The following is a 70,401-nucleotide window of genomic DNA, read 5'->3' on the forward strand; positions in this document are numbered from 1 at the left end:
TGGGGTCCCAGAAGGCAGGCTGGGGGTGGGAGGCAGTGTTTCAGGTAGTGGGACTGCACCCAGAAGGTCCCCAGTGAGAGAAGCAAGGGACAGATCGAATGTTGAGAAGGGGAAAAGATCAGACCTTGCAGTTCTCGGGTTCATAATCTGTGAAAAGCACCAAATTCTTTGTTTGGTTTGTGTTTGTTTGGGGGGCACAGCTGGCCCTCAGGGATCACTCTGGCAGGACTCAGGGGGACCTATGGGATGTGAGGGATTGAACCAGCATCTGCCACAACGAGGGCAAGCACCCTACCAGCCCCCAAACCACCAAATTCATTAGAGAGCAAAAGTGACTTTGGAAAGGCCTCCAGGAGGTGGGGTTGTGAGGGCAATTGGATGAGAAGTGGGGGAGCTGGGTAGTTTAAGGGGAGACACAAGAGGAGGTGTTAGGAGGTGGAGCTGCTTTGTCCTGCGTGTCTATGGGCTAGGAGTAGAGCTTCTCTCTCTATCTCATGCCTACTAAGCAGGGACTGTAGTCACATCCGCAGAGCCCTTATCATGGATTTAGACAAGGCTCTGCATTGTCCTAAGCAATTTACTTGTCGGATCTCATCTAATCCTCACAGCAATCTAGGCATTTTTCTTACTCGAGTTTCTGCAGAAGGTGACCGATCTGAACCCAGATCGGGTTGAAAGGTAGATCTGATAGGCTCCAGGGAGAGTGCTGAAGTGGTTGAGCACATGCTTAGCATGTGTGAGACCCTGAGTTCAATGCCTGGTACCGCATCCCCACCTAGGCATTGCAACCTCCACCACCCACCTCCACACATCATATTCTTTCTCCAGCTTTGCAGGACATGGCCCCTAGGAAAAGTTGTTTTTTGTTTTTTCTTATACAAAGGTAGGCTAAGTAATGTTCTCAATGTGCTCACATTGTCAGTCTTGGTATTCCAAAGGCTTATGTGGTCTTTGGGCTGGCATGAGAGCTAAGGTAGATGCCTTGAATGCAGTTGACGCTGGTTCTATTCCTGACACCACATGGTCCCACCATCAGTAACCCTCACAAACACAGAGCTATGAAAAGGCCTGAGCTCCACAAATTGTGTCCCCTGACAAAAAAAAAAAAAAAAAGAGGTGGCTTTTAGCGTTTCAATGCAGTGCTCATACACATCTGACTGTGCAGTGGAAATTGCACACACCTAAATCATTGCAAGTTCCACACACAGAGACATGACTAGCACTATGGATCAGACTTGAGGACTCACACTTGCAAAGCAGAAGGTTTCTGCACCAGTAACTTTGTTTATTTGTTTTTAGGGGAGGGCCATACCTGGTGATGCTTAGGGGTTACTCCTGACTACACTCAGGAATTACTCTTGGCTGTACACAGGAACTATATGGGATGCCAGAGATGGAACCCAGGTCGACTGCATAAAAGACAAGCACCCTACCCACCTTTCTATCTCTTCAGCCTTCCATATCCTACCCCTGCCAGTGTCATTCTTGAGTCCCAATAAATAATTCTCGAATAATAGACTCTGAGCAATTGTGTGATTTGTTATTTATTTATTTTGGTTTTTGGGTCACACCCGGCAGACCAGAAGTTACACCTGTCTCTATGCTCAGTTGTGTGATTTGTAGTTGTTGTTTTGGGGGCCATACCTGGCAGTGCTCAGGGCTTACACCTGACTCTGCAATCAGGGATAATTCATGATGGGGCTCAGGGAAACACATGGGGTATCAGAGACAAAACCTACTCAGCCACATAAAAGGCAAATACCCTGCCCACTCTATTATTCTCTCTGGCCTCATGATTTGCAGTTCAGTGGTGACTGTTACCTCTGTGTTTTCTAGCCTCCTTCCTCTACTCCCAGGCTCTGCTTAGAAAGGCCACTGTTCATAATACCCAGACATTCATTACCTTTTCTATAATGTGTCTATTATGACTTGAATTGTGTCTCTTCCCCATTTTCTTTCTTTCTTTCTTTCTTTCTTTCTTTCTTTCTTTCTTTCTTTCTTTCTTTCTTTCTTTCTTTCTTTCTTTCTTTCTTTCTTTCTTTCTTTCTTTCTTTCTTTCTTTCTTTCTTTCTTTCTTTCTTTCTTTCTTTCTTTTTTTTGGTTTTTGAGCCACACCCAGCTTTGCTCAGGGGTTACTCCTGGCTGTCTGCTCAGGAATAGCTCCTGGCAGGCACGGAGGACCATATGGGACACCGGGATTCAAACCAACCACCTTTGGTCCTGGATCGGCTGCTTGCAAGGCAAACGCCGCTGTGCTATCTCTCCGGGCCCATCTTCCCCACTTTCAACAGAAATTCTTTTATGAAAGTTCTAGCCCATGGTACCTTAGAATATGATCATAAAGAGGAAAAAAAAAAAAAAAAGAAGAAGAACATGACCACATTTGGAAACAGGGGTCTTTGCAATGGTAACTGGCTAAAACAAGATTTAACTGGAATAAAGTGGATCCTCATCTAATATGACTGATTGCCTTATAAAGTGAGGACATTTGGAGATAGACACATACAGGAAGAACCCATGTAAATATGAAGGCAGAAAAAAGAGTTGTCATTTCTACAAGCTAAGGAAAACCAACGGGGAGGAACTAACCTCATGTAGCCATTTTGATCCTGATCTGGGACTTCCGGTCTCCAGAACTCAGACACTCAAACACAGAGTACCCACAGAGAAGGCCATTTGTTACAGTAGTCCTAAACTATAGCAGTTTACCAAGGACTTGAGAAGTCTGCTACCTTTTTTAATTTTTTCCTTTTATTGTGTGTTTTTGGGTCACACCCAGCAGTGCACAGGGCTCACTTTTTTTTTTTTTTTGGTTTTTGGGTCACACCCGGAGGTGCTCAGGGATTACTCCTGGCTCTACGCTCAGAAATCGCTCCTGGCAGGCTCAGGGGACCATATGGGACGCTGGGATTTGAACCACTGACCTTCTGCATGAGAGGCAAACGCCTTCCCTTCATGCTATATCTCCGGCCCGCAGGGCTCACTTCTGGCTCTGTGCTCAGGAATCACTTCTGGCAGGATGGGAGGACCATATGAGATGCCGAGGATTGAACCCGAGTCAGCCATTTGCAAGGCAAATGCCCTACCCACTGTGCTATTGCTCCGGCCCCTCGTCTCCCTGTTGAGCAGGCTATGAAATTGCTTTAGGTAGGGTCAGTCACCCCAGTTTTGTATATGAGTTCCTGAGAAAAACGCATTTTGGGTACTGTTTCTGGCTTGGTTTGGTTTTGGACCACAACCAGCGGTGCTCAGGGGTTACTCCTGGTGCTGAGCATAGGAATCACTCCTGGTAGTACTGGGGATCATATAGTATGCCTGGGAATTAAACGTGGATCAGCCACATGCAAGGCAAGCACCTCACCCTTTGTAATATATCTCTGGCCCCACTTTTTTTTTTTTTTTTTTTGGTTTTTGGGCCACCCCCGGCAGTGCTCAGGGGTTACTCCTGGCTGTCTGCTCAGAGAGCAGAAATAGCTCCTGGCAGGCATGGGGGACCATATGGGATACCGGGATTCGAACCAACTACCTTTGGACCTGAATTGGCTGCTTGCAAGGCAAACGCTGCTGTGCTATCTCTCCACCCCCCCCCCACTGTTCTTATTTTGGGGCCGTACCTGACTGTACTCAGGAACTAATCCTGGTTCTGTGCTCAGGAGTTACCCCTGGCGGTGCTCTGGAGTCAATATGCCATGTTGGGATTGAATTAGGGTCAGTTATGTGCAATTCCTGTACTATCTCTCCAGTTGGAGGAAGATGTGCTCTGGATCCTATAACTTCAGTGACTATTTCCTGATACTGAGGATTCACAGATATTGGTGATTTTCTCAGGGTTACAAAATTCCCTCAAATTCTGGGAATTAGGCTTTGAGGTTCTAATGAGACACTTTTTTCTTGATTTTTCTTTCTAGTCACTTAAAAACAGCAACAACAATGTCAAACCCTCTTCAGTATAAGACAAAAAATACATGTTTAACTAATTTAAGACCAAGCAATGATGGGGCCAGAGAGATAGCACAGTGGTAAGATGTTTGCCTTACAAGCGGCCAACACAGGACAGACCCTGGTTCGAATCCCAATACCCCATATGGTCCCCCGAGCCTGCCAGGAGCAACAACTTCTTAAGTGCAGAGCCAGGAGTAACCCCTGAGTGCTGCCAGGTGTGAAATCCCCTCCCACCAAAAAACCAAACAAAACAAAAAAAAAAAAAAAAGGAAAAACCCCACAAGCAATGAAATCTAGAAATACTTTTTTTTTTTAATTTTTAGACTTTTTGGTGTTGTATTGGTATTGTTTTGTTGTATTGCCATTTTCCAGAAAAGACCTGTCAAATTTCCTGATGGAAATGATAGGGACAGGAGAAAGTGGGTAGAAGGATGGGCAGGGTGGGCAGGGGCTGGTCCTCTGAGGAAAAGTCTGAGAAGATTATCTTCTAGAAAGTCTGAGATGTTCCTCTGAGGCAAAGCCTGAGGAAATGGTCATTGAAGGGGAAATCTGAGGGGATGGGCCTCTGAGGAGGTATCTGAGAAGCTGGCCTTCTGAGGAGAACACCAAGACTCTGTTGGAAGCCACAGAGACTCCGAAGTGGGGTGAGGTGGGGATGGGGAAAGGACTCAACTTTGAGATGGTTAGATGTGTCCTTCCCAGAAAGATCCTGGAAATACTATGAATTCACCAAGGGAAGCAAAGCCCAGGCACCTACCCTCCTCTAGCCACTTTTCTGAAGACCTCTCATTCCTCCTTGCTCAGTGGGGGAGGGAAGAGGGACATCTGGCACCCCTGATGGATTGACCTAACTAGGGATACAAGTCTTTCCCGGTGGAGAGAATGCAAAGAAATCAGCTCTCAACTTCAAAGGCCTTGCACTTTAGTGAGAGACAATGCAAATTCCAACAGGTAGAGTGTGAATTCCCAAGTGACCATTGTATACAGAGTGAGCTTGGGAGGAGCCTTCACATGAGGTGTGGACTCCGAGGCAAGTCATTCACAGGTGGGTGCCAAAACCGTGGGCCAATATCTTCCAGGAAGGCAGGGCAGACCTAAAGGTGCCTGCTTTGTTTCCTGAACCCTAAAAGGAATAAAACCATTCCTGATTTTCTTAAGCCTACACTATTTTTTTTTAAAGCATGGACTTTTTAGGTTGGTAGCTTGTTTTTCTTCATTTTGCTACATTTCTTTTAGAATTGCAATGCTGAGAAACAGTTCTTGTTTTTTTCCTGAGGAAGAATTCTGAGAGGGCAAAAGGAAAAGGAATGTGGGAGGGTAAAGTCACACCTCTGAGAGGAGGAAAGATTTGAAAAGGCTCCTGCTAAAGGGAGGGCAATGGTGGTGGGACAGGAACTGCAGAGCCATTTTGACTTTAGAAGGGGGTGTGCATATGTTGGGGAGAGGGAGGTGTGTTTGAGGACACCTGGCCTTGTTGGACACTGAGTGGCTTAGGTTTAAGGCTGGGATCTGGGAGTGAGAAAGGGAGGCCAGATCTGAGGGACATAGCAGCCATGTTGAATTGGGGGATGTCCTCAGAAAAGGAACTGTCATGAAGGCAGGCTGACTGGTGGCATGGAAGGAACTGTCTATATGCTGGGGCTCAGGGAGTAGACAGAGTAGGTTGAACAGGGGACAACAAAACACCACATGGAACTCAGATATTGTCTGAGTTGGAAGTAGAGAGTGACATGACAGTGGGATATGGTCTCATCTCCAGAGAGTTCCAGTCAGTAAGACTGACTGCTTCACCTGAAGACTTCTGCACTTCCAGGTACGGCTACTTGGACTTTTTATTTTGTTTTCTATTTTTGTTTCTGAGGTAACACTCAGTGGTGCTCAGGGCTTACTCCCGACTTTGTGCTCAGTGATCAGTGCTGGCAGAAGTCAGGGGACCTTTTAGGGTGCCAGGGATCTAACTACTAATGCTCTGACCCTAATGTCTTGCCTTTAAGTCTTAATCTATTGCAGTTATTTTGTTTATTTGTGTTTTTTGTTTTTATTCTGTCTGACACTGGGGCAGGATTGCCTGGCTGTGTGTTGAGGGGGCACTCACAGGACAATGCTCCGTGTTTACTCCTGGCTCTGCACTCAGGGATTACTCCTGGTGGTGCTTGGGGGGATAATACAGGATGCCAGGGATCAAACCTAGTGGCAACGTGCAAGGTGAACGCCCCATCAGCTGTACTATAGCTCCAACTTTATAAGCTTTTTAAAGGCATCTTTTGAACTTAGTCTTATACTCCCCATGTGGGGAGTTCCTTTTGCTTTCTTCTCTATTTTATTCCAATACACTTTTCTATTTTTTTTTTTTTGGGCCACATCTGGCGATGCTCAGGGGATACTCCTGGCTGTCTGCTCAGAAATAGCTCCTGGCAGGCACGGGGGACCATATGGGACACCGGGATTCGAACCAACCACCTTAGGTCCTGGATTGGCTGCTTGCAAGGCAAACACCGTTGTGCTATCTCTCTGGGCCCCCAATACACTTTTCTAATGCCTTGAAAATTATATTTTCTTTTATCAGCTCCCCCACCCCATTTCTTTTGTTGCTGTTGCAATATCTGGGTATCACACACTTCTGGTGGGGTAGGAGATTACATAGCTGGATGTGAGGCAGCTGGGGAACTGAATTCCTGGTCTCATGCATACAAGGTAGACAATCTATCAGTGAGTCACACACTCTGGACCTTGTTCATATTTTTGCTTTTGACTGTCAAAGCCAAAACTATTTCTGACTGTTTCAGCAGAGCAGTAACTAAATAGCTATCAGAACAGTATAGTATCGGTATTTTGTTTGTTGGTTTGGTTTTGCCACACCTGGCAGTGTTCATGGCTTACTCCTGGCTTGATGTTCTGGAATCACTCCTAGAGGTTGTGAACCATATGAGATGCCGGGGATGAAACCAGGTCAGCTGCAAGAAAGCAAGCACTCTACCCACTGTACTATTACTTTTGCCACTAAAATACCATGCTGGGGCTGGAGCAATAGCACAGTAGGAGGGCGTTTGTCATACATGCAGCCAACTGGGACAGACCTGGGTTCGAACCCCAGCATGCCATATCATATGGTCCCTCGCCTGCCAGAAGAAATTTCTTTTTGTTGTTGTTTTTGGGTCACACCTGGGGTCGGCACTCAGGGGTTACTCCTGGCTCTGAGCTCAGAAATCGCTCCTGGCAGACTCAGGAGGACCATATGGGATGCCGGGATTCTAACCACCGTCTGTCCTGGATCGGCTGCGTGTAAGGCAAACACTCTACCACTGTGCTATCTCTCTGGCCCCTGCCAGGAGCAATTTCTGAGCATAGAGCCTGAGCGCTGCTGGGTGTGGCCCAAAAACCAAAACCAAAACCAAAATAAAATAAAATACCATGTTAACCAACAAAAATAATGATACACTTATTAATAAATTAAGTACACTTATTAATCTGGCAAGTTGCTCATGATCTATGAGGCTTAAATAAACCCATAGTCATAAAGTGCTGGGACTTTGTGAGGAAACACAAGGAAGCACACAGATGTGCCGAAAAAGCAAGTTGAAAGGATATTCACCAAAACCTGAGCTCCTCTCCCTCCCATGGGCTCACAGTTCATTTGTGTAATAAAAAATTTAAAATTTTGAAATTAAAAGAATTTTTTAAGTTCCCACTCTGCACTGGATTTGCTGATTTATTTCCTTGGGAATTAACCAAGACCCAGGCTCAAGGCCTCCTTGCATTTTCTCTCGAGGGAGTACTTGAGCCGGAGTTCTAAGAATGTTCTTAACGGAGGGCTAGATCATCTGAGCCAACTACAGTCTGGAAATAAGGAAAAAAATGCATGGGGGGACTGGAGTGGGAAGATGACTCAAAAGTCTGGGCACATGCTATGCATTCAGGAGGTGGGGATTCCGTCCCCTGCACCCAGAGCACTGAGTTGGGAGGAGTCTCTGAGTTCCGCTTATCCCAGTGATGTGGCTCTCAGTCTTGGGATATGGTGCTGCTCAGGCTCAGCAGTGCTGGAGGAGGGGGCACCAGTAGCACACTTTGGGGTGCTGTGGGTGAGGGGATGGGCCGTGTTGTATTGGGGATCAAACTCAAGGCCTTAACTACTAGGTAGGGCCTCTGCCACTTGAACTCAAGGAACCTTACCAATTCTGGAAGTTTCTCTTCCCCAGCTCTTTTTTTTTTTGGGGGGGGGGTCACACCCAGTGGTACTTCTGGCTCTGCACTCAGAAATCGCCCCTGGCAAGCACAGGGGACTAGATGGGATGCCGGGATTCAAACCACCTTCTGTCCTGATTCAGCTGCATGCAAGGCAAATGCTCTATCACTGTGCTATCTCTCCGGACCTCTTCCCTAGCTCTGTGTCAGAGAAATAATCACCATGGTTTTATGTTAGGGTTTGCCAGCTGCTAAACTTGGGGCCTACCCTGGATAATTCAGGATGATCTGCACTATATTTTCTTCATGTCATGAATGATGTGAGAGTTCATCAAGAATTACATGTCTGACTTGTCTCCTAAAAAGTCAGAACAGAGAGGGCCAGGTGAAGAGCAGTGTAAATCCCTTTTATTCCAGGGGGTGGGGGGCATGTGTTGGGAGCTCTGGGTTTACTCCTGGCTCCATGCTCAGGGATTATTCCTGGAGGATCTCAACAGATCATATGAGTTCAGGAGGCTGAACTGGGATCGGCCAGGTCTAAGGCAAGAGCTCTACATGCTACATTGTCTCCAATCCCCAGGTTCCTTTCAAGAAGGCACTCTTCTGTCCATATCACCCCTGCTACGCTCTGGAGCAAGGCCACAAGTGGGGTGACTTTGGCCAACAGAGCCCTTTTGCCACAGCCTTCCCCACTCCTGAGGGCACTGTGGGGTTCCTTAGTTTGCAATCACCCCATGCTTTCTTCTCAGCAAAGATTGGAAACCTCAAAGGGCTGAGCACAGGTTTTGCATGCAAGAGATCTGGATTTATTTGGTTTTGTTTTTGGGCCACATCCAGTGGTGCTCAGGGATCTGTGCTTTGAAATTACTCCTGGTTGTGCTCAGGGAACTAGATGGGATGCAGAGAATCAAATCCCGGTCTGCCTTGTGCAAGGCAAAAACCCTACTCACCGCCTCAGATACATCTGGGTTTTATGCCTCACACCGTAATGGCTCCCTAAGAATTGCTAGGAGCACAGAGCTGGAAGTAGCCCCTTAGAACTGCCAGGTGTGGCCTTAAATCCTTCAAAACAAAAGTACAAAATATGCAAATAGAAGTAGGTTGGGTTCTTTTCTTGCATGCAGCCAACCAGGTTGGACCCCGCCCCTCATTCCATATGATCCTCTGACCATCACCAGGAATAATTCCTAACCATAGAGGCAGGAGTAAACTCTGAGCATTGCCAGATGTGGACACCCCCCCCCCCCCGAAAAATAAAACAAAAATATAAAATACAATGGGACCTGTGTATCTGTGAATTGCCAGAGGTCAGTTGAAAAGCAAATATGGCTTTTGCCATTGGAGCTCAGCCATCAAGCAGAGAAGCAAGCGTCCCAGGCCTCAAGCAGAATGTAGGTGTTTCAGCTGACAAACCAGCCAGCAGCCACTGCTAGACATGCAAGTGAATGATCCAGGCCCAGTCATGGAGCCATCCCAGCCTGATGCCAAGTGGAGCTTAGGTGAGTGGTCCTACGGGACTCCACACTCCATGTGCACATTCAGGAACAAAACCATCTGGGTTGTTTTGAAATGAGAAGATGCTTCTTGGCTGCTTTATTGAACTCAAATTCACAAACCATGAAAGACACTCATGAAGGGGCCAGAGAGCAATTATCCAGTGGGTAGGGCACTAGCCTGGCACGCAGCTGGCCCAGGTTGGATCGTCAGCACCACATAAGGTCTCCCAAGCTCACCAGGAAGGATCTCTAACTTCGGAGTCATTAGGAAGCTTTGAGCACTGCCAGGTGTGGGCTACTGCCCCTGCTTTTCCCCCAAAGAAGAGCTTCACTCAGCAGTAGAGCATGTGCTTTTTATGTATGAGCCCCCGGGTTCCATCCCTGACCGCCAGCCCCAACCATCACCCCCACAAAGTCAAACTTTTTTGTTTTGGTTCATACCTGGTGGTGCTAAGGGGTTACTCCTGGTTCTGTGCTAAGAAATTGCTCCTGGTAGACTTAGGAGACCATATGGGATGCTGGGAACAAAACCTGGGTTGGTGCCGGGTTGGCCACATACAAGGCAAATGCCCTACCAACTGTGCTATCACTCCAGTCCTCAAAGTCAAACTTAATGCACAGAATTCTATGGTTTTGTCAGCTTATGTGACTATTCCCATCACCATTCCCATCAAATTCGGGACATTTGGTCATCTTTGGTTGGTCCCACAAAACCCAATCTCCTCCACCAGTCTACGCCCTGCCAACCAGAATGACCAGAACCGTCTCTATGGACTTAGTTTTTTGGTTTGGGGGCCACACCTGGAGGTGCTCAGAGGTTACTTGTAGCTCTGCCCTCAGGAATCACTCTTGTTGGTGATCAGGGGGCCATATGGGATGCCAGGAATCAAATTCAGGTTGGCTGCTGCAAGGCAAGCGCCCTATCTGCTGCGCTATCACTCTGGTCCGACATGGCTGCATTTCACTGACCAGTTTTCAGTCTGACGGCACGAGGACTAGTGTAATACTTCATTCCTTTTTCTTGCTAAATCAGAGTCCACTGGATGACCAGACATGCCCCATTTTCACATTTACCCATTTGTCAAGTCACAGGCCTTTGTTTTGGGCAGTCTTTAAGCTCTTAGGCACATGCCGGCTGGGAGCTTTCATATCTCTGCTAGTCTGTGTGTTTTTCTTTCTTTCTTTTTTTTTCTTTTTTTTCTTTTTTTTCGGTTTTTGGGTCACACCCGGCAGCGTTCAAGGGTTACTCCTGGCTCTATGCTCAGAAATCGAAAAAAAAAAAAAAAAAGAAATTGCTCAGGGGACCACATGGGATGCCAGGATTCAAACTAATGACCTTCTGTATGCAAGGCAAATGCCTTAGTTCCATGCTATCTCTCCGGCCCCGTGTTTTTCTATCTCTTGTGTTGGATACCTCGCGTGAAATTGCTGGGCATCTGGTAAACTCTCTAGAACATAATTTTTTTTTAGAACATCTTGAAGTATTGCCAAAGTCTTTCTAAACTAGTCAGTCACATCTACCAGTGAAACGTTTTTTTCCTTGTGGTGAAAACTTGTAAGATCTGTTCTCTCAATAAACTTCAAATATACAATATTGGGGCCTGGAGAGGACTCACAGGCCTGAGCATTACTGGGTATGGATCCCAGAAAAACCAAATATGAACCAGAGAGATTGTACAGCAAGGAAGGTCTTGCATGTGGCTGACAAGCGCCCAATTTCCAGAACTACATGGTGCTCTGAGCATAGTCAGGGATGACCCTGAGTGTAGAACCAGGAATAGCCACTGAACACCACTGGGTTGGCCCCAATCTCCTCTCATCTCCCCAAATCAAGTCAGTCAGCTGTCCTTTGTTCTAGTAATCCAGATGGAGAAAGCGTGTGCCCTCACTGTGGGGACAGAGATGCCTCTCTCCTAACCCAGAATCAAATGCAAAATGAACTCTGGGTATGGGCATCTGACAGATGAGGCTTGATGGGCAGGCTTACCAAACTGGTGGGACCTTCAGATTTCCATAGAATCCTAATACCTTAGAAACAGAAGAGTAGCAAGGTAATGTTTTTTTATTTTTGTTTTTTGGGTCACATCCGACAGCGCTCAGGGGTTACTCCTCACTCTATGCTCAGAAATCGGCCCCAGCATGCTTGGAGGACCATATGGGATGCCGAAATTTGAACCATCGTCCTCTGCATGCAAGGCAAATGCCCTACCTCCATGCTATCTCTCTGGCCCATGCAAGGTAATGTTTTAACTTGTCTTAGTTTCATCTTTCTCTGGGAAGCAGGTAGGAGAGGCGCTTAACAGTGAGAGGAAAATTATAATTTGTTCCCTCCTGTTCCCCCTCAACTTATTATTTTGAAATTTTCTAAACCCATAGAAAAGTTGAAAGAACAGTTTAATACTCTTTTCCTTAATTCACCAATTATTAATATTTTGCCATGCTTTATCACTGTGTACTTCTTTTTTGCTGAACCATTTGAAGGTAAATTACAGGCATCATGATAATTCACCCCTAAACACTCTAGCGTACATCTCCCAAGAATCAGAACATTTTCCTATATAACCACAATGCCATTATCACTCCTAAGAAAATTTACATGTATTCAATAATACCCTCTAATTTAGAGTCCTTATTTCCATTTACCCATTGACTCCATAGTGATAGAAACCCCATTGGTCCTTGCCTGGGGTTGGGGTGCTGTGGGCATTGAAAGCAGAGGCATGAGGGAGCTTTTTGGGGGTGAGGGAATTGTTAGTTTTCTTGATTAGGAGTGGTGGTTATCTGGGGGTAAAATTGTCTAAATTCACAGAAATCTGCACTTAAAATGGTTGTTTATTGTATGTAGATTATGCCTCAATAAGAATGCTCTTTAAAATCTCAGTAGGCCAGAGAGCTCTCAAGGGGCTCAGCAAAAGGCTGTGTGTGTGAGGCCTGTATTCCATCCCTGCTGCTGCATGGTCCTTTGAAAACCACAAGGTATGGCCTTGGTGCCTCCCACACCCCACGCCCGTTAGCACCTCTGGGTGTAGTCACTATTAAAAATAATGTATTTTCCAGAGATGGAGAGATAGTACAAGGATTAAGGCATTTGCATTGCAAACAGCCAACCATGGTTTAATCCCCAGTAGCTTGTATGATTTCTCCAAGCACTAGCAGGAGTAAGCCTTGAGCACACTGCTGGGTGTGGCCCAAAAACCAAACCAAAACACAAGAGAAGCTTTTCCTGTAGCCAAGTATGTTACAGCCATTTTCTCCCTGATCTAAGATTCCATCTAGGTTCCTGCATTGCATTTGGTTGTTTTTTTTTTTGTTTTTTTTTTTTTTGTGGTTTTTGGGTCACACCCGGCAGCGCTCAGGGGTTATTTCTGGCTCCAGGCTCAGAAATTGCTCCTGGCAGGCACAGGGGACCATATGGGGTGCTGGGATTTGAACCGATGACCTCCTGCATGAAAGGCAAACGCCTTACCTCCATGCTATCTTTCCGGCCCCGCATTTGGTTGTTTTATCTCTTCTATCATTTCTATTCTAGAACATTCTCTGGTGTTTTCCATGACGTTGCTAAAATAAAAAAAAAATGAACGCCAGACCTGTTGTCTTGCACAATGTCCCGTGTTCTGGATTTATCTGTTTTTCTCATGATTTTAAAAAACAAAAGAGAAGCTTCCCCAGTAGTCCCCAAAGTGTTGTACAGCTACTTTTCTCTAGATCTAGAATTCTATCAAAGTTCCTGCATTGCTTTAGTGATTTTATCTCTTCCATCTTCTCTAATCTAGAACATTCCCTCTTGCTTTTGTTTTCCATGACTTGGATGAGAAAGAAAGTAAACCTGTGGTTGTAAATTCAGAGACACACATTTTTCCTAAGAAAATGCAATGGCAAATAAAAAAAAAAAAAGAAAGAAAATGCAACGGTTCATCTCCTTGGAGGCATGGCAATTCCAACTTGGCCCTCAACTATAGGATGACACAATGAATATGGGCCACTCTTCATGCTCAAGGTCTGTCCTTTCTTCTAGCAGCATCTATTCTGTGCAGTGTAGAATAGTATTTAGAGACCAATATTTGGTGCTAGGTGTGCTCATTGGTTCCTTGAACACTTTGAGGGTAAAATTCGGTACAATTCACATTGAATTTGTCAAAACTTCGTCATTTGACTCAAACTCATTAAGTTTCTCATTCCCTTTACAACACTTCAAATACATGTTTCCCTTCTCACACGGTGCTTTCCCAACATCGCTAGTATGTTTAGCATTTGAGGTTTTTGGGTTGAATATTTGGCAAAGCATATCCCCATGACCTCTCACACTGCCAAACTCAATCATCACCCTATACAAAAATAATAAAATAAAATAATTTGAGGAGCTGGTGCAGGTAGGGTACTTGCCTTGAACACAACCAACCTGGTTTTGATCCGCAACATTCATTATGGTCCCCAGGGCACTGAAAGCAGTGATCCCTGAACACAGATCTAAGAGTAAGCCCTGAGCACTGCTGAGTGTGGCCTCCCCCAAACAAAACAAAACAAAACAAACACATTGAGAATTATAATGTTCACTATATTCACTTCTTACAAGATATCTGCGAAGTAAGGTTCAAAGATATCTTTGAAGTTATGTTTGTCTTCAGGGTATAGCCCACTAAAGACATATGCTCTGCTCTATAAACTATGTTCCTAGAATTTTTTTTTCTTAGAATATTTTTTATTGACAGGGATTGAATCTAGGACATCACACATGTAAGTCGCGTTTGATTGCTAAGGTACATGCCTGACTCCTGAGGTCAATTCTAATTTTTGGTGAGGTGGTGGTGGACCACATCCAGGGTAGATACTAGATACTCCAGGAGCCACTCCCAGAGCCCTGGAACAAACTGGGGCTCCCCATGTACCGCAGTAATTTATTTTTGCATCTATTTTTTTTTCACAGTTCCAAAGTTGTTCATGATTGAGTTTCAGTCATACAATGTACCCTTCAACAGTGCACATTTTCTGCCACCAATGTCCCCAGTTTCCGTTCCACACTCCTCACTGCCCTTCCCCCCTGCACGCCTATGTGGCAATTACACACACACACACACACACACACACACACCCGCTTTTGGTTTTTAGGCCACACCCAGTGGCACTCAGAAATCACTCCTGACAGGCATGGAGGACTATATAGGATGATGGGATTTGAACCACCATTGGTCCTGAGTCAGCTGCTTGAAAGTCAAACGCCCTACTGCTGTGCTATCACTCTGGCCCCTTTTCTTTTTAGGCAATGTGGTTTGTAATATTGTTACTGATGGGGTATCACTTTGTCTCCTTTCAGCACCCAGTTCTTGTCCAGAGTGACCATTTCCAATTATTATTGTCATAGTGATCCCTTCTCTGCCCTCCTCTATTTGTGGCTAGCTTCCTACCATAGACTGGTTCTCCTGCCCCTCATCTCTATTGACTCTAGATATTACCATACTATTATTTTTCTTATAGCCCACAAATGAGTGAATCCCACCGGGATTCGAACCAACCACCTTTGGTCCTGGATCGGCTGCTTGCAAGGCAAACGCCGCTGTGCTATCTCTCCGGGCCCATTTCACGTAGTTTTAAAACAGAATTCGAGGGACCAGAGAAACAGCATGGAGGTAAGGCATTTGCCTTGCATGCAGGACGGTGGTTCGAATCCCCGCATTCCATATGGTCCCCTGAGCCTGCCAGGAACAATTTCTGAGCGTAGAGCCAGGAGTAACCCTTGAGTGCTGCTGGGTGTGATCCAAACAAAACAAAATAAAACAAAACAAAACAGAATTCAAGGGACTGGAGCGATAGGGCATTTTGCCTTGCATGCGGCTGACCCATGCGGTCTCCCAAACCTGCCAGGAGCGATTTTTGAGCACAGAACCAGGAGTAATCCCTGAGCGCTGCTGGGTGTGGCTCAAAAACCCAAAACAAACCAGAATTTGAGGGATGGAGAGATAGTATAGAAGGCAGGATGTGGAGCCAGAGAGATAGCATGGAGGTAGGGTGTTTGCGTTGCATGCAGGACAGTGGTTTAAATCTCGGCATCCCATATGGTTCTCCCTAGCCTGCCAGGAGTGATTTCTGAGCGAAGAGCCAGGAGTGACCCCTGAGTGCTGCTGGGAGTGACCCAAAAACAAAACAAAACAGAAAATAGAAGGCAGGATGTTTGCCTTGCATGTGGCCAACTCAGAATTGATCCCAACATCCCATATGGTTCTTAGAACCATACCAGGAGTGACCTCTAAGCACAGAGCCAGAAGTAAGCCCTGAATACTGGTCCCAAAACAAAAATCAAGCTAAAAATTGATTCTATAGGGGCTGGAGTGATGGTGCAAGCGGTAGGGTGTTTGCCTTGCAAGGGCTAACTAGGATGGACCAATCCTCTGGCGTCCCATATGGTCCCTCCAGGCAAGAGCAATTTCTGAGCGTCACTGGGTGTGCCCCCTCCCAAAAAAAGTGGGGTTGGAGATCCAGTACAAAAGGTAGGGCACTTTTCTGGCATGCGGCCAATCCAAATTCAACCCCCAGCATCCCATATGGTCCTCTGAGTGATTCCAGAGCACTATGTGATAACAGCCTGAATTTTTAGTTTTAAAACAGAATTTGAGAGTGGGGGCGGGGGAGACAGCACAGCAGATAAAGTCCTTGTCTTACACATGGCTGATCCAGGATTTGATTCTCAGCACCCACATGATCCGCCAAGCCCCACCAGGAGTAATACTAGAGCACAGACCAAGAAGTAAGCCCTGAGCAAAGCAGGGTGTACCCTTTACAAAAAGAACAAAATATCACTGGGAAAACATTAGGTAACCTTGTTTACAATGAGTTATTACATGTATTACAAATACATGTTCAATTGTTCCTCTGTATCTACCATCAAAGTGCCAATATCCATTTACTACTGTCTTCTCATCCGCCTCTCTCTCCCAAGCCCACATCCTCCACTTGGTAACCTCAGTCCTGTAGTGAGTTTTTTTCTACCCTATAGAAGCATTTATTCTTCTTCCTGATTTAACACGACACTCTCCAGCTCCATCCATGCTGTATGTAGCCAATGGGTTTTTGGGTTACACCCAATGATTCCTGCCTCTGCACTCAGAAATCACTCTTGACAATGCTCTGGGGACCCTATGAGGTGTCAGGGATTGAAACCAGGTCAACTGTATACAAGGCAAATACCAGGGTTGCTTATTGGTCATAAGCCACTGGGTCCTCCAACTGTGTTGTTCTGACTTGACCTCCATATTCCTGCCAATAGATGGAGGCCAGAGCAAAGGACATGTCCTTGATCTCCCTGGAATTCGTTTCCATTTGAATAAATAGCATGAGGTTAGTCCTGGGGTTCGTTTTAGCCATACCAAATTGCCCACGACAAAAAATGGCCCCCTCCAACTGAACTGGTTCCCACTTCTCTTATAGTCTGGTTTTCTCACCCTCATAGACTGGTAAAATTGGTTATGGATTCCAATGCCAAGGGGTTGTTTCTGTTCCCCTTTGCCTTTATTTAGGATTTAAACTTCAGTTGTTCATTGAGGCTCTCTACATGTAGTTCACATAGACTACCGTCCTTGAGCCACTGCCTTATTTCACTGGCCCTCTTCTTCATGTGGGTACGTTCTCTTAAGCTGTTGACCCCAAAGTAAAAGCCATGTAGGGCAAAGTAGAGGGGGAACAGAAAGACCAAGAGATACCCAATCATAAAGATCATGAATCAGTGGACTAGGACTCTAAACTGTGGATAGGCACCTCCCCCAGAGCCCACATTTAGGGAAACAAAATATCAGCACTATTTAAAAAACACCCATGACAATAATGCTTTGGGAATACATAGGGCACAAAGTATTTAAAATTTCTCTTTTCCTCAACAGGTTTATTGCCTTTTAAGAAAATTTTTGTAAAATATAAATACAAAGGCAGAGAATTTACTTACAAAGTTAAAACACAGATTTCAAACATAAACACACAATTCAGAAAATTTAGTTTTATGTACATTTTTCAAGCAACCTCAACATATTATGTTAGTTTTCCATATTTTACAGGATACAGAAAAAAATAGCTCAAAGTCTTCTTTAAATAAGAGCATAAAATGTTTAAACATATAAACAATCCGGTTTGATGCGTGAAAACGAATTTCACAGCTTTTAAATTAGGATATAAAAATTTCATACAATTAGTTGTGTGTGGATATGGTTTGAATTTATATTACACACTACTGGATTACATCCAGTAGCATCTACCTGGCCTGAGCAGGTAACTCTGTAAACAAAACAAAACTTACAACATAACCAAGTGCCTTCACCATCCTCCCCCATCACTAGCCACCTGGTTCTGACCACACTCCGAGACAGCTCTGGCCTCTCTGTCATCGGAGCTTTGTACAAAATTTCATGAAAACGGGGAGCTGCTCTTCCACTTGTTTCTCTTTGAAAAATAAAAAAGGGAAAAAAAGGAAAACAAAGATATCCCCAAAGCATGTGTGCACTGGAAAGGAAAGAAACACAACAACTTCACCAAAACAGACCTAAAAGTTGAAAAGGAAAAGACAACGAAGACAACAACATGTTTCTAAGTCCTTCCGACTGGAGTCATTTTCTCTTATATAAAGAAGAGATATTTTCATATGTAATAGTGTCCTTTCTTTACAGAAATAGTCGTATTATGCCACATATGCACAAGGATTAACACTATAACACACTGTACACGGCAGATTGGTGAGCTCGCTCACCAGTAGGTATCCGAGACCATGTCGCTGGGGTGCAGCCACTCCACTGTGGAACCCAGCAGAGCCTGCAGCTCACTGGTGAACTCCACCAGATCCAACAGCTCTTTGCTCTCGGGGTTAAACGCCTCCATGTCTTTGGAGCAAGAGAACAACAGACTTGTCGAAACTTGCCGGTAGAATTCTGCCTCTGCGATGGTGACAATCTCCACATTGGGAAAATTGCAGCGGAAGATGCGGGAGGACATCTTTAATTTCTTGAGGACATCGGAAAGTAACAGCCAGTTTCGAGGCCTAGGACAGCGGACAGTGGAGTTAAGTTTCTGGCGACTTTCACAGGCCTCCTCGTGGCCCCTTCACTTCCACTATGGAAAGAGGGCCAGTTCTCAGTATGCTGAGGTCATACCCTGTGGGGGGGAACTCTGTGACTGGATTGACTAAGAGAACATTTGAGGGCAAGCCACCAGAAACATAAACCAGCCTCAGGACAAGGCTGTGGCTTCAAGCTCAAGTCTCTGCCTTGCGTGGGCTAGATAGTGTAGCGGGAAGGGAGCATGCACTGTCTGGGAGTTACCCCAGGTTTGATGCCTGATGTGGCTGAAACCAAAAACCAAAAATCCCTTGTAGGCAAGGAACCCAGAGTTTGGTCCTTGTTACTGCTGGGAGTAACCACCTTACCCCCAAAGCAACATCAGGATGCTTAAAACAAGCCTCATCACAGGCCACCACTGCTCCAATTCTAATTACAAGAAATTATGTTGCACCTCAACATGGCTCAGGCCTCTCTGTTGTCTCCTCTGAGGTCATGAATCTAGGTGAGGCACTCCTGGATTCAGAAGTGTCCTATATCCCTCTACACCCCAGGAGTTCTATTATGCAGATAGACTCGCACTTGGATGGCAGGATGGCCTAGTCAGCAGGGTTGTACTTGGGAAGTGTTTCTATGTCTCTTTCGGCTCCTGAGTCCAGACCTGTGTACCCTGGAGGTAGGGGGTTTTGAAGTGGGGCCCCATCTAGTGACCTACTCACAGACCTCACAAGGTCTTAGTACTGAGGTACCCTAAAGAACCGAAGGTACAGGCACCACTGGGAAGTGCCAAGTCTTTCCCCCTCTCCTTGTACAAGCCTTTCACCTGCCAAAAGTCTGACTCCTGAACCCCAACCCAAGAGTAGCAGGGTAACTTAAGCACACACCAACTCTTACCCCTGAGAGACAGACACTTGGATGTTGTAACAGGGCAACAGGGGGCTTTCTGAGAATTCAAATTCAAAGACATCGCTGCCAGCCTCCTCATCCTCATCCTGGTCCTCTGGCCCAGGAGGATTTGCCAACACATCATAGCCGCTTTCATCATTGGGCTCTAGAAGGCAAAGAACAGTGTCAGTGAGGCCAGAGTGCTTCTCCCTGTAGTCTGAGTGGGGGGTGGGGGGGGGGAGAGAAGCTTTGAAAACTGCCCCATCCTCCAACTGATTGCCCTCTCAGAAAGAAGTAACCCCACCCTAACCTCTCCCCCCATGAGCTCACCACACACACAGCTGCCATAGAACTCCCAGGAGCTGGCGCAGTCCTCGTCGTCACTTCGGCCTTGTAGATCATTCAGGTAATCTGAGAGAGGGAAGAGAGAGGATCCCAGGATGAGGCCCCACTGGTTGAGGCCAAGTCAGTTTCCCCATTATAGTCACAAGCAATTGGTACATCAATTCCTGTCTATCCCCACAATGCCCCCCCCCCCCCGGGCATCCTGCTATCATACTCTTAGCAGAAAGGAAGAGAAAGCCATATACCCAACTCCCTGGGTATTTTCTGGGAAGCAGGACTTATGTGTCTTCCTTCACCCACTGAAACTAGTGCCAGGCTGGTAAAAGCCAATGGTGAATTTCTCCACCACTCCCCAACAGGCCTGATCTCCCAACCTGAGCACTGTTTAGACCATGGCCTCCCCTCAGAAAGTGGGACTACAGGTAGAAGGAGACCAGGGAAATGCTTGGGCTGGAAGGGAGGCACTACAGGGCTGCATACAGGGCTGAATGATCAGTTCTCAAACAGCCTTGTTCATACCTGTGAGGAACTTCTCCATAAGTTCACTGTGGGTCATTTTCATGATGGTTCTACCTGAGTATGTAGCCAAAGTGGGGTCAGCACCATAGGAGAGTAGTAACCGTACAATTTCCAGGTGATCATTCTCGACAGCATCGTGGAGAGGCCTAAGGGAGAGAGGACCAGGCTGAGTCCTGGTGCTGCTTCTTACAGTGACACAGCCAGGAGTAAAACTGGGGTGGTCAGCCACTCACCGAGTCCCATCCTGGGCGCTGCAGTTGACATCGGCGCCATATTCCAAAAGGTGCCGCACAATGTTGAGCCAGCCTCTGGCACACGCTTCATGCAGGGCACAGTAACCTGCATTGTCTCGGTGGTTCACGTCACAGATTTTGTTTTCCAGGCAATACAGGACAACTTCCTGTGGGGAGAGGAAAAGGGGTGTGTCGATCGCATTAAAAAAAAAAAACACGCAATGAGGGTGATGGCTTGATAGCGCCTGCTCAGACTTTTAAAAGGACCCTCCTCGAGCCCCTTTGTGGAGGGGACCTGTGTGTCAGCATGCCTGGCCTTAAGGGAGGCTTTGGAGGGAAGACAGTGTCCCTCTATTGAGAGGGTGAGGACAGAAGACAAACCAGGATTAAAATACTGACCACCGATGCAGAAAGGCAGAGACTGAACTAGTAGAACTTCCTGAACTTTAAAGGGAGGGGTACCCAGTAACCAGGCCCTGAAAAGACCTGACATCTGAGCTCGTTTGCACTCTCTCAGCACCAGACGATGTCAAGAAATGACACAAAGGATCCCAACCATCCTCTCCTTTATCTTGCATCATTTGAGACTGAATTAAGAGCCTATTTTCGGGGCCGGGAAGGTGGCGCTAGAGGTAAGGTGTCTGCTTTGCAAGCGCTAGCGTAGGACCGCAGTTCGATCCCCCCGTGTCCCATATGGTCCCCCCCAGCCAGGAGTGATTTTTGAGCGCATAGCCAGGAGTAACCCCTGAGCATCAAACGGGTGTGGCCCAAAAACAACAACCCAAAAAAAAAAGAGCCTATTTTCATATTTGCTTAAATTAAGAATAGGGAGCTAAAAGGCCACAGATATTTAAAAGAATGAAATGAAGCAAGCTCCCCCCCCCTCCTCAGAAGGTGCTTTGTGTCAACAGTTCGCATCAGAATCACTGTTATTAATCATACTTTTCTTGGACATCTTAAAATATTAATATGAACATCTCCCAGTAAGTAGAGCAGCAATTTATTCAACATTTTCTTATCTTGATTAGGAAAGTTTTCAAACAAAAGAGATTGGCATTTGCCACCAGAAAACACACCCCACCCACCGAAAGCAGAGATCAGTGGAATGTGGGGGTGGGTGGGAGAAGCTTAATGTTTTGGGGCTCCTCCATTCCTTCTAATCTCTCAGAGACATCAACTGAAGTGGACTCTGAAGTCCTTGTCTTCCTGTCCTTCCCAGGTCACATCCCTCTAGAGGCGACTGCGCACAAAGGAGCTAGCTAGCTAGAAAGCTCGCTGTCAGGGTGGGGGAACTGGGCAGACCCTGGCCAGCGGTAGTGGCTTGGGTTCGCTAAGCCAACTGTGTACCCCCATAAATGGGAAGAGGCAAGGCCTGGCCCCTAAACGCACCTCTTCCTCGCAGCTTCAAACCTGCCAGAAAGCCCACAATCTTCTGGGCTCCCAGGCCACCTGCCCTGAGCCCTGGTATCCAGGATACCGCATGAAGCCGCTGCTCTTTTAGCAGGCCTGCACTAGCCACCCTTGAGTGGACGGCTGCAAGCTAATGAGTTGTGTGCCCCCGTCAGGAAGAGCCGGATCACGTGGCTCCGGGATCAGGCCTGAGAGCTACTGACTGCTGCGCATGGATCAATTTCCTCGAGACCTGGCCGCCGGCCTGATATGCTCTCAGACCCAGGTTTATTTGCTCTGACAATGAAGGCCTTCGCCTCTGCACCTTCCAGGCCGAGGGTGCCTGGACAGGAAGGGACGGCAAAGGCAGGGGCCACCAGGATCGGCTTCTTGACATGGGCCCTCTTTAAAACCCCAACAACCTCACTAGCCACCCCCCACCCCCCAAATAATGGGATCCAAAGTAAGGTGGGACCACTCTCATTCAAACCTTGAGGGACAGGGCCAGATGGGTTAGAATGCAGGCCCAGACAGAGAAGACCACCATTCCAAGAGCACAGAACATGAATGTCTTTGGTGCCTAGTAGCATTAGAAGCTCTCAGAGCCCGAGTCTAGGACCCCAGCTGGAAGATGACATCCAGCCTCCTTGCTGAGTCTATCTGGTGGGGTCCGGGGGTGTGGGGGCTCCCAGAGCAGTAGGTGGCGGCTACTGTCATCCCCAGGGGTTGGCGAGAAGGAGGATATGACCAGCCAAGTCTGTCTCTGCCCAAGTCCGTTTCTTGGCTTCTTCGCTGCACTGGAAATGGGGAGTGTTTGCTGGGGCACCCCACCCGTTCCCAAACAAAATCAAACTGTTTTTGTTGGACAATTCCCTGTTAAGCGGCTATAAGCCGAATGCCATTAACCGCAAAATGTAACCATAAAAGCCATAAACCCGACATTGTTAATTAATTAAATGCCTCATTAACTTTTTTTAAAACATGATTTATTCAATTCATAGAAAATTTAACCATCACCACTAAACGCACCAGCATGAGGCTGCACATTGGCATTTTCGTCTGAGAAGCAGAAGCCGTTTACCGGGAGGAAAAGGTTCACCCGGCTCTGGTCAGGCATGTGGTGTGTGTAACACTGAGCTGCAGGCAGCCAGCGCTTCTAAGCCTCAACAACCAGATGAAGAGGACAGAAGGCTTGGGCACTGCCTTTTCCCGGCACATGGTGTCTCAGCTAAGCAGAAGATAACAACACTAACTTCAGGAAGGCCCCCTTGGAGCCTGTGAGACCAGACTGAGGCTGTGGGAGCAAATGATCCCTCAGCACCCGCCAGGGCTGCTGCCTCTCCAGACTGAGCTAGGGAAACCCTAGAAAGTTGTAGTTGGAGCCAAAGCTTTGGGTCGAGGGGTCCAGGGAGGAGGCTTAGTGTGGGAGGGTGCCAGGCCCTCACATATGAGGCTCTGGGTTCCATGTACCACGCCAAAAAAAAAAAAAAAAAAAAAAAAAAGTGGTGGTACTAGGAGAGAGAATTTACATCCCAAGTGGTGGTGAATTGTGCAATACGTTTGCTGACATGTCTGTACAGAAGCAGAGATAATCCTGAGAAACATTCCTCAAGCCACCGGAAGCCCAAGAACCAAGATAAACACAGACCTAGTGCATTGATCGAGTCTCAGACCCATCAACTTGACTTAAGATGGTATGAGCAAAAGGAAAAGGTCCCTAGAGGACCAACAAAGGGCTCTGAAATGGTCTTATGTCACAGGGAGGGTGAGTTTAGAGAGGAAGGAGAGATTGTGCCCAGATCAAAAGCGAGGCCCCCACAACCTCGCCCTGGCACTCTCCTCCCAGCCTCATGCTCACAAGCACACAACAGTCTATTTACTCAGCACCCTTGTAATGAATGAATGCACTTGGTACCCAGCTCTGGCTCAGTGCTGAGCATGGCATCGACCCTGGCCCCGGGATGCGGCTGCCCTCAGCTCAAGGGCAACCAACCAGCTGGCTACTATTTGGATTTCATCTGCAAGGAATTGAATGAACAAGCAAATCCTTCTAGTGTGTTCTGTTCAGGCAATGCTGAATCTCCCAAAGAGACAAGTTGACACCAAGAGCGCATTTAACACACAGTCCCAAGTTCTGTCAAGCACCAAGGCACTGCCAACTGCCCACTGAACCCCAGTGCCATATGAACACATTCAGGTCTTGGAGGTGGTGGATGCAGTGGAGGGTGCCCCTAAAGCAGTGGGGGTATGGTAGCCAGGGCTCAGAGGTACTTTCCCACCCTGTCCCCTTCAGCTTGCTGAGCTGTATTTCTGCTTTTTCTGCCCTTCAAGTCCTGCACAGGCTATGGTTAACATCAAGCTCTGTCGGCTATGAAATTCCAAGGCCAACTAACAATGGGGTACAGGAAAGTAGTACAGGGCAGGGAAGGAAGGAGCTTTGAGAACGGTAGCTTAAGTGACTTCACTCCTTTGGTACTCCCCTTTCCCCCCAGGGAGAATACTGGTTACCACTCCAATCAGGAGTGCTGAGAGAAGTGAGTTAAAGAGTTACCATGGGGGTATGAGAATAATACCTAAAGACAACAGAAAGGGGTTTGTGTGTAGTTAGTTATGGCAAAGAACTATGACAATAATCATTGATCACTGGACAAGAACTGGGTGCTCCTTCATTAAGAGTGTGTGAAAACCAGTGTCAGAAGAGTGTGTGTGTTTGTGTGTGCATGTATGTGTGTGTGAGAGAGAGAGAGGGGGGCAAAATGCCTGCCCTAGAAGGCTAAGAGGGAACTGGGGACATTGGTGGTAGGAGATGAGCACTGGTGAAGGTTATTGTACATTGTATGGCTATAACTCAATCATGACCAACTTCATATAAAGGGTCTTTCCCCCCACAGATTAACAACCTTGTAACCATGTGTTTAAATAAAGAGGGGGGATAGAACTGAGTGCTGAAAGGATATAAATGATATGCACAATACGATTATGGATTTTGGTAAGTGTTGCAAAAGTCAGAGCCTTAAAAGGACGAAAAGGGGATTGGAGGGATGAGAAGGAAACTGGGAACATTGGTGGCAGGAAATGTGCACTGGTGAAGAGATGGGTGTTGGAACAATGTATAACTGAAACCCAATCACCAATAATTTTCTAACTGTATCTCATGGTGGTTTAATAAAAACAATTTTTTAAAGTTACTACGGGGGCTGGGAAGAGTGCAGTGGGTAGTTTGCCTTACACATGGCTAACCAGGGCATCATGTGTATATATAGTAAGGTAACTTAGTTACTGTGGATCGCAGGGCCTCAGAAAGGCCTGTTTCTCTCCCTCCAGTGATCCTTGGCAGCAGGGTGGAGAGATGCCCCTGCCTTTCTTTTGAGTTTATGAAAGGAAGTCCCTCTACCTCTCATGGCTCATCAGTTCTCTCAAAGAAACTAGCTGGGTGCTTCCCCTCTCCCAGAATGCACACACATTTCCTGCTGGTGACCCCTAAGCCCTCTTGTGCCCAGCGGCACATTAACCTCAAACAGTCTCTAACTTCTCTGCCCCTGCTCATCAGAATGCACACAACCTCATTAAAATTCGCCCAGCCACCAAGCCCTGGTCCCCGTCAAATTTTCTATCCAAGATAAGAGAGCGAGACCAGGGATGGTGGTGGTGTAAAGAAAGCCAGAGTGGCATACCTGCCCAGACCTGCGGAAGGAACATCAGAGGGCCTTTTCGAGTGCACAGTGATTGAACCACCCACAGAAAGAGCGGCAGCACAAACATCCTGCTGGAACCCTCCCTCCCCGCCTGGAAGGAAAGGGAAGGGGAGGCAGATGTGCCATCTCTCCCTCCCTCCCACCCTGCCCTTAGCACCAGGGCACTGATCCCTCACCTCATAGCCAAGGCGTGCAGCTCGCTGTAAGAGGGTCTCGCCTGCGTTCTTATTGACAATCAGTCTGCGGGCTTCGGGGGGCATGGGGCGAGACTGGGTGGTCTCTGGTGGGGAGCTGGCCTGTGGCAACTGTGAGGTCTGAGAAGCAGGTAACAACTGCTGTAACCGGTCAAAGGGCTTCTGGTCCTGTTTGGCAGGCGACACCTCGAAGTCAGCACTAGGCTCCGGTCGCTTGCGGAAGCGCCGCACTGTCACCTAGGAAAAGCGGCAGAGCACATGCAGGGTCTAAGGAGCTCAGCTGGGAATTACCTCTTCACCTCCCCAAAGAGTGCTGGTGCTGGGGTCACTTTTCCCATACTCTGGGTTTGGAGAAAAGGAAAGAGATTTGGGGATTTGGGTTTTGGACTAGTTTCAAGGTCCTCCAAGCCCTTGGGAGAGTGCAGGAGACTGAACAGAGCTAGAGGGTTTTCTGAATCAAGGGCTGGGGGGGGGGGGAAGGGGGGAGTACCTTGCCATCAGTATTCTCCACGTAGTAGTCCCCTGGCAGTGTCCCACCCCGCCTGGGTTCCTGCGGGATCAAGTGCTTGGTTTTGCACAGTCTCTTCCCGGACGGTTTCTCGCCACTGTCGGTGTATTTCTGCAGAAGGGAGGCAGCCTGGCAGTCTTCCTCTTCGTCTGTGCATGGCACATCTGTCTTCTGGCTTTCTTTAATTTTTTGCTGTTTGGCAGACGGCCTCGAGGCTGGCGTGCAGCTTGGCTGAGTCTGCTTTTTGCCGCTTGCATTGGTGGATGAAAGGCTCCTCATGGGTGGAGAGCCGGAGAACACAGGCAAGCCTAAATCCGGAGGGGGCGGCAGGCGGGGTGGGGGGGAGGGGGGAAGAAGAAGCAGGCGTTACAGGCTTGTAGTCAGCTCGGAAAGAAAGGCACATTGTTAGCACTGATCACTGGAGTGCCCTTAGGTTTTTTTTTTTTAAGATATACCAATTATGTTTTCAAAGCATTGATATTTTAATTACCCCACATTCAAATGGCAAATAGGTTAACCCACAAAAGCCAAGTTACTTCAAAGGGACTGGACACAGGACAGAAGCCAGACTGGCCCCACCGCCAGGGTAAGTCTCTAGCCACCAAGTCCCACTCCCATTGTGGAGGAAGGGTGGCGGTAGAGGTGGGATGCCCCGACTTCCTCTGCTGTCCAGCAAGCCAGCTAAGTTGGCCCCCTCACCCCTCGCACAACTCTAACAGGAAGTGAAGATCGGGAACCAACTCCTAGCCCCTTGGGTCCACGTCTGACAGCAAGTGCCTGCACCTGCCCTCGCCGCCCCTGCCCTCCAGTTTCAGGGCAGCCTCTGCGTACCTTGCTCATGCTCGCCAGGCCTCAGACAGTCTTCCAGCCAGCCTCTGTGTCCTTTGCCTTCTGCCCTTTTTCTGCCCGCTTTCTCGTCGGGGATGTTATTGCCCTGCGGCGTGACCTCAGGCTGTTCGGCCTGGGTCACTTCCTTCCTGCCCTGCCGGCCAGGTTTGCCCTCGGCTGCCGACACCTGCTGTTCCCACCGTTCCCTTAGGTGTAGCAAGTGGCGTTGCTTTTTAGGATGGAGCCCTGTTAATTCAATGCACACCTTCAGGTTGGTCAGCTCACTATAATGTGGGTCTTCTAAGTGCTTAGAGGAACTGGGTGTCATTTCCCTCTCAGGCCAGTCATCTAATGGAGAAATAACTACAAATTAATCAAAAAGCCCCCGGGGAGGAGGGGGAACAAAAATGTCATCACTAAGGGGGAGGGGGTGGGGCAGGGGATTCTCTGGCTTGAGGTGTCAAGGAGGGGGGGACCCCTTCTCTGTCTCAGACTTCTACCTCAGGCTTTGGGGGGTAGGGTGTGGTGGCTGCTCCAGACAGGATGGGGAGGGGAATCAGAGGGAATGGGGGGCCCTTTTCTGGGGAGGCCCCATGGCGAGGGAGGGAGGTGTCCCTGGCCGAGGAAGCTGCTGACTCACCTTTGGAGACTCTTCTCCGCTTGGCTTTCAGCAGTGGATCCTCAGGCAGCTCGTCCCCTGGGGTCTCGGTGTGATTGCTGTCACTGGACACCCTCCGCTTACGATCCAGCCGGAGGGCTGGGCTGTGTGGCATATCCGGAGCCACTGGCTCAGGGGCTGCCTCGATCACAGGCTGCCTGTCCACCAAATACTTGTCAGTGGGCAGCTCTTTGTCTTCTGAAGCCTCGAATGGGTCGTGTTTGTTTCCGGCAGGGTATTCATCTGGGGGGATAAACAGAGGAACCCTGAAATGTATGTGTAGGACTAACACAGAACCAACCCCTTCTGTCTCCCAAACAGGCACCCATTGGCAAGTAAGGCGCTAAGCACAATTTTCTCCCTTTTGAGAAATTTCTGAAGCAGTGGGAACTCAGGCATAAACTGTAGTTCCAGGCTGTGTCATTAAGTCCCTGCTCTGGCTTTGGTGAGTCTTTGCCAATAGGCGGAGGGAGGAGACCCACGGCCACCTGAAGCCTGGCTGCCAGGAAGATCTCTATGGACTCTGTGAAGAGCGTGAATTTGAAACATGGGAAAAAAAAGTCCCCCAAAGGTCATCTATGTGCCCACCATGTCAGCAGGGGAGAAGAGGAGTGGGCTCTGGGTGGGAGCTCACAAGGCTTAGATTTAAACCCCCCTCCCCAAATGGAACCCAATGGCTGCCCATAACATCCTGAGTTTATCCCAGGAAGAAAGAAGGTGAAGTGATAGAGAGACTGCTCCCCTTTCCTGCCCTCTAGATCCATATCACTTCTGCGACACCAGGCACACACTAGTTCTTTCACCTAGCTTGCCTGTGTTCCCCGGATGTCTGTACCCTTCTAGTCCCCCTTCACTTAACCTAACACTGGCCCAGTGGCACCTCATGACCACAATGGCTGCTAATTAACAAACCATTCCAAATGATCACACTAAGGTTCCAAACTAAGCTTTCCTCGCAGCCACATGATCTGGGGCATGAGCTCCATATTGAGGTTCATTTCAAGATGGGGAGTTTAAGAAACCTCTCCCACAGATGCCAAGCCTAGTTGGGAGAGATGGGGCCAACTTGCCCAGGAATGGGGAAGTCCCAAACCACATTTTTTCTGGTATAGGGGATAGACAGGGCAGGCATCATCCAAACATAGCAGGCCAGTATTCCACCAAAATGTTCAAAAACAAGTCCCAAACCTGGCACCAAACCTAAACCCAGCTTGCTGGGCTGGCTCTATGACCCTCTTAACTGTTCTGTCAGTAACAGTCCCACTTTACAAATGAGGGGGGAGGGGGATTCCCTTAGGAGAGGCACTTTTTTCTGGTCTCTCTGGCACCCTGCAAAGTGTCTTGGACCTCAGGGGCACCTGGTGATCCTGTGGCCTATTCCCTTTTACCTGTTCCCCTGGGGATCTCCAGAGCAATGGTGCCCTAAACTCATATGGGGCACCCTCCATGGTTCAAGTTAGGGAGCCACCAAAATCTCAGTTTGTTGGCTTTCTTATTAGACTGCAAGCTCTATTTTGTTGTTTGGGCCACATTTGGCTGTTCTCAGGGGTTAATCCTGTTCAATCAGGGATCATTCGTGGCTGGGCTTGAGGGGCCATATGGGATGCTGGGGACTGAACCTAAGTGACCTGGATGCCAGGCAAGTGACCTACCTGCGAGGTGCTATCGTGTGTCATGCTCCCTCCCAGACCCCATCTTCCTGAAACTCCCTTTCCTCTAGTACCAGATTTCCTCTGCAGTGAGCCTCCCAAGACCTAGCATGACCTCACAAAAGTATCTATAGTAGTGACCTCTAGACCTTCCATGTACATTCAACTGGAGGGGTTCTGGTGGCTGCCTCAATCCTGAATTTGGTCCTCCTTGGAGGCAGATACTCCTCCATCTTCTGCCCACACTTTTCTCAGCTAGTCACTAAAGTTCCTTGCCATGGAGATCTGCCACCACTTGATGAGACTGGTTTGCTTAAACATAAATACCCTATAATATATCATGATTGGGCCATAGCACCACTTTACAGTAGCTGCATTATGACCGACCATGGCAACACTAGGCAGTCACCATTGCAACGAAGCCCCCTCTACACTGGCCAGCCACACCCACCCAGTAAACTCTCAACAAGGAAGGCACAAATGGAGGGAGCACACATGCACCCCTCTGCAATCACTGCATTGGTACTAGTGTAGGCTAAGCTTGTTAAAGCTTGTACCCACTCCACATGTGAATATGATTCTCTCTGATCCACTGAGTTTACAAAACCTGCTCTGTGAAAGCCAAGTTTCCTGTGTCAAGGTCCCAGAGGGTCGTAGTTCCCAGGACACCAAGAGAGGGTGGATCCAAGACAAAGAAGAGAAAGGCTAATGCCTCCTTGTACTTTCTCTTCAAGTGCAGTCTGAGGTTCTGTTTCACTTGCTGAGCCACACTTCACAATGCTCAGAAAGTTACTCCTGGCAGGATTGGGGATCCTCTGGGGTGGTGGCCGCCAACCATGGGTTGGCTTTATGCAAAGCAAACACTACCATTCAGCCTCATCAATAAAAATCATAGTTCCTCTTAAAGCCGCAGTGATCGCACTTGCCTTGCATGTAACCAACCCAGATTTGATCCCCACCATACCACAGGATCCCCCAAACCTACCAAGATTGAGTCTTAAGTGCAGAATCAGGAGTAACCCCAGAACAACATCAGATATGGCTCAACCCCACCCCCCTCCAAATTTTAACTCTTTGGGCTGGGGAGGAAGCTCAGAGGGCTGGAGCTTGTAGGTGGGAAAAAACTAAGGTTGGATCTCTGGCAGGGCTTACTCTCCCTCCCACAAGAGAGAACCGCCCCCCACAAATAAGAACAAACTAAAAATTACTACTCCTCTATGACTATTTCTGCCTCTAAGCTAAAGGAGCTACTCTTATTGGTGGTTAGGGGTCTCAGTGGTGCCAGGGATGGAACTGGTTCTGGCCACATGAAAGGAAAGTATCTTATCCCTGTCCTATCATTCCTGCCAACAAGGCCACTTTAGCACAGAGGGTAGGGCGACTTGCACATGGCCGACCTGGGTTTGATCCCAGCATCCCATATGGTCCTGAGCCTGCCAGGAGTGGGGCACCTCTGGGTATGCCCCCCCCCCAAAAAAAACCAAAACCAAATGAAAAAACAAATCAAAAACAAAAAAATCCTCACAAAACTAGGCCCTCTTGAGGCATCCTGAATTGCCCCCATCCTCCAGGGGCTCACAGCTTACATCAAAGCCACAGGCTGCAGCAACTCAAAAAAGGACAAGAAGGCTTATTTAAAGTACAGTCAAATCAGGTACCTGCTGTCTCCTGGCTAAAGAAGGGGTCAGCAAGAACAATGACTGCATCCCTCCCTGCCCCTCTTTTCCCCACCCTCAGGGTTATCTTAGACCCCTGTGGCCATGTCCTCTAGCCACACAAAGTGGTTAGTTTCTGTAGGACAGAGAAGATGGACATTTTTCTAGGATGAGGCCTAAAGGCTTGGGGTGAGAGTACAGCTATGTGATGGGCAACCCTCAGTCACCCCAGGGTAAACCAGAGAACATGTCTTTACTCTTGAGGTTGGCACACTTCCTTCTCATAGTAGGCCTTGAACAGAGGGAGGAAAATGTGGCATGTCTCCCCAGGAGCCCCTGCCCTGACCCAGTAGCACCTTCTACATGCCTCACCAGTACAGTTGCCATGATAAGAAACTAAGACCGTATTTAGGTGTGCCAGCAAAGAAGCCAATCATACTCACTTGACACTGGAGTAAAGTGAATCTGTACTGGGCAGAGTGGGTGTGCCGTCTCCCCCCATCTCTGACTAATAGTACAAACGTTTTTTGGGATTCACCCTGAAGAAACCAGTCCTGGTATGCCTGACCCAGAACCCAGCCACTAATCTGTCTGACCCCAAGGAGATGCAGGCCATGGCAGAAAAACCTCTAAGAGATCATTTTCAGTGCTAGAGACTGAACCAGGGTCAGCTGCATGCAAGGCAAATGCACCCCACTATGGGCCTCATAGTGGTCTTTTGGAGATTGGTTTAATGCTGTTATTTTAAAATTAGAATTGGTCAACACTGAACTCACGAGACCCAAACTTAAAAAGTTGTCTGTTATGATGGCAGGCTATGGGAGTAGGGAGGGAGGGGACCTGAGAACATTGGCAGAAGAAAGTTGACCGTGGTGGTGAGATAGGTACTGCAACATTGTATGTATATAACAACTTTTAGTATTTGTAAATCACAATGCAGTAAATAACAAAATTAAAAACAAAACCCCAAACCTCTTCTACCACATCAGGCACCAGACCTGATGAAGGCCACAGAGCTCTGGAACAGTCAAATTTGCTGAAGGAGGAGCTCAGCAAACCCAGGGAGCACCAAGCAGGAAGACCAGCAGTTGGGAGCCAAGGGCAGTGCTAGCTTTCTGGCAGCTATTGGCTTCCACTTTCTGTCCAGGAAGGAGAGACCCTCATGTGTGCCAGCTGTGAGGTACTGTCCACTCCCAAGGTTGGCTAAGAAAAAAACGCCTGATCCTCCAGTACCCTTCCACCACTTTCAGCCTCATAGCCTGGAGAGAGGCTGGAATATAGGGGTTCCCCATAGTCAGTCAGAAAAGACAGTGCCCCTCTCTCCGTTCCAAGATTACCAGAGTCTCTCAGAAAAGATGTGTCCCCCAGCAAGAACTTTCCCCAGGGGCCCAGGTTCCTGCTGCTTACAAAGCTGACAGGAATAAATAAGTCTTCACTCTTCCACTAGTCTTTCCTCTGCCCTAACTGTACCCCCTTCCCATGCCACCCTGCCCTCCGGACTTACTTCTCTCACTCTCATTCTGCTCAGCAATGGCCTCCTCCAGGGCGACCGACTTTGGCTTTTTGTCCTGATTTCCTTTCAACCTTTCCCAGTCAGCGGGGCTGAATTTGCACACTTCGGACTCTTTGGCTGTAGGGTGGCCCCCTTCTCGCTCTTTCATCTCCAACTCGGAGAAGCGCATCATTGCACGCTAGAAAGACAACGGAGATGGAAAGAAAAAAAATACAACGCCTTACCATAATAGCAATTTCACCGACCTTACCTTAAAGGAAAAGTCTTTTCCAAGAAAAGCTTGCCCAAAACCACCACAATTTACAATACAACTGAGAAATTTTAAAATTTAAGAAATACAAATTTAAGAGAATCTCTAAGTGAATAGTCACAATTTTTATTCATAAAGTCATGTGTATAGAGATAAGTATGCGATGTGTATGTATGTCCATACATACACTAGTGCATAGACAGACACTCTCTTTGGAAGGTAAATAAAATAAAACAAAAACAACGCAAAGAAAACAAAACAAATAAAACAACAGAAAAGAAAACAAAATGCACAATGAGTAAAGACGACCATGGCCCACAAACTTCCCTTGGTATATTTGGAAATGAAATTTAACTCAAAAGGTTTATGTAAGATTCTAGTAATAAAAATTTGAAGAACTGACCTCACAGTAAGCAGCGGGTAGACATAAAATACTGTCCTCTTGTAATCCTTCCATCTATGTAATTAAAATGGGCACTCAATGGATCATTTAGATAACTTCATCCATTTTTATAAGCATAAACCAATTTTTTCTTAACATTGCAAAAACAATTTGGCTTTATTTATCTCTTAATTAAAAGTAAAATATCTTAAGGAAATTCCTATATAACATCTATCATAATTTACTAGCAAGTTAAATACACTCTTATCCCTTTAAAAGCAACCTTTTTTTTTTTTTTTTGCTGAAAAAAAATTGCAGACTCCCAGACATACGGTTGCCACACACCTCCATCACGTCAGACATCCTAAGCAGTACTTCTAGGTCTACTTGTTAACGTACAGTAAAACGGCAAAAATCCCAGCAATTGATAGGTAAACGTCATGCAGTCTTTAGCTAGCCTTTGCAGTAATTACAACTTCCGTTATCAGCATTCCAGCGGAGCTCTCTTACAACATGTAAGAATAACTTAAAGCCAGAGACAAGAGTCTCCCGCCTGCTAGTGCTCAGTCCCCCTTCTACTGGACATGTTATATACATTGAAATTAACATAATAAGCCTCATTAACAGAACCTGCCTAGTGCCCTGTCCTGCAATAACCTCCCCACCCCCGCCCACAAAACCTCCTTATACTTAAAAAAAAAAAAAGGCAAACCAAAAGAAAAATCAAAACCAAACAAACAAACAAACAACAAAAAAAACCGGGGTTGGGGGGGATACCAACAAAAAACAAACCAAAAACCAACTGACAACTGGTCAGGTTACTGAAACTGAACTGGGGGAAGGGGGGGCGGCACACACTCACCTGCAGTGCCCGCTGTTCCCGGCTGAGCTGACTGGAGTCGGCGTACAGTTCTGTGGTGACACACTTGAATCGGTCACCCACGTAGCCGGCAGAGTTGGCAATTCTCTTGGCCAGCTTGGATGGCTTGGGTTTCAGCAATTTGCCATCACTGGACTCAGCCTCATCGGCTCCCTCTTTGGTATAGGCAGGGGTGACTTCCACACTGGGGGGGGCACCGCCCACACAAAATGGTTTGGGATCCTCTTGAGCTTTACCAAAAGTTACAGTGGGGCCATCACTGCCAAGACTCGGCTCCAGGAATGGAGCGGAGACTGGCACCCCCAGGGTCTCCTTGGGGGTACTGGCTGGCACATTCTCCTTGCTCAGGCTGAAGACCGACTGGCTCGGCGCCTGTTTGAAGGCATACGCTTCGTGGAAATCACTGAGGCGCCCCAGCTCTTCCCGCAGGGTGATGAAATCTCTGTGTGGCTGCAGGGCTGGGTCGGCAGGAGGTTGGGGGGGCTCAGAGCTCTGGGTCCCGCTTTCAGCAGCGAAGCCCGGTTTGGACAGCACAGCATCCCCTTTCACTGCTGCCTCTTCCCGGAGGAGGTCCACATAGACAAGCTTGTCGTTCTTGAGGATGGGTTTCCCTTGATTCCAGCTGGGGTTCGGCTTGAGGTTTTTGTCCACTGGAACTTCAGGGTGCAGCTTAGCACTACTCGCTTCCAACATGTCAGAGAACCGGGTTCGGAGGTTGGGGTCCTCGTAGCGAGCTCTCTCGTGGGAGCGGGACCGCCTCTCCGGTTTCTCCTCTTTCGTAATGTCGATGGGTGTGTGAGGTATCAACATGGGGTGCACCATGCCCAACCCCAGCGCATCTTGGTAGGTGACAAACTCTGGGCGGCCTGTGGGGAGTCCATAGGGCAGGCCAGGTTTGGGGGCCAGGTGCCCCGGAAACAGACTGCCATTGGGTAACAGGACAGGGTGAGGGTACACAGGTGCCTTGCCGTGTAAGGAGAGGGGGCTGATGGCAATGCCCTCTGGTGCCGGGTAAGGGAGGTAACTCCGGGGATAGGGGATGGGAGGAGATCGGAACGCCTCGTTGGGGGACAGAAATATGGAGCTGGATGGCAGGCCATTCTCGTTGGCTTTGAAGGCGGGTTCGGGGTTGCTGGCTTTGGTGCCTTTGCTGATGCCGCTGCTGTGCTTGGCGGGCGTGGTGGGGGGCTGGCCCACGTGCTGGATAACGGACGGTGTGGTGTCCACGGAGCTGCGGCTGGTCTTGTTGACATCTGCATTGGGGGCGGGTGACGCAGAGGCCGGACGGCCGGCGCTGGGCATAGCCCCAGACACGTTGGTGACGACGGCGTCCGCGCCACCCATTCGGGGACAAGAAGAGCTCCGCTGCTGCGGGATGGCCCAGTCCAGGGCCTTGTTTTTCAGTGGCAGGCTCTTGCCATTGTTCTCTTCATTGGGACTAGGCCCGGGCACCACCCAGGACGAGGGAGCAGTGCTAATGATTTCAGATCTATAGATAGCACAGCCGTTTCCAGGAGGAGATAAGGTTTCTTTCGGCAGCTCGCTTCCGGTGAGCACTAAGCCACTGGCGGCTCGGCTGTGGACCAGCACCGTGGGGGGCATCTTCTTCCCGTGCTCGGGTTTGGAGGCCTCGCCACCATCCACCACTTTAGCAGACAAGTCGAGTGGCTTGTCGGTGGTGTCTTTGGTAGGCGGCTGCTTTTCCAACAGAGGCGGTGAGCTGCCTTCTTTCCGGTCTGGACCCGTGGCCTTGCGGGAGTGGCCAGCTCCAGATGAGGCCCCCTCCGTCCCTTCTGGAGCCTTGGGATACTTGTTATTGGAGAGCCTTGCCCCGGGGAACTCGCTGCTGACCGTCATGTATGGCTTCGATAGGGTGACTGAGGGAGATGTGGAGATCCTGGCGTAGTGCTTGTGGAATTCCGAGTAGGTATCTGTGGGCGGCTGGGAAGGGAGGTGCACACGAGGCGAAGGCCGAGGCGAGGGGGGCAGCAGGAGAGCTGTGTCCCCTGGCAGCCCACTGGTGACTGCCTTGGCAGAGGGCACCCGTGGCTGTTTGCTGTTCTGGATGTGGGGGTAGGCGTGGGGCTCCACGGGGTTCCCGGGGCTGACGCCCATCTTCCAAGGCAGGCTCTTATCTGCACAGTGGACCAGAGGTGGAATGGCCGGGGAGGCCGAAGGCGTAGAGAGCCTCATGGGTGAAGCCAGGGACGAGGGGATGTGGGGGCTGACATAGTGAGGGGGCGGCAGATAGAGAAAGCGCTCCCCATTGGTGCAGACCGGAGAGTACAGTGGCTGGGCCAGGCTGTAGGACTGCTGAGGTAGCAAGGCCTTATACATGTTCAGTGAATACTTATTGGGCGAGTCAAGAAAAGGGTAGATGGCTGGGGTGGCCCCCTCCATGTAAGGATTGACCCAAGGAAGACGCAGATAACTAGCACCATTGATGTTGAGTGGGCTCTGCTTGTCACTGGCAGGCCGGTCCAGGCCCAGGGAGTCGGCAGTCGGGACGGCACTTTTTTGTATTCCAGGGGGTGTTTTGTAGATAGCACTGAAGCCATTGGGGGCTTTGCCGGCCACAGCAGAGGTCTCCACAGTCTCGGGGGTGTTGGGTTTGAACTGCATCTCTGGATTCCTCTCCGAAGAGAACCCCAGCCCTCCGAGTGTGCTTGTGGCTGCCTCCCGACCTTTCTCGGCCCCCAGTCCACACAAGTTCGAATAGACGATGTTGCCAGGCACACGCAGCCCTTCCCGAATCAGGCCTGCGCGGTCCATGCTCAGTGCTGCCAGCCCATCAATGCGATGGGCCGTGGTTGCATCCACCTTGGCAGGAAAAGGACACAGGCGTTATTTAGGGCTGAACTGCCACACCATGGAGCCCTGTTCTCCAGAGGTCCCTGGTCTCTATTTCTCAGTAGAAAGGGTTAAGAAAGAAAGAATGGGATTTGGGGGCCCCTGCCTCCCGCTTCACTCTCTTCAAAACCCTTGCGCTGTGGAGACTTTCTCTATTCAACTAGTATCTTGAGCGCATGTCAAACCTCGACCCCTTTAGACTCCAGGCCCATACATTAATTCAGTGATCTATTAACTCAGGAAAATTCACCTCCTCAGCAAAAAGCCTTTGCTGCATGTAATGCCAACTCTCCCCTACTCACAAGTATGGTCCTCCTGGGAGCTCAGAACTCCAACCCAGACTCCAGGACCCACTTTCTTGGTCTCGTTTCTAAATGAATGAAGAGGCCAAGGTTCCAGTTGCAGTTGTGTCTCTCCCTGATGTCTGAGGACACGTCTGTGTTTTCCCATTCCACTGCCAAGGATCTATATCTATCCAGAGGCTGGGAATGTGTCCAGGTGGGCACACTAGTCTGGGCAGCCAAGGTGAGGCAGAAATAATTTGGCAGAGGGCTTAGTGGGGCAATAGGGGATCCCCTAGGCCTAGGCTTTGCCCTGATCTGGACTCTGGCCCTTGAATAGTATGCACCTGCACGCAGGCCTGATAAGCACTGAGAGCTGTGGTGCCCCTCCAGAGAAGCCGTCCATCTCTTACCACGCTGTGGTTCACGGGAGTATCTTCCCTCAGTTCCAGTCTGGCCTTTGAAGCATCACCATCATTTCCAGGAATTTTCCTATTTCAAAGGACACACCAACATCACGAATAGGATCTTTCACTTAATCCTTTTTCCGAGGTCACTCCAGGACAGACCCACTTCCACTAACTGCATTTCCCAACCCCCGCCAAAATGTTCAGGGTTTCTGTGGGCAAGTGAAGGAAAGGCAAGGGCAGCAGCGATGGGACATTTCCAATAAGGGGAGCCCTAGAGAGGTCAATCTTTGGGTTGCATCCAAGACCCAAGGGAAAGCAGACAGCTGGAACCGAGGGCCTGACTGTGCCCCATCACTTGGGTTACCCAGGAGGCAGTCAAAACTTTCCTTTCCAAGTTTACGTAGCTGGTCCTATGACACTGGTTTCCATGGTGATGATGAAGCCATATTTGACTGCCTTGATGAAAATGATGGGGGCTACACGCGAGTATCACACAAATGTCAGCTGCTCTGGGCTCCCGAGGAAGCCGCACATCTGTGCCAGGCTGCTGCGGCTGCCCAGGGACTTGTTATCAGCAAGCATCGATAAAGAAAGTGCTCAGTGCCAACTTCCAAATCCCCAGGATCCAATCGCTGACAAGCAGCCGAGGCAAGTTTCGTCATTGCCCTGAAGAGCTGCTTCAATCATCTACTGCTTAGCTGCCTCTCCCCACCCCTCCCAAATTACTCATTAGGAAACCCAGCAGAGCTGTTGGGGGACTGAGGCAGGAACTGGGGGTGGGGGTGGGGATGGGCAGGGAGGACGAGAAAGGGGGGGCAGTTTCAGTGAAGGGAAGAGTGGCTCTCCCCCACCCCCATTTATTACTGAGCAAACTATTTGTTTTAAAAGCACATGGAATGCCGATCCACCTGGGCCCACACTCCTGACATTTCGAGTTAAAGCAGCATATAGACTGGGATTAATTCTCCTTCATAAATATGAAATAATAAATTAAGGACGAAAGCACACTGAAAGGGCCCGCTGTAGGGGCTAATCTTTTAAAGGGCGGCAATGCTTCGCTGAGCCAGGTTGCCTGTTAAAACTGTAAATCAAGGGCCGCCAGCTAGGCGGGTGATCTCCACGCCCTCCCCCCTTTGGGCCCACTCTGGCTGCGAGAAGGTTGGGGGGCTTGAGCGCTCATTCACCTGTCTTCGTTGATCCCACACATGCGGACCCTCTCGCTGTTCATCCAGCTGTGAACGTTCCCATACAGGGGGGTTGCTGAAAGCATGTCGTCTTCTTGTATGGCAGCTTGGCTTCAAGCTTCTAGTCTGTTTTAAAGAGAAAAAAGGGGGGATTCCCCGGAGTTTGAATGAAGAATTAAATGGGGAAGGAGATCCACTTACTATACATTTGAGTACAAGCACCTTGAGAATCAGGCAGGAACCCCAGGAGTGGAGGAGGTAGGAACTCACAGCTAGGAGGCATTGGGTGTGGGGCGGTCCAAGCCTCACATACACCCCCCTCTGCTCCCCATTCCCAGCCTGAGGAGAACATATTTTGACACAGGGGATCAGCACACCCGATTTCAGTTGTGGCTGAAAGACACCATACAGTCCCATGTGGAGGCCCCAATTTTGAGGGGTTCCCAGGCAGTGGTGTATGCAATTCGCATATGGAGGGTTCCAAGATGTGGTGAGCTGATGGGCACCCCCCCCCAGCCCCGAGATGAGATTAAACATGGGGTGGGGGTTGGCCTGAGAGAGGCGGCTGAGGAATTCAATGATGCCTGCTCACTGGGGACAAGAAATCATTAGTGAGCGAGCGAGTGCGGAAGTCTTAGCCACCCTGGCTGACGGGTTTCAAGGGTTTTGAGGCGCTAGCTGGCAAGAGGGGAGCAAGAGCTTTCCACCCACTGGGAGGGGAAGGCTGTGGAGCCGGAGGAGGGAAGAGCACCTCTCCCCTCACCCCCCCCTCACATTCTAGTTTGCTGCCTGAGTGAAGGGTCAGGACAAGCTGCATTTTATTAACAGGATTATCACGGCGCGTGATTTATCCTCGTGCAGGATTTTAATTGCTCTGTGGAGGTTGAGCCGTTTCTTTTGACTGCGCTTCAGCCCGTAGCCTGCTGTTAAATGCTGGGTTAATAAGTAGGGGAGCCTTTAATGCCTGGGACCGATGGCCCCGGGCAATTCCCTGCTCACAAACACATCACAGTCTCCCTTGTCCGAGCCCAAGCAGCTGAGACTCTCCAAGGGGCCCATCCCGAGTGTGAAATCATCATGGTGCACAGATAGATCATCAGGGGAAACTTCGCTCTCCTCCCTCACCATTTCTGAAAGCCCAAATGTTCCTGAAGTCAACACATTTCCTTTGTTAGCAGGAGAAAAAAAACATCAAATGCAAATGCTTTTTTTTTTTTTTTGGTTTTTGGGTCACACCAGGCAGTGCTCAGGGTTTACTCCTGGCTCCATGCTCAGAAATCACTCCTGGCAGGCTCGGGGGACCATATGGGATGCCAGGATTCGAACCAATGGCTTTCTGCATGAAAGGCAGACGCCTTACCTCCATGCTATCTCTCTGGTCCTGGTCCATCTTTTTTTTTTTTTTTTTTACACTTTAGTACCCAGAGCAGAGTGCCAGATTGGCTGGGCTGGAAGCACCAGGTCTGTGGGGGCCCTTTCTGGGGAGAGTGATTGGAGAGTATTTGGAGGATTGGCACTTCAAGGCATTCTCCTGCGTTTTTTGTTTCTTTGTCTTTGCTCGCTCTTTTGTCCAGCAGCACCCCTCCACCCCCAACCAGTCCCCTAGAACCCAGACCTAGAGCCCAGAGCTTAGGCACCTTCACAAAGCAGCCAGGCAGCAGAGGAAAGGGCCTCATTTGCCCTAAGTAGAGCAGGGGAGTAGAAGTGCGGTGTTTTAGAAGCTGGTTCTCCACCCAAGAGTTTCCTCTTTCCGTGGCGGGGTATTTCCAATGGGCCTCGGCTTCGAGCCCCAGAAATGACAGGCTTAGGTGTCCCGGAAGGGCTCGTGAGCTTTTCTCCCACTGTCCACATATAGGACCCGATTTGGGGGTAAGGCCACTACAGGGTGCACCACACTTCAAGACTTCAAGGGAGTGTCCCCTTCCCAGACAAGCCCTATTGTCTCTTTGAACAAAAGACCAACATCTGGGTTGGCCTCCTACAGAGGTAGCTGCCAGGCCTGGCCACACTAACAAACACCAGGCAAACAGAGCAAGCATGAGCCTCAGAAACTTGCCCGGGGTCCTGGTCTTTGAACTTAGTTCCAGGTTCCTGAGACAAGCCACCTGTGACATCTCCTTCCCACCAGGACCTCAGAACGACCCAACCCCCTTTTCAAAGCTCCTTTCTCCTCCATCAGTTTTCAGTATGAATGGCCCAAAACAATGTGTTTACATGTCTACCTGTATGGGTCAGACTTGGTGTGACACTGTGTGGGTGAGACAGAGAGAGGGGAGAGAGAGAGAGAGAGAGAGAGAGAGAGAGAGAGAGAGAGAGAGAGAGAGAGAGAGAGAGAGAGAGAGAAGGGGAGAGAGAGAGAGAAGGGGAGAGAGAGAGAGAGAGAGAAGGGGAGAGAGAGAGAGAGAGAGAAGGGGAGAGAGAGAGAGAGAGACTCCCCCCTGTTGGCAGGGGGAGTCAGAATTTTACATGAACAGGATACTCTGATGACCACACGCACGCACACACGCGTGCATACACACACACACACACACAATCTTAGCTGCCCCATGAACTTTTAGTGAACTGTTTAAAAGTGGAGGTCTGTTGAACAAACAACGGCGCCACTGCCAGCCATAATTTCATTGCAACAAGCTAGACTTTTAACTCTTTGGGTTCCTGGCCAAAGATAGGACTGTAAATACTAAGGGCCAAGGAGCAGGCAGGAGGCCCTTGTCCAGGGTGACAAGTCAAAGCAGGCTTTGGGCTACTTCCACACCCTTCCCCACGGAGTGGGGGATCTGCCCTCACTGGGAGGCAGAACTGAGGGATTTCTTGTGGAACAAGCAGTGAGCCAGCAGGAGTGTGCTGAGCAGCTAATCCTAAAAGTGGCTGTTGAAATGGGGGGGGGGGGGGGGTAAACGCGCGCTGGTGGCTCCATGGCTGGAGGACAAAAGGAGAGGGCATATGACGTGACCACACGCCAGACAGAGCAGGCGCTTGGTTGCTATATATAAGAGAGGCTCCTTCGCCCTCCTTTCTCAACACGCCCCCCCCTTCCACATGCAGCCAAGGCTTTGAGAAGTGCCAAGATGTGTGAAGTCACTCATGAAAAGCACTTTACAAGCACCGACCTGTTTGCGGTGTGAGCTGCTAAAGCTATACCTTGGCTCTAGGTTTTAACCCCTTTTTCCAGTACTGGCAGGGTGGGGTGGGGAGGCAAAGGGAAGATGGCTGTGAGGCGAGGTCCAACAGAGATTGGGGATCCAGGATTAGTTGTCTGCTGGAACATCCAGTTCCAGGCAGAGACCCACCTAGAAGCTCAGTCTCTTCTTTGAAATGTAGATGTCCCTTCACCCCTTTCCATTGACCTGGGAAGTCACTTATCAGAAGCCAAGGGCACACAAAGCTGGAGGATGGGGGTGAAGGGCCTGACTGATATAAGTGAAAGGGACCAACCCAAGCTTCCTTGAGAAAGATTCTGTGACCTCTAAAGTAAAAGAAAGGGGGAGCACACACAGGACTGGAGCGGTAGTACAGCAGGCAGGGCGCTTGCCTTGCATACTGTCAGCCTGGGTTCTATCTCTGGCACCCCAGATGGTGTTCCTAACCTAGCACTTGCCAGGAGTCATCCCTGAGCTCAGAGTTCAAAGCCAGGAATCAGCCTTAAGCACTGCTGTATGATCCCCCCAAAAAAAGAGAAAGAAAAAAAGTGGGGGTGGAGGCCTGCATAGGAACTGTGAGCAGGACCTACTTGCGCACTCTGGTGCCAAAAGGACACCTTTGGGGATGGTGGCAGGGGGAAAAGTGACTTCCTCCCCCCCTTAAAGGGAGATTAACAAATGGTATGAAAGGAAGGAGCAATGAGAGGCTGGGTCGCAGGAAGGGAGGGGATGCAGCACCCCGCCATTCCTGGCACTATTTCTTTCCCATCCCTGGCTCCTCCTGGCACCAGGCCACTTTCCACTGCCTCCACCCCTGAAGCAGCAGTGAAGCATAGGGCATTGGTCAAGTTGCCCCTCCACACACATGCCCCCCCCATAGAAGGCATTACGTGCCCCTCCCCTTGCTAGCCCAACTTTCACACAGCCCCAGATCCCAGAAACACACACAGTTCCTGTTCCTGAGATCTCATCTCCCTCAGTACACACTATTCATTACCAGTTAGATGTACATGAGGTGGAGTAAGTTTGGGGAGGCTGTTTGAGGGTTCTCTGGGGGTAGAGCAGAAGACCTCCCTTCCCTGTATGACTACATGCCTATGGAGAACATTCTAGAACCAGTTCCTCATCCACGGCATGTCTCTGGGCAGGTGTGCTGCACCAATATGGTGCCCTCATCTGTAAATATTTGGCCCGTTGTTTGCCAAAAGACGAAGCTGCCCTCTGAACTTGAATTCCGCTTGGCAAGAGCTGGCAAGGCCACGCTAAAGCCATTCGCCAGCCCTACTCTGCTTGGCCTGTGGTGTAACAAACCCCGGCAAGGCCAGGCTGGGAGGGGAGCGTGACCTTTCATTAGAGTAGTGTGCATTTCATCCACACCCCATGTGAAACGTGGGGAGCCCTGCCTAGGGCTGCTCCAAGCTCTCAGGCATGCATGGCACAGCAGCACTTCTAGCCTGGTGGCGAGGAAGGGAGGTTCCTATTTTCGGAAGGGAGGGCCGGGTCCTCCAGCAGTGCTGCCTAGGGCAAGTGAAGCTGGACGGGCAGCACCAGATGGCAGAGCCCACGCCACCGCCCAGGTGAGGGCAGGGCTGCAGGCTGGGGTGGGGGCTGGGCCCCAGGGAGGCTCCAGCCAGGAGAGGGGTGGTGGGGGGAGGGGGCTGGGCAGAGCGATCCAGCCTGCCCAGACGCTCTCTTAGCACACTCCGAATCACTGGCCATTGCCTCTGGGGGTGTCCCCACCCACGCCAAGTTTTGCATGAACAGGCTGGGGGGACGTGAACCGAGAGAGGGTGCCCATGAAAGCCCTGCGTCCCGACCTTTCCAGCCCCGGAACCTTCCCCGCCTCTGGTGGGGAGGCCTGGGTCTGCAGAGAGCCCCTCGGGTCGACGGAGAAGTGAACTTGGCCCGGCAGCGGCGGCTGCGTCGAGGGAGAGCGGGTGAGGGGCGCCCCCTCCCAGCTGCTCAGCCCCGAGCGAGAGCGATCCGTTGGCAACAAAGGGATTTTCTCTCCCACCACACACCCGCGCAGCTCCGGGCTCCTCCGCTGAGGTCTCCACCACAACGCGGCACACACCCCCACACCCGCACAGCGGCGCGCCCCGCCGAACCTTCCAGGAACTCGAGCTTTCTCCGGGAGGCCAAGACTTCCCTCTGAAATCGCCCCCCACCCCCCGTTAACCCGTCGGGTGCCTCTGTGGTCTCCCTCTGGAGTCTAGGTAGTACCTTCTGGCCCCACCACAAAAATCTCCGAACTTTCGGGGCGCCTGAGGAACCCCAGAACCCTCCGGTGCTCCCTTTCCCCAGACCAGACTGCTTTACCCCCCTCCCTCCCACCCCCAGTGATGTCAGGCAAGTAGAGTCAACAGAAATGAGGAAAGGGCTGCTACAGAAGGGGCCTCACCCACACCTCCAAGCCGAGCCTCCGGGGAGGGAGAAGCTCCTGGGTGACACTTCTCCCCTAGCCCAGGCCACAGCTCAGCCTTTTTGTTCCTTTCACTTTCTTTCACGTTTGTGTCTCACAACCACATGTACATGCAAGAGGGGTGTATTTGGAAGCTCAACAGGAGGGGACCTAGGCTAAGTTAAAACCTAGGTGGCAACCTGAAATCCACCCCACAACCTCTCCCCTGCACTCTGGTTCCTAGAGCCTGCTCCCCATAAACAGGGGGAGGGGGGGGGGAAAGAATCCAGATCAAAGAGTCCTACTACCCCTCCAGGAGGGTGTCAACAGCAAAGCAAGTCTCCATTAGGGTTTTGGAGGAAGAAAATGCCTGGAAGCCCCCAACAACCCAAGAAGGTTATTAACAACAGCAGATCGTTAGTACACGGAGGAAGCACAAAGAACTTTTCACGAATAAAAGATGCACGGAACAGACGCCTGCACTCGGGCGCCTTGCCGATTGTGCACCTCCAGGCAGGCCTGGGAAGGCTGAGAAGGAGGGTCTGGGGAGGAGAGGGGCTCCCACTTTCCTGACAAGGAACAATAGGGACCCCGTGTCTGCTCGTCAATCTTGCAACTTGGAACACCCCAAACAAAGCTGTGTGACACAACTAAGGTCTAGATGGAGACTCGTGAATTTCTGTAGCTGTGCAGAGCTTAATTACTCCTCCTTGATCCGTAGGACTAGACACGACACCGCCAAGGTTAAAATGCCCCGAACAGCGCCGAGCAGATGTGAGCGAGCTGGCAGACGCGCAAATGAGGCCCGCCTCGGAGCACGATAACAAGTGACTAATACATTGCATATCGTTGAAAGAAAATTATTTTTCTCTAATTTGCATTTGCTTGGGGTAAAAAAAAAAAAAGCCAACCAGAGTCCCTCCTCACCACCACGACTCTAATCCTGGAAATACAGCCGGGCTGCTTTAAGAGAGCTGGAAGGAGGGAAAGACTGCCAGTGTTTTGGCGTTGCAGGCTTGTTTATCTTTCCGCCTTTCCTCCAAGGCGAAACTCGTTTTGCAAGCAACATTCCTACAGAAAATGGCACACGTCATAAAAAGAGACCAATTTATAGAACTGGCACTGAAGTTCATGTATCACTCCAGAAGCATCTCCCAGCTCCCCACTAGGGAAGCCAAGGAGATGGAGGGAGAAGTCCACATTAAAACTCAAGAGAAGGGAGCTTGGGGGAGGGGATGGCAATGAACTTGATTTGCAGATATCCTGTAGGGTGTATGTCCAGGGATCAAAGTCAAGTCGACAGGGCAGGAAACAAAATGCAGTCAGCTCTCCAGGATCCTTCAAACCTCGAGGGGCCAAGGTCAGAGAAAGCCTCAACTCTGGAGTGGGGTAGAGGTCCGGAGAATCAACGCCCCACTTACCCGGGAAACAACCCCAAGGTAGGTCCACTCACTAGTCCAGAGCCCACCTGTGCGGCCAACCTCAGGGACTGGGAGAAGGGTCAATGACTGCCATCAAAGCCAGTTCCTGCCTGCCCTGCAGTGATGGGGGTGAGAAGTCTCAGCTGAGTAAGTCAGAGTAGGTGGTTGGCTCTGTGGGCGATCTCAGGACAGACAGCACCTTTCCACCCAGCTCTAGAAAACCTAACCAGAGGGTGGATTCATCAAAAGGCAACTTAACCAGGTCCTCCTACATCCCAGCCTGAGGTAAGGAATGGACACACCAAGCAGGGGCCAGCTTGTCTGGATCCCAGAGCCAGGGCCACTTCTGACGGCAGGAACATCAGCTCATCAACCCTTCAGAGAACACTCCATTCTTTCCAACCGGTTGGCTTGGGGCCACACACACAGACACACACACACACACACACACACACTCACTCACTCACTCACTCACTCCCACCCCCAGCAGCACGACCTGGGATATTAATCCAAGTCCCTACAATTGGTGTAGTGCCCTGAATGACCCTGTGGGCGTTCTGCTGCCACTTCGGCCTCCAAATTCCCTAAACCATAGGACACAAACATGCACTCCTCGCTCGTCTGGGGAGGAGTAAAGGTGTGCAGTGGTTGGTGAGCACCGCCCCTCCAACATCCCCCCCCCAGCCCACAAAGCCCCTCACTGGAGGCTCTGGCCAGAAAGCTGCGGCCACCTCTGCAGTTCTCCGCAGGCCCGCATAGTGCATAGTGCGCGCTTTGTGTAAGTGCCGAGGAGGCGCCGCGCTGCTCGTGCACCAACAGCTGTCACATTATTTGCACTCGCTGTAAACAGCCTTCACATTCCCCCCTTACCACATAGTTAAAGCCAGACTAACAATCCACAGTTAGAGATCAAACCAACAACAGCAGCATTGTGGCTGCCTTTGCACCAAGCCCAGCAGCTGGCAGGTTTCTCCGGAACAAGGGACCCCCTTCTCCCCCACCCCCCCACCCCTCCAGGCTCCAGCCCAGGCTAGCCAAGGCAGCCTACATTTGCCGCTGCTGATTGTTCAAGCAAAAGAGTACAGCCATTTCACAGAGATTTCTGTGAGGTCTGTTGGTTGGCTCCTGGAGTTTTTGCCTCCTGCTATATCACGAAAGGAAAGCACAACCCACCCACCCCCACCAGCCTTCCTCCACTGGGAAGGAAGATGTTTCAGACTCCCAGGGGCAATTTCTTAGGTTCAGCAAAGCGGGGGAGGGGGTCTGGCTGGCTGGCTGGGCTGGGCCTGGCCGGGCAAGCCTGGCTGGCAGCTCCCTGCCCAATCCCAGGGCGTGGGCCAGCCAGTGTTTTCTTCAGCCCATAGCCCAATGCCTCTTGCCTTCTGCATTTCGGAAATGGTTCAACTCTCAGAATACTTACTGGTCGCCCCACTGATCAAAATGTCTCCTTTATGATTTTTGGTTAAGTTGAACATTTCCATAATCGTCATTATTAGCGCAAATTACACGCCTAATCGGTCCTTAAATAGATTTTAATTAAATAATCATACAAGGCTCATTTTATGACTTAAGAAAGGCATTACTTGGGGCCCAGAGCGATACTACAGTCGGTAGAGCATTTGCCTTGCACGTGGCCAACCCGGGTTCGACCCCCAGAATTTCATATGGTCCCACAAACCCCCCAGGAGTGATTTGTGGAAACGGAGTCAGGAGTAACCCCTGAGCAATGCCAGGTGTGATCCGCAAACAAAAAGGATTACTTGTTTTGTGTTGGAGCCCCAACCAGGGAGTGTTCAGGCCTTACTCATGGCTCTGCATTCTGAAATTACTCTTGGCAGGCTGGGGGGACCATAAGGATGCCTGAAATTGAACCCGGTCAGTCAGTTTGCTGTACAGTACCTGCTGTACTATTGCTTTCGGCGCCTCAGGTATTACTTTTTGTTATAAACTTTCTACCAGGATATAAAGTGATGACAGCAGATTAATATGCTTCTTTCTGTTTAGCCCCTCCCCCAATCTATGGGCAAAGACTTGTAAGAGATACACTTTCTGGAGCAGTAGCAGACATGCCACATCACCTATCCGGCTATAGAAAGAAGTCCCAAAGATGATATGCTGCTCTTCCGTCTCCATTTAAGTTTCCTCTAAAGCCCATTCCTTCCTGGACCCCTGCCACCCCCAATCTTCCACCTCTCAGACTTGGGGAGAGTCATGATGCAAAGCAAGCAGGCAGGCTGTGCTTGTTAAATGCTGTGTAAATGCTGTTAATAAAATCATAAATACAAAGGACGAAGGCTGCTGGTTCTGCGGGTGTTTTGACTGGAAATGCCTTGGCACTTGTCATGTGTTTATGGGAGGGCAGCAACTCTAAGATTTACATAGTTTGGACATTTCTGTACTTCATTTATTCTTTCCTAAATGACGTAGGCCCAGAGCTATTTCAAGTTTGCATTTGTACAGAACTGTTAAATGCCTAAGAGTTGCTCCAATTAAACCAAGTTTGGAAGCAGGCCCCAAGGCAGGCACCAACTCTCCCCACAACAGGCCCTGCCACTGCCACCCTCAGTCTCCCAGGTTGCAGGAAATGGACACCACACCCAGAACCCTTGCACCCCCACTCCCCAGCCTCTCTGGGGGCACCTGGAGGTCTTCTGGGACCAAGCAAGAGGTTCAGACTGCCAAATGTGGTCCTAGGCAGTTTGCTGCACTCTGGCCTGGCTTCTACCTGACAAACTGCACACAGTCGGTGAGAGGGGGTGATGGCCTGGTGAAACCCACTACCCACAAAAGTCAGCAAAAGCTGGAGGGCACTCTGTAGAGAGGGGCCAGTGAGTCGTGCCTACTGCAGCTCTTTTGCACAAAGGCTTTTAGGGGAGAAGGGGAAAAAAGAGCAAGGGGGGGGGGGAGAGCAGGAGAGGGGAAGGCTCCTGTTTCAGAGCAGGGATCCCCGGGAGAGTCAAGAACCAAGTGTAGCTTCAATCAAACGCTGACTTCCCCTCTGGGAGTTAGGCAGGAAACCTGATCACAGTAGCTTCCTACTGGCCTGGACCCTTACAGGTCTGGTTTGCTTCTCACGCTAGTGATTTTTTTTTAAAATACATATCGATATAAAAGAAGCAATCCCTGGCAGACTTTATTGAAAACCACATCGAGACCTCATAACATCCGGCCTTAATCCCTATCAAACAAACCACAGCACCTCTGGCAGCCTCAGCAGCAGGCCACCCCCTCTCACCTCTTCCCAACAAGGTCTCTCTCTCTCTCTCTCTGCTCCAGCAACTGCTGTCCCCCACACCCCACACCCCCAGACTTGCCAAAGAGCACCAAGATATCGGTTCTGGAATCAATTCCTAACCATATAATGATCCCACTTAGTAATGGGGGTGGAGTGGGGTGGGGTGGGAATCCAAGCCCTTTCATATGGAATCCTTTAAAAGGCTGAATGCGAAGGAAAGGCAACAAAGGGAAAGAGGAAGCCAGCCCCTAGAGGGGAACCTTTCCAGGCAGGCCCTGGCCACTGTCCTCCCTGGCCCAGGAGTTGCAGGGAACGAGGAGCCTCCCTTGCACACAGGAACCGTCATTCAAAGCAATCCCCAATCCTTGGGGCCTACTATGTGCCAAGTATTCCACTTTGATCCTGAAGGTGGATAATTATTCCCAGTCTTACAAATGAAGAAATGTAACTGAGGCTCAGAGGCCAGAAATAACTTGCCCCCAAGGTCACCCAGCTAGTAAAAAACGGGACATGGTCAAACTCAGTCCTGGAGTTTCGGAGAGGAGCCAATTATTGGTCTAATTGTACCATACCAAGTCCCCAACAAGTTCAGAAGGTGTCCTTGGCCCTACTACTCAAATCCAGACAACGCAGTCAGTGCTGAGTACCAATGGACGTTGGTCTTCAGGGTGCCCGGAATCCAGTTTTTCCTGTGTACAGCAACCACGGGGTTCCGTGTGGAGCCTTCCACAATTGACCAGGAACCCCTAGCCCTCTCTGGGCACAAGGATTCCCAGGCCAGAAAGCCCTGCAAAGCTCCCCTCCCCCACTCCCAAGAGCCCGGAATAAGCTGGGGGAGGGGGCCACAGGGATCTTCTCTCAGCCCGTAAAAAGTGCTGACTCTTGGTCCGAGAAACTAAGCTTGCCACCCTGGTTTTGCCACGGAAAGCAATAAATCAAATTATCTAGCCAGAGCAAAGCCCTCTGGGATGATTGACTGCACCTAGTTTTCCTTAGGCTTCAAAGAACTACCAAACGAGAGGTGTAGGAATTAAGCGGGAAGGGGCTTGCAGACAGCCCCTCCAGACCCAGGAGTACCCCTTCCCCTTCACTTTAAGGTCCAACTCAACTTGGGGTTGGGCCACCTCGGCTCCTCCTAGAAGAACTGGAGGGCGCCCAATGTACCCCGCTGGCTCCAGGCTCAACAGCCACTGCTTCCCTCCTTCCTCCCCCCCCCCCCAGCCAGCACACTAGGACACAAGGTCCGTGGGGCCACACTGTTCAGCCCAGCAGTTTGAAGTGGCTCCAGGAGCGATCGTGAGAGTAAAGGCAATGGAGGTCTTCACCTCCTGCACCCCTCACCCCCTTAGCCCTTGGCTAGAGGCCAGTGGCATTCGCAGGCTGGCTCGTTTGCTCTCTCTCTCAAAGTTTGCGGCCTTCGCAATTAGGACAAGGTGTCCAGACCCTTCCCTCTCCCCCTGACCCCCCAGTTAGGAGTCGACCCTGGGACGTGACTCCTACCCCTCCTCCCCTTGGGCCACCTGGAGAAGGCAGCATCTGAAGAGATCCTTTGAGCTAAGTAAGGGCTGACTGGTGCTCGCTCGACTGGCCCGCTCTGCTAAGGGCACACACTGGGGGAAGGGAATGAGGCAGGAAGGCTTCTGGTCTGCCATTTCCCCTTTAAATATAACTCGCAGCTGCCAGAGTGGAGGGTGTCCCTGGCCCCACTGCAAGTGTTCGGCTAGAACAATAGAAAAGGGGGTGTGCCGGAAATGGTGCAGGAAGACCCCCTATAACCCTATAAACCTCTCCTCCCACTCAAAGTCACTATTAGCATTAAAAGACCCTAGTGGCTTTAGTGTAATAGTGCTTGTTTATAACTTTTTTCCGCTGGATCCCACACACTACAACAAGCGCTAACCCCCCCCATGAAGTCAACCAGGCTGAGCTTTCCAAAGAGTCCCACCAAAATAACTCAGGCCATCTCACCTGCTCTACCCCGCCCCCTGACCGGACTCACCCCCCTCCCCCAGTAGTTCCTCAGGTTTGCACCTAGACAATAAATTTAGTTTAATTTAGCTTCCGGTCTTTAATTTTAGCAGGTCTCCTTTTTGCATGCAAATCAATATGGCAATTACCATCTAAAAGCTCGCCCAGCCCCGGGTCAATGTAAATTGATCATTGTCCGCCTTCCACAAAATAACACCGGGAGTCTGTGGTGCATAATGAGATTATACTGGAAACTGTCTTTTAGATCACAAATTATATTTTATGCTGTCAGGATCTTCTCCTAGCGGACTTCCCCACTAGTCTAATCACGGGGAGCCGATCTCGTGGGTGCTCTGGGTGATGTTGGTCGGGGAGACACGGCTCGTTAAAAACCAACCAAGTGAGCCCCTCCACCTCCTTCCATGGGGGGGGGGGGAACATGCGCTGGTGCTTAGCTAAAGGTCCTTTGACAGAAATATGGCAGGAAAAAAAAACAGGGTTAATTCCCGCCCAACACCAACACAAAGTGAAATTACCCCTTTCCTTCCGTCCATAAGAAATTGGGGACAACCCGCCAGAGTGGAAAGCCTGTGCAAGAACTCCCACGAGAAAGATGGTCTTGGCCACCACCAGGATCCGTCGGAGGAGGCTGTCCCTTCGTAGGCCCCAGCAGAGCTTCGCGAACAGAGAGAATCCGGCCGGCCAGGCGCACGGCCCAAGAAACCCGCGCGGGGCAGGCGGCCTCTGGACCGCCCTGGGTAGAGGCCTAGGGAGAGGGCGCTCACAGGCCCAAGCTTGTGCGAGGGCAACCAAAGCCTCCCAGCCGGGAAAGGGAAAACGGCCTTTCTAGCCCGGAGCACGACTCCCGCCCCTCTGCAGACCCCCGGGGGCATGTGTGAGCCCAGGGCGTAACAAAAGGCCTTCTGAGCGCCTGGAGACCTGGGGCAAGTGAGGGAAAGGGATCCGGGCGGCTGAAGTGGACCCGCGCAATCACCCGCCCCTGCCCCATTCCGCCGGACCGACTGAGCCCAAGCACCCTCGAGGAAATGGCCAAGGTGGCTGTGTCAGGGCGGTCAAGCGCTCCGGGGAACAGTGCTGGCCGGCCTGGGGTTCCGTGGCACAGTGGCCTGCGAGCGGCAGCTCACGCCCAGCCCACGGCCCAGCCCTGCCCCGCCCCGCCCCACCGGGCGGGCGAGAGCCCCACCCGAGTGCGGTCTTCCCAATAAAAGCTGGAATTCCCGGCTGGGCTCAGACAAAGAGGGACCGCGGCAAATCGACGCCGCGGGCAAGCCAAACCCTAACCAGTTTACATGCGCGTCTGGGGTCACAGAGGCGCCTGCTAATCTACCCAGCGCAGGCCGTCCCTGCGTGGTCTCCTCCAGGAAGGGGAGGGGATGGGAATTAAGCGTACCAAAATGAAAGCATACCTCCCCCTTTATTCCTCCCAGAGGCTGAACTTCGCACTTCTCCCGGTTCGGGCTTTGTATCAGTCTGCAGGGCCCATGCCACATTAGCAAACATTACTTAGAGCAGAGCAACAGCCCCTTCCACCTACCCCAAGTGAAAAAGACAATCCCCTCTTTCTGCAGCCAGCCATCCACTCAAGGTCAATTACTCAAAATCTCTCTGAAATGTTCCTCCCTGCTCTACCTCTCTGCTGCAGCACTCAACAGGAACTATAACCAGAAGTAATCTTAGTAATTGTGGGCCATCCACCCTTGGCAAGGCCTCTTGGCCCTCGGTTTCCTTCTAGGCAAAGACAAATGGTTTCCCAGTGAATGGTGTGTAAATGTAGTTGTGTGACCCACACACACACTCTTGCCCTGGCAGTGCTCACTCTGCAGTCAAGTCTTCCTCAGGCATAGAGAAGTTTTTATCCTTCTGTGCTTTGTATCTAAGCATGGATGTATGCATATGAATGCTTCCCTCTTCACACCTTTAAAATGGGCTTTTGTCTCTAGCATCCATTTACAGAAATTCTGCCCCAGTTTCCAGCTCTAGTTAGTCTGGGGTTTTCTCTGAGACTATCATCTTTGCAGGTATTGCTATTTGCATCCCCGTGTTTACATTCTTTTCCGTCAGTTCCTTATCTCTTAGGTCTCTCTTGTTCCATGTGGGTACCGAGGGAGCCCAAGTGTTTTGATCTGTCTCAGCACATGTCACCCAGGAGCACATCTTAATCAAGCATTCCTGTCTCACACCACACGTATGGCTTCCCTAAGACTTGCATTGTTGCTTTGCCTATCACTTCTGGAGCAAGACCAAGGTAGGTGGGCTAGCAGTTTCATGTAAGTAAAGGATATCGCTATGTACAATGTTCCAAATGGAGAGGAAGTGCGAAAGGAGACTGTTGCCAATGACTGAGAGGGGAGCCTACCTAGCCAGATAAATCGATCTCTGCTCCTAGTGTTACATTTAAATTAGTAGGCCAATTCTAGATTGGCCCCAGAAGTGTGTACAAATGATGGGGTCTAGGACAGAGACAGCACCGTCCAGTCTCCCTACACATAGCGGACTCGAACTCCCCACAAGTCTAGGAAGGACTCTTTTGCTGTCTTCCAAGGAGCACCGGTGCACGGTGTGCAAACAGGCCTGGCATTCCAGCCTTAGTGGCCTCACTCTGAGGCTCCACCCTAGCATCCAGGTGCAAAGCAGAGGTTCACCTAGAGTGTATCGCCCATAGGATACGCAAGAACTTGAGGATCCCACACTTGGTGCCAAGAATGCCCACTATGTGCTCAAAAGCCCCTGTCCCCAGTGGAGAAGTACAGGGTCAAACAAGATCATCTAGAAAGCAATGTTGGGTATGTAGAAGAAGCCAGCCCAATGCACCAGGATGGGTGCCTGCACACATATAAGAGAAATAAAAAAAAAAAACAAAAAAACTGGACCAAGTCCCGACCCACCCCCATAGGGGCTTCTTCTACCTCCCAGAATTTCAACAGAGCCTCTCCCCCACCCCCATTCACACCAGAGCCTTGAAAGGGTTAAGAGAAACCCTCGCAGCCTTCCCTCCACCCAGCTGGCTGGGCCTGCAGGCTGGCCTGATCACTCGCAGCTCACGGGAGCCTGCCTTCGCCTCCGCGCCCCCCCCCCTCAGTCCTTCAGCTGGGAGGGAGCTTGCATGCCTGTCTAGACCGATCTATCACAGGCACACCAACAACACCCGCGAGAGCACAGAGACCCTGCCCTGCTCTCCCGGCCCGCACGGTTCCGGACGGCCGGCGGCCTAAACCCGGGGAGCGTGACCGCGACTGCGTTGGGGGAGGAAGGGGGGCCTCCCGGCGCCCCGAGCGCACCGCGGGTCCTCCCCGGCCCCAAGCCCATGGCGCTCCCGCCAACCCGGCTGCCAGGGCACAGTCACGGCTCTGCGCGCTGGGCAGTCCTATTTTTATCTTGTCTAATCCCAAACTGGGCGGGGAGCACAGGCGTCGTGCTTAGAGAACAAGAGATAGGCGAGGGAGGCGGGGAGGAGCAGCCCGGCAGCGACGAGAGCGGGAGCGAGTTAAAGACACAGTCGAGGCCGCGGAGAGCAGGAAGAAAGAGCGGGTTGTGCGGGCCTGGCCGCGGCGCACGCACCGCTCCCACCGGCGAAGTTCAACTCGCCCACCCTCACCCCACCCCCCGCACACACCGTGCCCCACTGCCCGGCCCTCCTCCCGTCCCAGCGGCGCTCTCCGCAGCCCGGGCAGGGCCGGTGGGGCCCGGGTCTGTGTGGGAGGCAGAGGCCCGACCGGCCCAGCAAAAGGGCTGGAGAGAATCGCTAATGAGCTGTGCGGCCCATTGATCCGGAGAACACTTCCTAATTAACTCTCAGTCACCTAGTGGTGACAGCGCCTCAAAGGACAGCGCAGGGGCCATCCGAGCCCCAGACCCGACCTGCCCCGCGGAGCGCCAGGCGCCCAAACCCCGCGCGCTCCCCCTAAATAACCCAGGCTCCCGGGTGAGCGAGAGCGTTTACTCCAGCACACTAGAGCCTCGGATTAGACCCGGTCGGCATGTTCATAATCGCCACCCCCTCCTTCCACGCGGCTAAATCAGGATCCAAATAAACACAACCAACCCTGCAAAGCTCCACCGGAGAGCAGGTCGCGAGGGGTGAGTGCGGGTGGGGGGAGTAGTGGAATGGGAAGGGCTGGGGAGCAAAAGACGTCTTCTCCAAGTGTCCACGGTGTCCACGGCAGGAGTCTCAGAGGCCGACAATTCAAATGCCTTCCACACTAGCAATTCTGTTGGCAAAACCTAATCCAACACCTCGTAAGGATTGATTTCGGCCTCGGTGTCCGTTTCCAGTGCCACAGGAAGTGTCAGATGGCTAGAAATACCCAAGTCTGTCTGCTTTCGCCACCCACCGCCTTCTGGGATGGGACATCTCTGCTTCAGCTTTACTTCCCAACCATTTGGAGGATTTTTCTCCAAGAGGCTACTCCTCGGGCCAAATACTAGCCGCCCCCCCCACTCCCGTCTTCTCGAAAAGGATCAAGAGAAAGCAAAGAAACAAACCCTGAACTGTCTAGACACCGCGAGGCAGTGCGAAATACCTATTTTGAAGCGCGCGAGTTTCTTTTTAAGGTTTGTTTTTAAATATACATCAACCTCCCCCCTCCTCCGCTTTTCCCATTCCCTCACCCCCACCCCTTCCGACGCCAGCGGTGGGCGCCCTCACGCGCGGGCACTCACAGCCTCTAGCTGGAGATCGCGGACTTTCTGGCCAAGATTCATGGGCACAACATTAAGCCTCGCCCGGCCTCGGCCTCCACGCGGCGAGGCGAGGCCGTCTCGGGGGCCGGGACCCGTGGCCAGCGGCGTGTGCGAGCGGCGAGCCGCCCCCCCCCGGGACCCCGCGTGCCTCGAGTCGCCTTTCTCTGCACACGGCGTCCGCCCCGGGGCTGGCTTCGTCAACAGCGGGCGCACGTCGCCACCGCCCGGAGCCCCCGAGTTGGCGGCGGCTCTCTGCAGCGCGGCCGTCGGCGCCTCGCCCTCCCCGGCTTAGCGGAGGATCGCGCTCGGCTGCGCAAGTTCCTCTTCGCCCTCAAGCCTCCGCGCCGCACGCCCTCGAGTGGGACCAACTTCCTCCGGCCGCAGACTCGCACACGCCCAACCGTGCTTCCTACCAGACGCCCCGCGGTCCAGCGGAGTGCTCCGGCTCTGCCCCCCCTTCGCAGCCAACGCCGCGCCCGCACTGCCACCCTTGGGGGCTCCGAATGGAAAACCAACCCCCGCGGAGTCAGAGCTGCAGGGGGGTGCGGGGGAGCGGAGAGGGGAGCGCGGGTTAGAATTTCCAAAGAACATTTACAAAACAAAGCGTCTGACCTGGCCAGCGGGCAGGCGGGCGGACGGGCCGAATCGGAACCCCGCGCTCGGCTCGATTTCCTAATAGTTTTTTTTTTAAATCCACGTGATTCGCGCTTCGGGCAAGCCAAGGGGAAGGAAAAAAAAAACGGGAGTCCCCTCCCGAGTTGCGCGGCGGCAGGTCGAGCTCGGCTCGGCCCGGGGCGCCCGCCACACACACCCTCGCGCACGCACACGCCGTCGTTCCACTCCGAGGCACGAGCGGCCCCCAGAGAGGCGAGACCAGGCGGCGGCGGCAGCAGCGGCGCTGGGTGTTTTTTTCTTCTTAACAGTTCTTTCCCCAGTCGAAAAAGAAAGCAGACGGGAACCCGCCGCCCTCCCCTTCCTGCTCGCGAGCTAACGCCGAGCCGAGCTTCCCAGCTTCCAGCCCGTTCCCCCGCCCCCCGCGTCCGAGTCCCGGCGCTCGGCAGCGACCGCGCTCCCGCGCACAGACACTGGCTGCAAACTTCCACTCCTCCAACTACCCGATCTCCTCCCCACACACCCCCCTCCGGGAGGCGGCAGGCCCCCCGCCGAGCCCCTCCGGCCGGAGCCCACGCGGGCGGTTTAGGTTGGCTGCATCTTTAATAACTTCGGGCTCTGACATCAAAACGAAAGCGAGCCAAGCGGTCCAAGGGAAGCGCTAGGCGAAAGCTTCGCGGGGGACACGAGTGTCAAAGGCGAAACCCGCGACGGGCGGGGACCCCGGGGAGAAGAGAAGGGCGGCTGCAGTCCGCGCCGCGTCCGCCTGCTCGCGAGGCCTCCCGTGGGGGGGGGGGACGGGCAAGGGGTCCCGGGCACTGACCTGAAATCCCCGGCCGGGGAGTGAGCGGGGAGCCGAGGATCCGGCGCTTTTAAGTTTTTCCCCCCGGAGCGGAGTCGAGGCGGCGAGGAGGAGCGACGGGCGGCGGGGTGGGTGGGGAGAGGTGTGCGGGGTTGGAGGAAAGTGGGGTGGCGACGCTAGCGAGCGGTGAAGGAGCCGGGCCGGGGAAGGGGGCGAGCAGCAAAGTTTGCCGTCCCCGGCGGCCCGCAGCCCGCTCGAGACGCCGCGCTCGCTCGCCTCCCGTGCGTTTGCTGCCAGCCGTTGCCCTCGGGGTCGGTCCCGCCGAGGGGGGGCTCCGGGCTGGCGGGGGCGGGGCGGACTCGCAGCCTCCGGGCAGGTGGCGACAACCCCGCGCGATCCTCCGGGCTCCGCGGCCGAGTCGGGCTCGGTCGGGCTCAGCAGCTCCCGCGCCGCCTGGGCTGCCACCCGCGCTCGGGCAGAAGCCCCAGCGCCATGTTGCCGGATCGCCGCGAGCGCCCGCTCGGGCTGGGCGTGTGAGTGAGTGTGCGTGTGCGCGGGAGGTGTGGGTGCGTGTGCGGTGTGTGAGTGTGTTGGCCAAGTCGTCCCTGCGCGGCTGGGGCTCCCCGCCCGGCGGCTCGCGGGCTCCCCCTCCGCCGCCGTCCGCCTGGCTCCCGCTCTCGGTCGCAGTCTGGGCTCCGGAGCGTCTCCCCCGCCGCCGCCGCCGAGCTCGGCCCGCGTTCCGCGAGGAGCGTAGCTCCCTCTCACCTTGCCGCTGGGAGCCCGGGCTCCGTCTGCCGCGGCACGCCGCGATCCCAACGCGTCCCCCCTCCCCGGTTCCCTCCTCTTCCTCCTCCCCCTCCCTCCGCCCGCCCCTTTCCTCCCTCCCTCCGACAGCCACCTCCCCTCCCCCCGCAGGCGCAGCGCTCGGGCGACAGCCGCCCGCCCGCCGCCGCCGCCTCCAGCTCTCGCAAGTTTGAGCTTCCCCAGCCTCCGCTCGCTCGCTCGCTCGCTCGCTCGCTCACCCACCGCTGCGGCGCCTCGGCCGTGGGCTTTCGCAGAGGTGATTCCCGGGGAGAGGCTTGCCCAAGTTTCCCTAGCCGTCCTCGATTCCCTGGCCGGCCCGCGGCGCCTCTCGGGGTCCGAACCTCAGGCCACTTGGGTGGCGGCCCTCTTCGTCCCTGCCCCTCCCCTCCCGGGATCCGATCGTGTTGGCGCGCCAGTCCGGGGCGCGCGTCCTGGGCAAGCCAGAGACACTCACGCGGGCGGCCGGCCGGCCGGCAGATCGGGAGCCCGGGGGCCGGGGAGCAGCGGGGGTGGCTTTGCCCGCCGCGCGCCGAGACTCCCCTCGCTACCCAGAAGGCCAGTGGAGGACCGCAATTACCATAAAGCGCCTCGCCCGCCGCTCAGCCAAAGCTGTCAACCCCAGCGGCCGCTGCCGCCGACTCTGGCCACCAGTGCAGCGCTTTCCTGACCGTGCGTCCCCCCCTCCCCGACCCAGCGGGCGCGCGTCGTCGGCACTCACCACCCCCACCCCGGGTCGCCCCTTCCCCGAGGAACCTTTCCCGGGTCGGCGTCCAGAGCGCCATCCCCGGCCACGGGGGGCCGTTCCGCTCGAACTCCGAGCCCGAGTTCCCCGGACGTTGCAATTGTGTGGGAATTGCTTGGGGAGGCAGAGGGTGGGGTCTGGAGAAGACAGCCCGGGGGGGCACAGGAAGAAGAGGGAGTGTGGGTGCTAGGGCCAGGGAGGGCCTCATGAACTGCTCTCCCCCACCCCCGGCCCCGCATCGCGGGCATTTCTGTGGGCTGCACGCCAGAGGGTTGGAGGGTCTGTCCAGGCCCCTCATCTCGGCCTCGGGAGACGCTCTCCCGCGTTTTATTTTCCTTGGCAGGGAGCAACTTTTGGCTTACGCCGTTCGTCCCATAAATTTCCCCTCGGTAACGCCGTGCTGATCGGTGCTCGGCGGCGGCGCACAGCCTTCGCCCGCAGCAGTTCAATTCAATTGACACGTATTGAGCTTCCCCAGCGCACTCGGCGCGGCGCTGCGCGCGGAGGGAGGGCGGGGGGCCGGGCTGGAGGGCGGGGGAAGCGGGGAGGCGAGGTTCCGGCCTTCCCGGAGCGCGGAGCCTCATAAGGGCGAGTCCAGAAGCCCCAGTTCACGGAGCTGGCGGGAAGGGGGGGAGGGGTGTTCCGGCCTATTCGCACCCAGACCGCAGGCCCTAACTTCGCGGGCCCAAGTGCCCCCCCCACTCACAGCTTGTCGGGGTCTTTTTATGCTGGGGGTGCGGGGAGTCGCTTTCGGCCTAAGGACAAGATGGTGCAGGCTCGATGAGAACATCAATCCGAAATGGAGTGGCTTATATATCCACACAGAAAGTTTTAAAATATCCTGGAGTGTCTCCATGCCAAAAATAATCAAAAGCATCTCAAGTTGATTACTAAGTCAAGGTCAAGGCCAAAATCGGCTGGAGCTAGCAGATCCCTTTTAAAAATTAGACTTAAGACCGCTGGCAGGACTGGTGTAGGTGCGATTTTATTTAATGTTTTAGATCTCAGTGCATAGCTATAAAAACAGCCCTTTTCAAAGCAGAAGTGAAACATCTCTACCGTTTGAAACCCGAAACTTCGGGCAGAATTAAATCTTCATGCTCCAGAGCTGCGTATAACAACTGATGCAAAAGACAGGCGGAGACAGCCCCAGCTAGGCTAGCAGTGGCCAGGCAGCGGACCGGCTGGGCTTCCAGGCCCCGCGCCTCCATAATAGAATGCACGCGCCTTTGCCTTCCTGGTCTTTCTGGAGTTAGATGTCTCTTGAAAGCGAACCCACACATTTTTTAAATCTCCGGTAACAAGCAGAAAGACACCTGGACTATTATGCTGTAAAGCTATTTTTTATAAAGACATTTTAGGGCCAGACATTAAAAGTTATTAGACTGAACGCATGTGAGTTACAGACGCAGCTGGAGAAAAGGCCTCTGGTTGTGTATATTGTACCAAGGTTGCTTTCTGAAGTGACTCCTTTTCTTCCGAACAAGTCCAAAGTAACCAGGGAGGCAGGCCGAAGGTGGGTATTTGTGTGGCAAGTCACGGGCTGTGTTTGTAGGCGAGGTGGTGGGGCTGCGCCACCATTGGAAGGGCGACTGAGGAGCGGGTGCCCGGCTCTTCCGCCAGCATCAGCGTCCCAGGCCCACTGCTGGACCACTTTCTCCCCCCTTGACTCCTCAAGCCTTTCCCGCAGGCACTGGCTTTTTCGGGAGTTAAGAATCGCAAGTGACAATCAAGAGCTCTGAGGAAATTCAGAAACCAAATAAGAGCATGAACCCTGCTGCCTGGGGGAGTCCAGCGCTTTCCAGGGTTGCTGACAAAGGGACCTGTTTGTCTAACTTTAAAAAGTCCTAGAATTAAAATGAATGGGGGGGGGGAGAGTTTGCTGTAAACACAAAGGGACCAGGAGGAGGGCTGAGGGCGAGAAATTTGATACCGGAGACAAACAGGCCACTAAATTTGCCTTGGACTTAATTTGCAGCTTGCTTGCTCGCTCTCCCATTTTGGGGATCTAGCTTCCAAGGTATCCCCATGCTACTGGCTGGCAGGATGAAAGGGTTTCTGTCTCATCTCTGAGAGTTGAGAAATTGTATGGGATTTTCAAAATACTTTATTAAGGGAATCCTAAGAGGCATAAGAACGGAAGGGAATTTATTGAGAATTAAAAGGTGAGATTTTCCCAAGGTGCTTTAAGATGGGGGATGGGGAGTTCACACCTCTTGGCCAATGCCTGGAATTGTTCCTGGGGAGAGAAGCTGAAAGTTCCGGAAGGGCCGTCCTAGTTGTGTCCCCAGTCAGAAGTCTCTGGGAGCTGGGGACACTTCAGAGGCTACAGTTGCTCTAGGGCCAAGGGGCCTTCCCCAGCACCCTTCATATCTGCCCTCCCACAAGCCCCAAGGGTCAGGCTACCAGAGGTTCTTTGCGAGAGAAAGATTTCCCCGGTGAGGCAGTGGAGTGAGCCTAAGGGAAGGGTGGCACCCTGGAGGTGGTTTGAGGGGAAGAGGCACCCAAGGGGAGAAGCTGGGCTCGAGGTCAGGGTTCCACTCCCCACTCATCCCAGGTCCTCTTAGAAAGGTCCCCCTGGGTTCTAATAGGCAGATGTACCACAGACTCATTGTCAGCTCACAACCTTGCATCTCCCTAAGCTCTCTCGACCACTGGCTGAGCTGATCTGTAACCGTGGTCCCTCTTTCCAAGGACAGTTTCCCAGTGTAAGGCCTGCCAGGGTCTCTCCACACACTCCATACCACCCAGGCTTGGGGAGTGGCCATCATACCTCATTGGGCTTTGGGTAACCCTAAGACACCACATTTTTTCTGGGCTTTCTTTGCAATGGATGTGTAGGATGGAAACAGAAGGTCTCTGGAGACTTTCCGTGAGGTTCTCAGTTGTCCAGGACAAGGGGTCTTGGAAAAGGTGAACTTATGATTACAGAGCATGTATCGTTGGCCTAATGTAGACACGGTTTGAGGGAGTCTGTAAATATCAGCTGAAAAAGAAGACACCTTTCTAGTACCTATAGTGAAATTGCAACAGAAATCTTCAGGAGGCCCAGTGGCCTCCTGGTTCCACAGATCTACTGAACTGCTATGCATGGTGGAACACCACTGGATGCAAAGGGGGAGAAACATTTTCTGCCTGACCCGGGAAGGCTTTGTTGGCGTTGGGGAGAAAAGGGTGTAATGTGAGCAGAACACTGATCAACTTGTTCTGTGCTCCAAGATTGTCTGCTTCTGGCTCAGAGGTCCCAGAATCCAGGAACCAGAGGGTGAACTGTGGGCTACACAGAGGGGATCCCACGAGGTGTGAGCCTAAGTCACAGGTGCTTCTGAAAGGCTTTGCCTAGCTTTCTATGCTATCCCTACTGAAGAGGCTGGAAATCACCAGGCTGGGCTTGATAACCCAGCCACCACCTGACTGCCAGTTTAGAAGTAGGGCCTCCACAGCTACAATTTGGGGTGAGGGGAGGAGTGGGGTCAGTAACTGAGGACCACAGAGAATGGGGAATGGGAACCATGAACCACAGATCCCAACCTTTGTTTCCAGCTCTGCCACTGTAGTCTCCCCTTTCCAGAACCCTGAAGCCAAGCGCCACCAAAGGGGACGGGGAGGAGCTGGGGAATAAGTAAGGTCAGTCTCATAAACACCACTGAGCACACACCCGAGCCCCAAGTGGAGCACAAGAGCAAATGGCTTGGGGACCATCAGGGCCAGGAGCGAAGCTTGGTTTTGTGCAGGATTCTAAATAGCTTCATCCAAGGTACTTTTTGACCTTTTACCACTGTCCCCTCCCAACCTGCTGTGATTTGCCTTGGGGGGGACACACCCTAAGCCTAGGATCCTGTCCCTCCAGGACATCTGCAGCCCCCCCCCCCCAAGCCTCAGAAGATGCAAGTGCAAGGGGGCAGGCAGGGGGTCTGGGGTGGTTTGTGTTTCGAGGCCTGACAGAACCTTTAGTGTGAGGCAGAGGGAGGAGGCTAATGCATAATGCACAGCGCCTGGAAGCCCGGCCATTAGCGGCCTGTCGGTGACACAGACAAACGACTGAGAGGGAGGAGATCCAGCTCGCTCTGGAGTTTAAATATACCAGCGTGGAGGGGAAACGCCATGATTTAAAAGTGTGTGTTTGCAGACACTCGCATATATTTTAATGATTTCCAGCAGGCCAAGCATCCCGGCTGGTCGGGCTGCCCCCACCCCAAAAGACAGATGAGTATAAGTGAAAGGGGTGTAGGTGAAGGCGAGGTGAGGCCTCAACCTGACACCTACCACCACCAGCTTTTGAGAGAAGGGGCTAGAAGCTTGGTATTCTGGCCAGCCAGAGCCACTGGATTCCTGACCATCTCCAGTATTTTTTTTAGCTGGCCACCGCTTTCCAGCCCCAACTGGGGCAAGGCCTGAGAGATAAAACAGTGTTACCCCTTGCTTTCTCCCAGGTACCCACATTTTTAGTCTTTACTTTCAACTAACAATCCAGAGACCTCCTTCCTCCCCGTTTAACACACTAGTGTTTTTAGCAATTAAGGCGAGAAGGGGGCGGGGATAAAGATAAGCCAATTTTTTTCCGCCATGCAAGTGTGAAAGATAAGATAACGCTAAGCTGGGGCAAAGCGGCTGCTTACAACCTCCCCTCAGCGATTTTGATCGGTCACTTCTTATCTTGCAAAAATGCTCCTTTGGAAAATTGCATAGAGAGAGAGGGGGGAGAGAGAGGAAGGGAGCGAGAGGGGGAGGGGAGAGGGAGAGAGAAGAGGGAGAGGGAGAGAGGGAGAGAGAGGGAGAGGGAGAATGAGAGAGGGAGAGAGCTGAAGGAAAGCATTTTCATTTGGAAGTGACATTTAAACCCCCTTCCTCTTTACTAGCATCCCCCCTCCTGGCTGCCCAGGAAAAGTCGCACCTTTCACTAACTGAGGTTCAGACTTTCTCCTGGGGGGCAGGATTAGTAATGTAATTAGGCTGAATAAAAGCAGGGATGCGTGCGGATTTATCCTGATCCAGCCTCGAGCTCACAGCCGACTTTTCCTTCCCTTAGTTACTAGTCAGTTTTTCTCTCCCCATCTCCCCCAATGTGTGGTGACTAAACCGGTATTGGGGAGGGTCCTAGAGTCCTGTGAACACGTGGTTGTTCTTTGTGGGAAACAAGTGGGACTAAGGGGTCCAGGCCCCTGTAAGAAAGGCTACCGAGGTGTCAGAACCCGAGGACTCCCGGCCACACTGGACTCGGGGAGTTTGAGAAAATCCTGGATTTCGCACACCCTTCTCACGCTGGGGGGAGGGGAGGTTCTAGCAGTTGGTTTGAGGTGCTGAGCGGTTTCGCTATTGAACTACAGGCCCGCAGGGAGGCCTGTTAATTCCGCCCCCACCCTAGTACCGCGACCAGCCCTTCCCGTCCCCCATCTCAAACATCAAGGCGGGTGCCTCAGGCCAAGTGGCAGAGCTGCGGCCACCTCCGGTTCTGGGGGGCCCGAGCTCCCCCTCTCCTCGCCACCCCCACTTCGGGGTCCGCGCGTCCGCGCGGGGCGCACCTCGAGCCAGGACTCCTGCGGGCGGACAGCGCGACCGAAAGCCCGAGGCCAGCGGCAGCCCGGAGAGTCCCCCGGGGAGCCGAAACCGCGGGGCGGGGAAACCCCTCCTCGCGCCCTTCCCCGAAAAGCCTGGCCGCGGCGTAGGCGCCGGGCGAGCGGGCATCCGCTGCCGGCCGGGCCTCACGGAAGGCCCACACGCGTCCCATTAGTCAGCCCGAGTTCCCCTCGGGCGAGCCGTCTGGCGAGCCCCCCAGGCCCGGCGCGGGCGGGGCGCGGATGCGGGGCCGCGGCGGGGCGGGGGCGCGGGCTCTGCGGGGCCCGATCGGGCTCGGTTCCGCGTTCCTGGGCCCGCCGGTAAGCTGAGCCGGCGGGGCAGGCCGCTCCCAGGCTGGCGCCGAGGCGCCGAGCGCCGCTTCACGTGCCCGCCATATCAGCGGTGGCGGCGGCGAGCAGAGGGGGGGCAGGGAGGCGCGTCGCGGCTCCCGCGGGGGCTCCGGCCCCCCTCCGCGCCGGGGGGTTGGGCCGGGACCACCCCGCAGCCTCCCGGCCCCGCGCCCGCCGCGGCCAGACTCCGCGAGCGGCGCGGTGGCCGCCGGGGGAGGGTGCTCCTCGCGGCCGCCCCGGGAACTTCCCGGCCGCCGCAGTCTCCGGGACCGGAAGCCCTAGCGCCACCCCGAGAGGCGGTCGCGCCCCCCCCCCCCGCCTGCCTGGCCAGAGCTGGCCGCGCGGCCCCCTCGATCCCTCCGGACCCCGAGCGGACGCCTTGACTCTGGGGCATCCCCGTTTGAGCCTCCAGTCGGGGGCTCGTGCTCCGGTTCCAGGAAGACCTCCCTGGGTTATATCTACCGCCATAAGTGCGCCCCCTTCCCTCCAGCCTGTCACCCCACCCAGCCCCGCAGCTGGGGCCGGAGGAGCGCGGAACTACCACTCCTGCCCTGCAGGAACACCTGCTCCCCGGCCCTGCAGCTGGGCGCGTGGTGCCGGGAGAGGCTGCCGACTGTTGTGTGCAGAGATCGTAGAGGGGAAGACGGGGCTCCGGAGAGCAGGTTCAGGCGCGACCGCGCCCCGGCTCCCCCCACCCCACCCCACCCCCAGCTCCCATCCTTTTTTGGGGGGGGAATCGAGAGCAGAGTCTGGAGGAGCGGGTCTCCTGGGATCCGAAAGGCCGACCCCTCCACCCTGATCGGGTTTTTCTAGCTTTTAGAGGTCGTTCGCAAGACAGATGGGGCAAAACCTGTTCTGGGAGCCTTCCCGGGGTTCGCCCCCGCTCTCCAAACCCAACCAGACACGCATCTCTCCCGGCCCCCACTCTAGCCTCGGGCGGGGAACTGGGAGGAGGTCAGGGCGGTACCCGCACCCCTCCAAAGATCTCTCCTCTTTCCCCCGCCCCCATTCGGTGCCAGGCTCCGGTCGGGTCGAGGCGTGAGGGGACGGTCCACCGGGGAATCCGTGTCTGCGGGGTGCCCCGAGGAGATCGGGCCGCAGGGATGACCTGCGCTGCCAGCCTCCCAACCCTCACCCCCGCCCGTCCCGCCCTCCCCGGCTCTCCTGGCCCCGGGCCCGGCCGGGGAAGGCGTTGTTTTGCCAGCGGGAGCCGAGCGAGTGTGCAGAGAAAAGCCTCCCAGCTCTAATGAGAGTGCACACAGCGCGGCAGCGAGCAGGATGATTACCCGGCGGGCGGGGGGGTGGGCGCGGGCCCGGGCCGCGGGCGGCGTGTGCGGCGGCCCCGCGGGCCCGAAGTCCCCGCCTGTCTGGCTGCTAATCGCACGCTTTCTGCTGTTACGGAGGCAGGCGGGAGCCGGCGGGCCGAGCCCCGCGCCGGCGACTCGGCGGGTGACACGGAAACATGGCGCAGCGCCCCTCCCCCGCCCGCCCTCCCCGCCTCCCGCCTCCCGCCCGCCTCGCACTTCCTCCCGCCCGCGCGGCTTTTGCAGTTCTAATGCTCTGCTGTCGGCCCGGCACCATTACGCTAGCAGCCGCTTCTCGGCGGCCCCGCGCCTCTCTTTTTCCCCTTTGTTTTCGGGGTCTATAGAAAACGTGTGCTTTTGTCCCTCACTCTCGTTAAACCAAACTTGTGGTGGCGACGGAAGGCGGTGCGGGCGGGGAGGGGCCCGGGGATTTTTGGCAGCAGTCGACTGGAGCGTGGTGGAAACTTCTCTCGCTGGGTTCGCCGCCACCCCGCCTTCCACCCTCCCCTCACACTCACAAGCTGGCCAGCCCGCCTGCTATTGCTTCCCCCTTCATTCTCCCTCCCCGCCCCAGAGCCCTCCGTTCCCCGGTAAGGAGGTTTGGCTAGAGCCCCCTGAGACGAGGTGGGGCAAGGGCCCGCACTAGCTGGTGCGGATCTGGAAGCCTCGAGTTTGAGCATCAAGGTACTTGGCCGCTTGCAGCTCGGACTTGCCTTCCCACCCCACCCCCTTGGGTCACTCCGGGCTTTGTATCACCCAGTGGAGATGGAAGGGGTGGAAAAGAAGAAAGTGGCTCGTGTGTGGTTTTTCTGTTGGCATCTCGGCCACAGCAGTTCTTTAGAGGCCCTGGAGTTAGAAGGGAAGAACCTGCTCCGCAGGGGAGGTGAAGGGACAGAAACCTAGGCCTGGGCATGGAATTGTACCCCACTGGCTGGCTGAGTTCTCAAGCGGAGCGGAGCGACTCTGCAGAGTGGGAAGATCTAGAGGACCCAGTCCTTTTATCCAAGAGACCACCAAAGCTTCCTCCCCACGGCAGAGCAGGTCCCCTAGGGCGCGTTCCCCAGCCCAGCGCGCACACTGTGTCTTCCTACACTGCACCGGAGCTGCTCAGGCGGCGGTTTTTTTTTTTTTTAAGCCTGCAATTAAGCGAGGCGTCGCCGTGTCCTCGGCTAGTGTCGATCCTGTCAGTCGCACATGGCCTTGGTGCTCCGGTCCGAGGCCCCGCGATTAGTCACAGGCTTGCTTCGCTCCTTCCCTAATCCGCCTCTGCAGGCAGCCTGGGGACGCGGCCGACTTGGCGGCGCTGGCAGGGTGCCACCACGCGCGGGGCGGGCCGCCAGGCCAGCACCAGCCCCACTGCGCCTGAATCGGCGCGGCCTCAGGGTGTGGGCTTGGGGCTCCCTCCCCCGACACAGGCCCCTGGCTGGGGCGGCAGCACCCCTCCTCCTTTAGCTCCACTCCCCGGCCTTCGGGATCTATTTGTGTGGTGTCATTTGCATAAAAATAGGACAAGTGTTTCTGTGCGTTCGAATGCGGGAGGCGAAATCCTTATTGATGTGTCTGTGTGGAGCCCTCGTTTGTCGGAGCAGTTTGATTTAGGGTGTTTGTGTTGCCTTCTGCGAGAAATGAGAGGAAATCCTGCCTACCGCCTTCGGCGGCCAGGAAGGCCCCCCAGAACATGCATCTCTGCAGCGATCAAACACGGGCCAGCTCCTGGACCCTGGCGTGCCGAGTCCACAGCGAGCAGGTTGAGGGCCAGGCGGGCGGCCCATTATGACTCATAAAATCGGGCAGCCTAATTACCAGCTGCCAACCCGTTTACGTGTGGCACTTCCCAATGATCCCCTCCTTCTCTCGGCTGGGGCCTTCCAGTGGGTTCGTCGACAGTGGGCCTCTCGACAGGGACTGATGAAGTAGCCGCCGGTGCCCAGGGCGGCACGGTCCCTTCCTGGACGACCCCACTTCTCCAGGCCTTCGTTTTGCTCTTCTGCAGCCCCTTGCCTTGGATAAATAGATGGGAGGGCGCCGGCCGTGCGGAGCCAGTAAATCAATCATTAACTCCCAGGTTAGGCCTAGTCAGGGTCGGAATCCGCGGCGGCCGGAGCAGAGTCCTGGGACCAGCACAAGGCCCCCACCCTGGGATGGGGGCCGTCCACGTGCCTGCGAAGTGGGTGTGTGAATGCGGGTCGCCTGGGGCCTTCGGAGCCCCTCCAGAAGCCTCCGCCTGCCTGGCCTTTTAAGTGCGCAGCGCGCCTCGCCGGGCAGGTCGGGTTACTGCGCGGCCCCAGGCGGGCGTGAACATTAACTAGCCCTTCGGGGCCTGCGCTCCCCGGGAGAGCCGGCCGCGCTTGGGCAAGCCATTCGGCGCCGAGCGGGCTCCAGGCAACTCTGATTGGCCAAAGCCAAGCGCTCGCCCTGGTGCCGGCCGGCCAGCCTCGGGTGCCCAGCCCACGAAGCCCGGCGTGGGGCGGCACGCAGGGGGTTAAGCGCTCCGGGTCTCCCCGGCTCCTCGGCGGCGCGGAGGAAACGCTGATCAAAGTGCTTGGAGGGAAGGAAACGCACACGCACGCTCGGGCCTGGGTCGAAGGCGGCCGACTGGGGCCGGCTCCAGCGCCGCCTGCCTCGACCCGCTTCCCACACTCCCGGGAACGCGGTGGCGGCGGCGCTGGCCCGTGCGATTCTCTCGGCGGAGCTCGGAGATCGGCGGGGAGGAGGAGGAATCAAGGGGCGGGCGGGAGGCGAGCCCGGGCTGCGAGCCAGGAAGCCCGGAGCCGCAGATTAGTCACCGCTCGGCTCGGCGCTCCCGGGTGCGCCCGGGAACCGGGAGAACAGGCGGCGGCCCCGCTCCGCCCGGCTCCCGGGGTCTTGGCGCCCGGGCTCCCCCCCCCCACCCCGCGCGAGCCTGGCGCGGCTGGCAGGACTCTCGGGGGCTCACGCCGGCGAGATCCACTTGTCAGTTCAAGGGCAGGACAGAAAACTCTGCCAACAGAGTCTGGCGAACAAGAAATTTATCATTGACAAGGTGCTGCCCCTCCCCCGCGCCCGGCTGCATAACAAAACAAAAACCCAGCGCGCGGGGCCAGCGCCCCCAGCCGCGGCCTGGACTCCCGCCGCCGCCTCGGTGCCCCCCCCCCCCACTTCTCGGCCTTGGCCCGGGGAGGGGAAAGCTCACCGGGCCTGGAGCCCTGAGCGCCGGCGGCAGCGGCAAACAGGCCCCGCGGGCAGGCTTCGGCTCGAGCCCCGCCGGGAGCACCGAGTTGCTTCCCCCTGGGGAGGTCAGACTGCGGAGGAGGTGGCGGGCACCCCTGCCTGGGTGGTTAACCCCGCGGAGCGGCGCAGCCGGGTCAGCGGCTCCCCCGAGGGGCGGGGGCGGGGGCGGGGAGGGTGCGCGGCGCCGCCAGCCCGCGGAATCCCGCGCCAGGGACTCGGGCTTGCCGCGAGCTCGGCCTGGCAAAGTTCCTGTGCAAACTCCACGTTTCGAAACTGCAGCGGCGATGCGGGGTGGGGGCGTGGGCTTGGGACACGCACGGAGCGCGCCGCGGGGCGGCCTGCACCTGCCCACCATCCCCGCGTGGGGTGCCGCGCCCGGCTACCTAAGGGGAAACCGGAGCTCTGGACTTTTTTTCCTTTCATGCCTGTCGGTCCCTCTTCCTACACCCCCCTGGAAAGACACCCAGTTGATTTCTTACATTCAGCCAGAAGAATGCTGCCTTTTTAGGGATCCTGGTATTCAGGGTAATTTCGTCTTTGACACATGTAAATACTTAGTGCTCTCAGGTAAGGTCAAATTATTTATCATCTTAATTTATATTTCAATAGGCCTACAATTTAGAGGCCCGAAATGCCTCCTTATGAATCATTATGGTCTATTAGGGGAAGTAATGTATAAACAGCACTATTTGGGAGGGAATCACTTATGTTGACATTTAAATGGCACTTCAATAGTTAAAAAAAAAAGAGACATTCTAGTGCTTTTGATTAAATATACAATTTACAGGACCACCAGAAAAGCCATCAGCAACATAAATCCTCTGGATTTTTAAAAAAGCCTTCCAAGGCACGCATGCCATTTAATCCCCATGGGACAAAATGCCAGTTTTCCAACAAATAGTCTCCCCATACCTCTCAGCTAAGATCTCAGGAATCTGGGAACTCTCTGGAAATGTACGCACAACTCCACAAGCAGGTACCCCATCTGGAGGTGTGTGGCTGTCCTTGGCTCCGTGAATCAAAAGCTTTCTAACACAGCTGCAACTAATTTGTGAAAGGTCTCAGCTCCTGACCACTCCATGCTTCCCTACGAGCGGCCTAGAGGGCTTCCCCCCTCTGGGGAAGAGGTGAAACCTATGGTGCTCAGGGTTTACTAAAGGCTTTATGGTCAGGGATCATTCTGGCAGAGCTGGGGGTG

The 70,401-nt window shown here is 52.8% G+C and overlaps 1 protein-coding gene across 2 annotated transcripts; it reads right to left on the reverse strand.

Moving 5' to 3' along the window:
* Positions 1-17,877: 17,877 nt before the first annotated feature.
* Positions 17,878-57,398, reverse strand: BCOR (BCL6 corepressor). Of its 2 annotated transcripts, XM_049767137.1 has the most exons (15): positions 57,259-57,398; positions 38,958-39,083; positions 37,777-37,855; positions 34,215-37,052; positions 33,374-33,427; positions 32,712-32,898; positions 27,886-28,146; positions 27,249-27,593; positions 26,400-26,725; positions 25,892-26,146; positions 20,632-20,798; positions 20,399-20,544; positions 19,865-19,945; positions 19,544-19,700; positions 17,878-18,633 (listed from the first exon to the last, which is right to left on the reverse strand). In XM_049767137.1, exons 2-15 carry the CDS (start codon positions 39,041-39,043, stop codon positions 18,342-18,344), a joined length of 5,274 nt encoding a protein of 1,757 aa, XP_049623094.1. In that variant the 5' UTR covers positions 39,044-39,083; positions 57,259-57,398; the 3' UTR covers positions 17,878-18,341. The 2 variants fall into 2 exon arrangements, with proteins under 2 accessions (XP_049623094.1, XP_049623095.1); XM_049767138.1 differs by lacking the exon at positions 57,259-57,398 and having other exon boundaries at positions 38,958-39,182.
* Between the last annotated feature and the right edge of the window lie 13,003 nt (positions 57,399-70,401).

Source organism: Suncus etruscus, chromosome X, assembly GCF_024139225.1.
Source record: "Suncus etruscus isolate mSunEtr1 chromosome X, mSunEtr1.pri.cur, whole genome shotgun sequence".
NCBI lineage: Eukaryota > Metazoa > Chordata > Mammalia > Eulipotyphla > Soricidae > Suncus > Suncus etruscus.

Excerpts from the sequence above, each read along its gene's own strand:
- BCOR (XM_049767137.1), bottom strand. The coding sequence starts at position 39,043 with ATGCTTTCAGCAACCCCCCTGTATGGGAACGTTCACAGCTGGATGAAC. Across the intron at positions 28,147-32,711 it reads GCAGAATGAGAGTGAGAGAA|ATGAATACCCTGCCGGAAAC; the intron begins GTAAGTCCGGAG and ends TTATCCCCCCAG. Across the intron at positions 18,634-19,543 it reads CAAGTGTCTGTCTCTCAGGG|GCCTCGAAACTGGCTGTTAC; the intron begins GTAAGAGTTGGT and ends CCGCTGTCCTAG.